Source organism: Pezoporus wallicus, unplaced genomic scaffold, assembly GCF_028554395.1.
Source record: "Pezoporus wallicus isolate ANWC-B61680 ecotype Strahan unplaced genomic scaffold, APGP_CSIRO_Pwel_v1 contig_7545, whole genome shotgun sequence".
Taxonomy (NCBI): Eukaryota; Metazoa; Chordata; class Aves; order Psittaciformes; family Psittacidae; genus Pezoporus; species Pezoporus wallicus.
In genome coordinates, this window is record NW_026642398.1 from 1345118 (window position 1) to 1417018 (window position 71901).

A 71901-nucleotide genomic window follows, 5' to 3' on the forward strand; every position below is an offset into this window, starting at 1 on the left:
GTTTTTCCATGGTTACTCATTCTGTATTGATTTCAGAGGCCAAATATGTTATCTATAGGACAAGGGGTGATGGGTTTAAACTGAAACAGGGGAAGTTCAGGTTAGATATAAGGAGGAAGTTCTTTACTGTGAGGGTGGTGAGGCACTGGCACAGGCTGCCCAGAGAAGTGGTGAATGCTCCATCCCTGGAAGTGTTCAAGATCAGATTGGATGGGGCTTGGAGCAACCTGGTCTAGTGGAAGGTGTCCCTGCCCCTGGCAGGGGGTTGGAACTGGTTGATCTTAAGGTCCTTTCCAACCCAAACCATTCTATGATTCTGTGATTACACCATACTGCTGACACTGTGCAGATGAAAGTGGTAGAACTGGGAGGGTGGTATCTGAGTATTGTTTCAAACTACAGCTTTGCTCTGGGTTTTTTATTGCCCAGGAAAAGGAACAGGTCCAAGGCAGCTTGCTAGGCAAGGATGCTGGAATCTCCACCTCTGGGCAGCTCACATGATGAAGCATCCTGAATGTCCACAGAAAGCCCAGTCTGTTCAGTAGCCTCCATATTAAGCAACAGAGAAACATGGCAGGAAGCAGGTAGACATGTACCATAGTCTGTTTTGCTAGGAGCTTTATCCACCTAACTCTGACTGCTGGCCTGTCAGCACCATGCAATACTTCAAGGTATGGGATGGTCTGGCCTATACTCCCACCATAAGGGTAATTATTCTTCATTTTCCTGGCTCGTCACATAGGCAGTTAGGCTGGGGGAGCAGAAATGACTTCTCACTCTTTGTGCAAAACCTCTTTCCTGAAAATCCTACAGAGTACTTGGCGCACGATAGACTTGGAGATACAAATATCGGCTTGGACATATATCAAATTTATAATTTTTTTTTAAGTAGGGAAGCCTTGACAACCTTTGGTGGAAACAAGAAGAGGTAATTTTCATGATGAAATAGAGAGGCAGGTGCTACATGAGTTCACATCTCACTGAGCTGTGTCCATCAGACGTATTAGGGCACTGGACTCACAGGCGTTCATCTCCAGCTCCTGTATAAACAGAGTTCTAAGCCATTGAGCAAAGGCTTTATCAACATTTTTCTTGAGTGTTCTTCAAAGGGAAACAATGTTATTCCAGTTGAACTTCCTTCAAGTCATCCTCATGGTTGATGTCACCATGGATAAACAAAGCGATCCTGGGGCCGGCCACAATGAAAACGGCAGATTCTTCCCTGAACAAGAACAACAAGATATATCTTGCCTGCTCTTGGGCTCTTGGGTTGTTTTGGGAAGTGGGATAGAGCCCAAAAAGGCCACAGAGACCTAATTGCTGATCCATAGCAGCCTTCCAGTATCTGAATGGGGCCTATAGGGTTGCTGGGGAGGGACTCTTCATTAGGGACTGTAGTGATAGGACAAGGGGTAACAGGTTCAAACTTAAACAGGGGAAGTTTAGATTGGATATCAGGAAGAAATTCTTTATTGTGAGGGTGGTGAGGCACTGGAATGGGTTGCCCAGGGAGGTTGTGAATGCTCCATCCCTGGCAGTGTTCAAGGCCAGGTTGGACAGAGCCTTGGGTAGCATGGTTTAGTGTGAGGTGTCCCTGCCCATGGCAGGGCGGGTTGGAACTTGATGATCTTATGGTCCTTTCCAACCCTAACTATTCTATGATTCTGTACTGTCACGAGAGTACTACCATTCTCCTCAATGGGACAGAAAACCCCAAGACAATTGTACTTGAGGTCAGCTCTCCCTTTTCATCCCTCACTTTTCAAAAGCATCACCATCATCCAGCTCAATGCCATTCCATACCAATATAACCCCTTCATTTCCAGAGCTCAGAAGAGTTCATTGCAACTTGGTCTTCCTACTATTTAAGCTCTATTTCCCACCTAATTCTTGTAGTGGCTTCACTAGTGTTGGAACCTCCATTCAGGTCACGATCACCATGTTCGATACAGGTTGCTTGGTCTTAGAAGGGTACATCTGAATGTCAGCTGTGTCAGCCTATGTCCATGCTAGCTCAAAAAGAAGGATTACATTAAAAATAATGAGTCATCAGGTTGCTTAGCGACGTCTGAACCCGAGGTCAGTATAGCCTTGATGCTATTGCAACATCTCCATTTGATGTAGACGTCTCCACGTCAGTCCCTTCAGCATAGAGGCTGAGACAATAACAGCATCTTTCCACGTCCATTTTCCCACTAAAACAAGGATTTCTTTGACTCCATCTAAATGCTTTCATTCCCCAGCTCCAGTGCACCAAGCTGAGTGTACATCACCTCTTCAGGCATCCCTTGGGACTAATGGGAGAACAAGCTACGTGAGTCAGCATCCTGCTCCAACAGTGGACGCCCAAGAAATAACATAGGCTTACAACAAATATATGACAATATTTCCTTAAAACACTTCCCATCATTCAGCAGCACAAGGGTTGGGAATTTCCCAGGTAAGAAAAGGGATCTGTGCATTTTGAAGTCTTCAGTGAACTTTCCTCCTGGAATTTTCCCATCTCTTTCTGAGCATACACAAACATCCCAGATCCACAGTCTCCTGCAGCAAGGTGCTCCACGGTTTTATGTCACACAGTGTGAACAATCACCTCTTCTTCTTGACCTTTGGTAGCTTCTTTTGGTGTCCTCTAGTTCTTGCATTGCAGGGCTTGTGAAAAGCCATCCCCCTTAGCTTCCACCTTCGTGCTGCCGCAGTGATATTGTCACACGCCCCTTCAATCCTTACTTTTCCAGCCTGAGGACTCCTAAAGCTTGGCAGCACTGCTTCTCTGCAGAGCAGGTCAGCAGAGGGAGCTGATGGTCTGAGCCCTTCCAGCAGCTTATGAATCTTTGCCTGTTTCAGCTTTAAAGGCTCAGTCTAAATATAAAACAATGTCCATTGTTCCTCCCAGCTGCATGGCCGAGAGTTTCAGAGCAATCAAACAGCCTATTAAGGCAATGCACTCAGAAGCAAGAATAATGACACTTAAGATAATGTTTTGTTCTGAACAAGGGCAGATTTCGGGGCTTGTTCAAAGATCAGCCAAGAGAATGAGACAAGCAAGGATAAAAAGCCCTGATTCAGACAACTTGACAAGGTTGACACCTTGTAGGCTGTTGTTCTTACTTGTGTTACCAGAGCATGAAAGATCCTGCCTTGAACAACATGTACCACCCAGATCTATGGAAGCATAGCTTGACTTTTGATAGAAACACCCTTGAAGTCTCAGAGACATCATCTGTGCCTCTGTTTCTCCATTCTTTTATGTTTTGTCCTCTTTATGATCGTTTCATCAGGACAAAAAGAATGTCTTGTCATGGTGGTTAAGAGCTAATGTAACTCAGACTGAAGTCCTAGCTAATGTGACCCAGTCTGGCCCAGACTTTACCACTATACATGAACTTTGTCACAGGTTCAGCCTGGAGGAATTAATCACCTGCAAAAAGCTCAGTTTCCAGAGTCTTTCCCCAAATTCTTGGGCATGTTTCCCCTGAACCTTTTCTGCCTTATAAAAGGACATGGTCAAGTGTGAGGCATCCCTGGCTACGGCAGAGGGTTGGAACTACATGATCTTGGTCCTTTACAACCCAAACCATTGATTCTATGATTCTATGACTTTGCCTCAGTGTGGAGGAAACTAGAGGCTTGGGGGGATGTTGCCCAAGAGAAGATGATGTTGGTGAGGTCTGTATGAGGTCCAGGGAATGGGAAGCTTTGCCTGTAACCCCTGATATCCCCACATGTCCCTAACCTGGGCCCTGGAGATACCAACTGAAGTAGAGGCTGGGCCCCTCACTACAGGAGAGACATTGAGGTGCTGAAGTGGGGCCAGAGAAGGGCAACGGAGCTGGTGCAGGGCCTGGAGCACAAGTGTGATGGGGAATGGCTGAGGGACTGGGGGGTTCAGTCTGGAGAAGAGAAGGCTCAGGGTGGACCTTATCTCTCTCTACAACTGCCTGACAGGAGGATGGAGAGAAGTGGGGTCAGTCTTTTCTCCCAGGGAACAAGGGATGGGACAAGAAGAAATGGTCTCAAGCTGCACCAGGGCAGGTTTAGATGGAGCTGAGGAACAATTCCTTCCCCAGAGGGGCCTCAGGCATTGGAACAGGCTGCCCAGGGCAGGGCTGGAGTCACTGTCCCTGGAGGTGTTCTCACTGAGACGAGGTCCTCAGTGCCATGTCTTCAACACAAAAAGGACATGGAACTGTTGAACAAGTCCAGAGGAGGCCACAGGGATGATCAGGGGACTGGAGCACCTCCCGTATGAAGACAGGCTGAGAAAGTTGGGGCTGTTCAGCCTGGAGAAGAGAAGGCTGCGTAGAGACCTCAGAGCAGCTTCCAGTATCTGAAGGGGGCCTATAGGGATGCTGGGGAGGGACTCTTCATTAGAGACTGTAGTGATAGAACAAGGGGTGATGGGTTCAAACTGAAACAGGGGAAGTTTAGATTGGATATAAGGAAGAAGTTCTTTACTGTGAGGGTGGTGAGGCACTGGAATGGGTTGCCCAGGGAGGCTGTGAATGCTCCATCCCTGGCAGTGTTCAAGGCCAGGTTGGACAGAGCCTTGGGTGACATGGTTTAGTGTGAGGTGTCCCTGCCCATGGCAGGGGGGTTTTAACTGGATAATCTTAAGGTCCTTTCCAACCAAACTGTTCTATGATTCTATGGGTTAGTTGTGGCCTTGGCAGTGCTGGGGTAAGGATTAGACTTGATGATCTTATAGGTCTTTACCTACCTGGTTGATTCTATGACTCCCTGGGAAGCCAACTGCGTCAGGTGGCCCAGGGCCCTGATGACTTCCAGTCCTCCGGAAACATCAGGAGAAAAAAAAAAAGTCTGTGTTGGTCTGATTTGGCCCCAAACCCGCTCATAAAAAGAAATTACAACCCACACTCGATGGCATTTCCCGCTCAGCAGAAAGCAGCTCTCACTCCCCCATCACCCCTGGGTTTGGCACCCTCCAGCCTCCACGTGCTTTGGCAGAGTGTCTTTGATGCGCGGCGCAGAGGAGCCTCGCGTCTCGTTTCTGGCAGCTGCATTGCACCACTGGGTAATTCTGTGGCTAAACTGTTTAAACAACGTTAATGGCTTTACAAACTCACTCTCAAAACAGCCTGAAGTGTAAAGCCAGTGCAGCTGAAGCAGCGTGCTGGGGCTTAGGCGTGTTTAGATAAGAGTGGGTGCAAAGTAAGCGTCCAGAGTGCTCCAAACGAGCTACTCGAAAGCTGCGAACTGGAGGCTTCTGCCTCTTAACTCCATCTCCTGTGTTATAGTGGGGTAGGGGATGAGTATTATAGAGTCACAGAATGGTTTGGGGTGGAAAGGAACTTACAATAACCCAATCCCACCCCCCTGCCATGGGCAGGGACACCTCACACTAAACCATGTCACCCAAGGCTCTGTCCAACCTGGCCTTGAACACTGCCAGGGATGGAGCATTCACAACATCCCTGGGCAACCCATTCCAATGCCTCACCACCCTCACAGTAAAGAACTTCTTCCTTATATCCAATCTAAACTTCCCCTGTTTCAGTTTAAACCCATCAGCCCTTGTCCTATCACTACAGTCCCTAATGAAGAAGTACTTTTATTTGTCTTGGCAGCCAGCTCCCCGCATCTGCAGCAGGAGAAAACAACATCAGGTCCATGGGTATTCCCAGGTTTGCAAAACAGCAATAAATACCATTCAAATTAAAATCAAAGGCTTAGCTGGGGGTGTTGAACGTGTGACGAAAGTTCAGCCTTTAAAACAGGGCAAATCTGGCTCGCACCCACCCACCTGAGGCAGAACCTGCAGCACAGTGTCATGTTCTCAGCTTTTAGTCAGGATGTGCCCTGGCTCCTCAACCAGGTAAGGAGGAGGTTGAGAAATACAGTGCAGCTTGCTGGAGGGCAAGACTCAGCTGGATGAATATGGGGAGAGTGCAAACCACAGTGAGGAAAGGGACTCATCATCAGGGACTGTAGGAATAGGACAAGGGGTGATGGGTTCAAACTGAAACAGGGGAAGTTCACGTTAGATATAAGGAAGAAGTTCTTTACTGTGAGGGTGCTGAGGCACTGGAATGGGTTGCCCAAGGAAGTTGTGAATGCTTCAATCCCTAGCAGTATTCAAGGCCAGGATGGACAGAGCCTTGGGTGACATGGTCTAGTGTGAGGTATCCCTGCACATGGTTGGAACTGAATGATCTTAAGGTCCTTTACAACCCAAACCATTCTATGATTCTATGATTGTAAGTCCAAAAAAGCAGACGCAGAAACATGGCAGCATGGGCAGTGACTGCAATTCCCCATCCAGACCTGTTCTGGATTCAACACAGAAACCTGTCAATGAGTACCAGAGCTCTACATGCTCATGTGTATTTGGACACCTACCCCAGTGCTTGCACGGGGCTTTGTGCCCACCACACAGGTCATGCTGTGATTATGGTAGTCATAACAGCATCACATGGCCTTTTAGCAGCCCAGGTTTCACAAGTCACCCACTGCATCCACGTAGTTGCAGCTGTACTCAGTAATTTGGGCCAAGGAAAATTAGGTTAGGGATGTGTTTGTGCTGTGATTTACACCAGGATAAATCAGTGGTTCTGCCCCAGTGGTTGGCTGTCTACCAGCAAAGGAACAGTGAGATAAGGTCAGCATAGACCTTTGGAGTGTCTGCAGGAGAGATTTAGTGCATGACAGCGTGGCTCAGGCTCGTACTTAGGAAACCAAACAGATTCAACATTAAAACTAAGGGCATGTTTTAACAATACGGATGACAAACCGCTAAGGCAAGTCAGTACGGGAAGGGGTGGATTTGTCAGTTCATGATGGCTTCAAATCAAAACCATAGACTTCCCTAGCCAAACACAGCTTGTGGCAAGTGAGATGCTCTGAAACACTCTTCACTGCAAACCGAGGATGTAGTGTGAGATCTGGGTTTCTTACCAAGTAGTTTTGCAGCCAGTGGTCAGCCATCATCACACTGGTCCTGACACCAGCTAAGAGGAAACCCAGCCATGAATGGATAAGACCCAAAGCCCTAACACGGACCATGCTCCCAAAACAGTGCTAATCAAGTCCTTCTCTCAAATCTGTGCCCCAGCATGAACCAGAAACAGCTGGTTCCTTCTGGATCCAACTCTTTGGTTATACAGCGCCCCAACCCAGAGCATCTACACTCTTCCCAAGTGGAAACCATTGGGTTCCAAAGATGCTCTGCACAGAGCTGATGGTGGCATAGACCTTGTGTGGTCTCAGGACTGGGTTTAGTGAGACAGTCTCACTCTCAGAGCCTGACCCAGAGCTGGATTTAGGCACTGTGTGGGGCATGGTCCACCCTGCCATGCTATTCCCATGTCACAAGGTTCTGGCACATCTACTATTGCACTTAATGGGGCCTCTTGAGTCACTGCTTTCCCATGAGCTCCTCCTCTCCAAGTGGTGAGAGGTTTTCCAATGTCAGTTGTACCCAGAAACATATAAAAGGCTGCTATACACTATTCCATCAACCTGCCCCACGTCCCTTCACCTCCAATTGCAATCCCACATGGTTCGTGAAAAAGGAGCTATGTCCAGAAAGATAGGAACAAATCAATCAAAAAGGGGGGATTTGTGGGAAATTCCTTCCCTCTGCCAGGCCAGTAGATGCTTCTCAAGCATGTTGTTCAATCTGTGCACATCTGGAGTTAATACAGGTGGTGATTGAGAGCATCCAGAGATTTACATGTGATGGCAGCCACTGGTCATCCACAGGATGCTTTTCCTTAACAGTTCCTCCCAAAACTGTCTTGGGCAATTTACTGAGCAATGATGCAAAAGCCTGAGGCTGCTGAAGTCAGGAGAAGGTCTGCCAATGACTCTGAAGGTTTGCAGTCTGGTTTTAGCATTGACAGGCTGAGAGGGATCAAACAGGAAAGAGGGTTTGGGAAGAGAGGCAGTCTCTGGCCAGCACAAAAGGCAAACCAGTTGTTTGCTACGTTACAGTGGTGGTTGTGGGGACCCTACAGTGAGCAGGGGCCACTGAAGGATTCAGTGACTGAGGTCAGGGCTGGCCAAGCTGGGACCTCAAGCCCAATGCAAGTGTAAAGGAAGTAAAAGGGTTGAAGAGAGGCTGTGTCCATTGCTGATGCTGTCTCTCAGGGTAGCTTCCTCCTGGCCTGGCAGCGACCTAGGACATGTCCACCCTGTGGTGATGGATGCACAAAGAAGCAGGACCATGCTCACTGATGCTGGACACAACCTGGCAGCCTTCATCTCTCTCCAGTAGCAGGCAGGCCTTATAGTCCCACCCAAGGGAGTGCAAGGGGCTCTGCCCTTCCCACACCTTCACTCCCCATCTCCTTGTGGCCTCTTCAGTAGGAGAGGAGGCAAAAGGAAACCAGAGGAGGCAAAAGGAAGCCAAAGGAGGTCAGAGATACCTTGTTCTGCTCTGGGATGGCTGCAGCTCCTTGCAGTTCAACCCCTCCAGCAAAGATGCCCTACAGGGCTTCTCCAGCTCACTGCCCTGCTGTGATTCATGGCTCCTCTCCTGCCCTTCCTTACATGGGAACTTTGCATTTCCACACATTTCCTGCACTGGGAAAGTCAATACCAAGAAGTGTCTTTTCATATGCTCTGCCACCACTTTGTTCCCCTGGTCCCCTTCCAGGAGAAGGTCACAGACCGAGAATGCTTCCTGGTGCTCCCCACACAACAGTTCCTTGGGGTGCCCCTGTCCCACGCCATCCCCTTCCATCTGAGTCATCACAAATGCCATTCACACTCACAAGCACACATCCCTTCACCATGTAGCAACCCCTACTCATTCCTGTGTCCCCAAATAATGGAGCAGATGCAGCAGGTTGGTCAGGCAATGCATCCCTGCCTATCAAAGCACGTGTGAAGAGCTCTGGTGGAGCAGCCGCTCTCAACATGGGCATTCACTCTTGAGTGCTGAGAAACACTTTCTCTTTGGGCTCCCCAACCATCATCATGTTTAGTTCCAGGTGACCAAGAGCCTGAAAAGCTGGAGCTGGGAAGAGCACAGGGAGAGATGGACAGGAGCCCATTTCCTTACAAAGCCAGGCTAAAAATAGGGCGGGAGCAGCCCTTGAGACGGCGCCGGGTCCATCCCTTTGTGCCGAGGTGGGACCACTTCTACGAAAGCATTTGCGACACACACTATTTATAGTCCCCTCCAGCTCCTCCTTGAGCAAGCTGCTTGTGTTTGACCCCAGCACCCTGCTCCCTCATGTCAGGGGCACACCACAGGGCTGCCCATCTCTTCCCATCAGCGGTCCTTCCCTTTGCAGCCACCATTTATGGATCTGGAGGCTGTCACCATGTACCTGCACCCATAAGGGACCATGGAGATGGTGTGTCCTCACCCTCGTCTTTCTGCTCCTGTTTCCAGGCACTAGCACACACAAGCCACTGAAGCAATGAGCTCCTCCTTCATTTTTACAAGATAAAACGGAGTGATTAAAAATTAATTTTAGTGAAAGTATTTTAGTAGAAGTATTTTTAAAAGTAATTAAAACCTATATATTTTTCCTATTTCTTTATGGTTAATTTCTGCCTCTTTACTTTATGGCTAATATTTTCATTCCCATCTATCTCCATGGGACATGCTTTCCCATGGTGAATACCATCTGCTTGATTCTCTCATCCTTCCTTAGCACAGATACACCAGCTATCTCCAGCATCCCTGTGCTGTTACACATGCTACAGATCCAGCAGTCATAGGCCAGGGTGGACAGAGCCTTGGGTGACATGGTTTAGTGTGAGGTGTCCCTGCCCATGGCAGGGGGGTTGGAAGTGGATGATCTTAAGGTCCTTTCCAACCCTAACTATTCTATGATTCTATATACAGGTTAAGATGGACCAAACCTGGTGATTCCTCCACCGTATCAAACCCACATCCCCTCAAAGGGGACCAAATCCTCAGAAATACAATCCCTGCGCTTTGCAAATCCTCCTCTTACCCTGGCAGTGGTGTCCAAGGAGACCTTGTCTCTCAGCTCACTCCTTGTTTTGAGTCAGAAAGTTTGGCTTTCCCCATCATCCTTCCTTTGTCCCATTCTGCTCCTATGGACCAGCCAGCCCCATAGATGTTTAATACTGACTGAAAAGTTCATTATTGTCCAGTTGCAGCAAAAGCAGAATTTTTTGGTTTATGTTGGGAGGTGAAGCTCTCCCTGTTTAGAAAAAGAAAAAAAAAGAAGAAAGGCTGAGGATTTATTTAGAGAGAAAAAAATCTAATAAAATAAAACAAAATCGAATTAAGCTTAAATAAATTTAAAGTAAAATAATAAAATAATTATAATATAATATAATATAATATAATATAATATAATATAATATAATATAATATAATATAATATAATATAACAAAATAAATCACAGCCAGGAGTGCAGTTGCCAACTCTCTGAGCAAATAATCCATGCACTTCTTACTGCCTGTGTCCTTGATGGGCAGAGTTTGCTCTGTAATGACAACCTGTCTTCTCCGCAGCCCTTTCTTATCCATCAGTTTCCATACAGGGGTATGCGAGACCTGGCTGTGGCAGCCAGCTCAGAAATGCTCCCTTTGCTAGCAGGGAAACAACGACAGAGCAGATGCGGATAAATGGGAATGGCCGTGTCAGGAAGGCAATTCCTAGGAAAAAATCTTCTGCCTTGTGAGAAGGCGATGGGAAGGAAAACCCTCCTGGGACAGCAGAGCCTGTGGAGGAAAGATGAGATGAGGCAGAACTTCAGACACTGCGGGTCTCTCCAAACAACTGATTGTCCTGAACACAGAAGAGAAGCAAAGGAACATGAATCAAGGCCAGGTTGGATGGGGCTTGAAGCAAGCTGCTCTAGTGGAAGGTGTCCCTGCCCGTGGCAGGGGTTGGAACTGGATGAGCTTTAAGGTCCCTTCCAACCAAACCAGTCTGGGGTTCTATGATTCTATGAAAGGACAAACAAGAGTGGGGTAGGAATGAGCTGGTCAGGAATTCCGGGAAAGGAAAACCAGCCCTTTCCAAACAGATTGGACTGGAGAAGAGCACCCAGCAAGTGGGCACAAAAGCCCAGCAGGATGGGATCACTGAACAGCTGTCCCACATCCCTTCCAACCCACCTATGGCAGGCACAACACCCAGTCACAATCCCTCTAGGTCAGGGGACCATTGCGAACATTGTAAAGAGAAAACTCAGTTGGAGCAAGGGAAAAACGGACCCTGCTTGTTCCTGATCCAAAGCATAAAATGAGCTGAGGGTTTTTGCAATTTCTCCCTCATCTCTTTCTGTTTCGCCACCTCTGACATTTTCCAGGGTGACTTTGAGATGGGTTCATCCCTCCTGCTTTCCAGTAGGATGAACTCTCCTCCCTTTCCATGCAAAACCAGCTTGTCAAATCCCCAGGGGACTGCAAGGGGATGGAACCCACTGCAGAAGTCCCCAGGGCCCTGGTTGCACAGCCCCATTCCTGGAAGGAACAGGGATGTTTAACCACGATGGCTCCTGTTTGCAGCTCCCACATGCACAGATGGGGTTTGCAGTTGCAGAGATTTTGCTCCAAAGCCCTGGCTGTGATTTCAAACCCAACAGTCCATGTTGCCTCCCTGCATTGCTGCTCCTTTTCCATGTCCCTGGCAGGTGAACAAGGAGGTGATGACATGTAATCTCATGGGGCTTGGGTGATTATTGCTTCTGCTGCTCACATTCAATAGCCACATGTTCCCATTGACTTTTATTTCAGATGACATGTGTTTCTTCATGCAACTATCACATCTCTCTGTATGGAATATTGAGCTTCTCTAAGCATCAAGCTGTGCTGCTTGTTCCATATGGGAAGGATCGGAAACGGCTTAGGCGGTGTTTCAAGATGCAGCTTGAAATGTTGGGCTGAAAAAAGGATCTTGGTTTGGAAGCACCATGAAAACATCATCTCGGGTTTCGGCAAGCTGAAAGTTAGGAATGAATTGCACGCCAGGATTTTTCAGGCTGGAAAGAAAGATGAGCAATAGGAGGGATGACAGAGATTTATAAAACCATGAAAAGCACAGGAAGGGAAGGGAGACTGAGTTTTCGTTATCTACTCTAACACAGAATCTAGGCCTTTTATCAAACCATCACAAGGAAGCTTCGAAGCAAATGCAGGGCAGTTCTTCCTGTAATGTGTGCTCAAACTGCACAAACCCTTGCCACTAAAAATTGCTTAAGTCAACAGGACAGTAGGTGATAAAGACAAACAATACAAAGGTTAAAGATGTAGAACTGATATGCAGCTTGAAAGACCTTTAATGCACAAGTATTGGAGGCAGGGAGAGCACTTGGAGGCAATAATTCGTATGTGTTTATTCTGATCTCATACAATGTGTGTAGATGCAGACCAAAAAGCTTCAATTCCCTTGTAAGCACAGAGGAGACATCCATCCACCCTAAGCTGGGTAGCACACAGCAACTAGAAAATGCCCCTGTTCCTGTCGTTTGAATGAGATTAAAACCAAATATCCCAGTCACTGGTCAGGGACAGTTTGTTCCTTTCTCAATTCCCAGTTCTTCAGGCCCTTCTCCAGCAATGAAAGGACAAGTAAAGGGAAAATGCCCATCCACTGACATGACCCTTTCCCTGAGGGGGCTGTTAGGAAGCAGTAGTTTGACTGGAGGTGACTGTCTATGTCCCAGGATACCACGAACAGCCTCACTTTGCCATGTTAAGTTCCCCAAGGTGTGCATGTGATAAGGCATCTTGGTGTTTCACCACAAAACAAACACCCAGCATCCCTGGATGTCCGTGATGCTGCTCTGAGCCAGGAGAATGGAGCAGAGGCTGCAGAGCTCCATTCCAACCTGAATTATTACATTACCATCTGTTCTGGTATTTATTTGCAGCCATGGTTGGACTCCTCCATTGCTTCCTTGACAGTGGATAGGTCCATCCCTGCAGGGTGAAACCCACAGCAATGCCAAACAGTGTTGTAATGTGACCAAACCACAACCAGACCCTGTAAGCTTGTGTTTAAGTTCATGGAATCATAGAACAGTGGGGATAGAATCATAAAATACTGACCCAGGTGCAGGACCTTGCACTTGGCCTCATTGAACCTCATGAGGTCCACATGGGCCCACTTCTCAAGCTTGTCCAGGTCTCTCCGAATGGCATCCCTTCCCTTAGTCAGGTTGACTGCACCACTCAGCTTGATGTCTGTAAACTTGCTGACAGTGTACTTGATCCCACTGTCTATGACATTGATGAAGATATGAAACATTCTTGGTCCCAGTCAGACCTCTGAGGGACACTACTCACCACTGATCTCCATCTGGACATTGAGCCATCGACCACTACTCTTTGGACGTAACCATCCATCAAATTCCTTATCCACTGATAGTCCACCCGTCAAATCCATATCTCACTAATTTAGAGAGAAGGATGTTGTGGGGGACTGTGTCAAAGGCCTTACAGAAGCCCAGATAGATGACATCTGTAGCCCTTCCCTTGTCTACTGATGTAGCCACTCCATTATAGAAAGACACAAGGTTGATCAGGCAGGACTTGGCCTTAGTGAAGCCATGCTGGCTGTCTTGAGTCACCTCTCTGTTCTCCATGTGCCTTAACATAGCTTCTAGGAGGATCTGTTACACGATCTTTCCAGGTTGGTAGTTCCCAGTGTCCTCCTTGCTACCCTTGCTAAAAAGGGGTGCACTGTTTCCCTTTTTCCATTCACCAGGGACTTCACCTCACTGCCATGGCTTTTCAAACATCATGGACAGTGGCTTGGTAACTACATCAGCCTTTTCCCTCAGAACTCTAGGATGCATCTTGACAGGTCCCATGGACTTATATATGTTCAAGTTCCTCAGGTGGTCACAAACGTGACCTTCTCTTACAGTGGGAGGGACTTTGCTCCCCCAGTCCCTGCGTGCAGTCCATCCAAGTTACGTGTATAGATCATATTCAGGTCCCTGGGATGCTCCTGTATAATTTACTGGTGTAGACATAGCCTATGCATCTTATCTCCAGTCATAGTGGGACTCATGAAGCCAAAACGCTACAAGGCTGTCATCAAGCTGTTGGGCACCATGAGTTCAGCTGTGATTTACGCCCGCAGTGTTCCTCATTGCCTATATCTGTCTGGGCATGTGCAGAGAAGGGAACGTTTCCCACCTCATCCAACTCTGTTGCTGATGCTCCTGAGCACTGACAATCAGGCAGTCCTGATTAAACACTCAGCCTCTCAATGTGTCTCTCCTGCTCCGTGCCCTCAAGTTCAGTCTTGCCTCCAGGGAATTGCAGCACAACTTGGCTCTAACCAAAATAAACTGTCCTGGCACCAGATCCTGTTTTTCAAGATACAGCTTTAAAATAATAAGGAGCCACTTTTCCCTTTCCTTACTCTTACAGGGCTCCATTGTGAAAGCTTCTAAGATTGTCACCTACAACACCATCGTGACCCCAGTGTACCCGTCTATTTATTTTCTCATGAGATGCAATTCTGAAGCCGATGGAGATTTATAGCTTGAAAACAGACAAGATTTTCCATGGCTTGTAAACTTGTGGAAAAACCAGAGGGACAAAGACAGCTTGAGGCTTCGGAGCTGTAAAACAACACTCAGCCCATCTGATAAGTGCTTTAGACCTTATATCAATATTGTTCTTGCATTCGGGGGGTAGGAAGAGGGATTCTTCTACCCCAACAACAAGAGAAATCTCTTGGAAACAACAACAAAACCACAGGCCTGGGTAATCCCCATTAGTATAAACAAAGCTGCGGCTCAGATTGTACAAGCTGGAATCGGGCAGATTTATTCCTGTAGCGCTCTGGGACCAAAGAGATATCAAAGTGGTCACGGAAGTATTTTGGAAGCTCCCCAAGTGCATCCTTTTGTCATCTTCTCTCCTTTAACTGGAAGGAATCGAGCCCCAAGAACCATAATCCCTCTCGGATCTCCCACTCTGTTCCTGCTGTTATTTTAACTTCAGGCACAGCAGCCCTTTGAAAAAGGCCCCGTTCCCACTGCCTCGGAGCTATGGGAAAAAGCTATCTTGGTCCTATCAGGAATGTGCCTCGCCTCTGCCCTGCGGTTGTGCTGCCTTCGGAGAAACTGGTGTCACAAAGCACCGCAGAAGGACGGGCCACGGCGTTCCCTTGGAAGAGCTGGGGAAAGAAGGGGACAAGCAGATCAGGCTGTGCTGTCCTTTTGCTTCTTAGAGCCTTAGAATCTTTTTTATTCCCTGTTTCTTGGGGATGAGAATGTTTTAGAGAGGTGGAAAGTTTAGGACAACATGCAGAAGGGCTTTGGAAAAACCATGCAGCTGGAGGCCAACTGGGATGCTGGAAAGCATCTCACACAGTGCTAGGAGCAACGGAATCAAGACCTTTCTGGCTGGTCTTTGTTAACTAGCTCTCCATAGGGTATAATGGGAGCTCTCACCTAGTACATGTGCATACATGGACATGGAGACTCCTACATGTCTGGGTCTCACCCTGGAGCTGGTGGGATAAATTCCACCATAGGTACTAGGACCATGGAAGTTACACAGGAAGGGCTAAGTGGAGAAGAACTGGTTTTATAGCTTGAGTTTGCTGCAGTTCCTATCTCACACAACTCCTGGGAGTTCTTAAACCCAAAGGATCAGTCCCTTTGAAGGTGGAAGATATAAAGTGAGGAAAAAGGAGTCCAATGGGCAAGTACTGGCCCATGACATGAGCGCCTAGTCCTTGCCTTCCAGTCAGGAGGGGTGTTAAGCTGGATAACACTGCATACTGAAAAGATACATCTGGCATTCCCTAAATACAACCCCTACCCATGGAAAATTAGAGTATCCTGCTCCAGATTCCCTAACAGGGAAGAGACCAGGAGAGTCATGTTGAGGTATCGGGACACTCAATCTCAGAGGATGAGTCTGTGTGTTAGTTCAGCGTTCACAACTGGGGTCAAGATCTACTTTCCATATCAAAACCACTGTCTCCCTCTACCTGTGCCACTGCCCTCCAGCCCAGAGCCTATGCAAGCTCCAAACTCCAAAAGTGTCTTATGCCAAGGAGGGGTCCATCTGGGGATGGAAGATCTGACCCCCCCAGGAGCTGCACAAGGTCTGTGACTTGAACCAACTGATGAGGTAATATTCCTAAGGGCATGTCAAATACCACTAAATGCCCCTGTTTGGGAAAGTGGAGCCTGACCATGCCTGACCATATCCTATACATCCAAACCCAGCATCTCTGTTTGATTTGTGGGGTCAGCTCATGGCAATTGGTTGTTGGGCAGTTCTTCCTTCCCTTAGTGTCCATAGCAAAACTCCCACTGATCTCAGAGTAGAGGGCCAGAAATCACAGCTCTCAGTGGTACAAAATGCACAGACAAGTGATGAGGGAAACCACAGAAAACATCTTACCCAAAGCTCCCCAAAGCCACTGTCAAGGCTTCCTTCTCCTCAAGCACATGAACCCCCATCCACAAATGAAACTGTCAGGGACATTGCACTTGACACCAGATATTCCCCCTCCAAATACCTTCAGCCGTGAAAAGCACGGTTGGCTCCAGCCTGGAAAGACAAGATGCTCTGAGAAGAGCTCTTTCCCCGCTAGCTGTGATCAGACAGAGCTGCTTAATCATTTTGCAAGGGTGCTAGGCCAGCTGCCAACCTGCCCGTGGGGAAGCCATCCAAACCTGACTCATCCTCCAGCCATTCAGATTGTTCCCTTTAGTACTCTGGAAAAGGTTATCAGTTTTCTTTCTTCAGGCCAAAGCAGGATTGATGGATGGAGGGAGAGGCAACATGCACCACACTTGGCCTCCTTCAGAGATGAGGACTTTATCCGTGGAAGGTAGGTAAGAGACTGGCTTTGGGACTGATTTGGGACTGGTCAGTAGCTTGCCTTCCACAGAAATCTGTTTTCCATATGTGAAATGATGGGATTTGCACTCCTCCGCTTTATCTACAGCAGATGACCTCATGTTAGTCAATCACCCCAATTGTACTGGACAGGGAACCCATAAGGAGCAAAGCAAGTGATGAGTGAAGCACTTGGTATGCTGCCCTTGCAGCAGCGTTCTGCAGTAAATGCATTGGCCAGAGAACAAAACCCAGTCAAAGAAACATAAGGTCCAATGCAAGCACAGCCTGAAGCTGGGAACATCACTCTCTGCTCTCCACAGACATTCCCATATCCCCAGGATCATGATGTTTTCTAGACTCTTTGTGAGAACACCTCATCTCTGCTGAACCACCAAAGGCAAGCAAGGAGATGATAAGCATCAAGCCACAGGTAGTAACTGCCTCCTTCCATTCTCCCTTTGGAGTAAGCAGGTCCTCATCTGCACACTCAGGTGAGTAGGATCTCCTTCAGTGGTCATGCAGCCATGCCAGTGTGTGCTCTGCTAATGTTAGGGCTGGTAAATAACTATAGGGATCCATAGGAGGGAGAGGGAAGAGCAACAGGGATACCTGTAAAGGAGCAGGGTGAGCTGGTTCTGCTGCAAACACATCCAGTACCACTGGGCTCCATGCTTGGTTATCCCTCTGACTCTTTGACTGAGTCCACATCTGCCCTTGCAGGTACCCCAGGGAAGGTTGTACCTCAATCCCTCCTGTCTTTTGTCCCTGTTCAATAGATGATCCAGCAGCTGGTCAGATTCTGTCTATCCAGCACTTGGTCTTTCTAGCCTGGTTGCAAGTGAAGGTCTCCAGATATTTTCCTTTCTCTGAAAAGCTTCCACCTTGCTCTGTTGCATGCACTTCATCCTGCCCAGCACTGGCAGAAGATGCCTGACAATTCCCATGTATCCTGTCCACTGCAAACTAGGAGACTCTTCAGCATAACAACATGAACTGCACAACAAAAAGACATTGCTTGTAGTCTCTGCCCTTCGGGTCAGTTTAGACAGATCCCACATGGATATGGTTCTACCTCTGTAATAGCAAGCTATTTTATGCTAGTCTATCCACATCCCCACACACAATGCCCATCTCATAGATGAGAGATGCATCTCTTCACATCGTCATGTCTCAAGGAGCTGCTGTGAAGGGGACCTGCCCGTTTGCTTGCCAGATGCATTTACTAAACTATCACAGGAAGGGGTCACAGATGCAGTTACAGCACTTTTAAGACCAAAGGAGATTTAGGAGTCCTTTTGACTAAGAAGTAATGAACTGAAAGTAAGAACAAAGCAGATCAGAACATCACTTGCAAATACAGACTCTTTCCAAATATTGTGTCAGAATAGTCCTAATTACATCAAAGACATAAAAAGCAATATATAATCTAAACGGGAGGGCATGCTTATATCATCGTGTCCCACCCAAAGTGGTCAGAAGTAACCTTGGAAGGCCTCAGAACCAGAGGCTATTTCCCATAACAGCACATAATGGCAGGACAACACGCATTTGTTTGTCAGTGCTTGACATGGCTTTGACTCAGGTTTGCGCTGGCAGCCAAAGACAAGCAACATCAGTTCCCTGTTGATTTGTGGTCCACACAATTAAAACTGAGGTTCCTTCCAACCTGTATTCTATGATTCAAGGAGTTGCTGAGATCTATTTCTTCCCCCCATTTCTACATCCACTATCCTTTGCCAACCACTCCCAAAGCCAAATCAGGAGGAACAAAGGAACAAATCAATAACAGGCCTGTAATCACAAATCAATAAGAAAAGGAACAAATCAATAACAGGCCTGTAATCACTTCCAGGAATGAAATGAGTACCTGCTTCTAGTAACCTCCTAAAGGATAAGACCTTGGCCTCATTGCTGAAGCACACAGAATGGCTTCGTAGAGTGCAAATTAACAAGCTATAAAATATACCAAGGAACAACCTATTCCTTAAATGTTTCACTGCTTCTTTTTGTGTTAATACATCTTCTTGATGGGCTTGAGGCTGAAGGCAATTTGATGGATAACACTCGCTATGTAAGTAGGTCCCAAGAAGGGAGCTTGGCGCTTTCTCTTTAGGCTGTATCAGCCAAGCTTACACAATGCAGCCCCTCCAACAGGCTGGTACAGATGGTGATGTTAGAGACCAAGTGCACACCCAAAAAGAGCTCAGAAGGGTGGTGACTCATGCGAGTGAGTCCTTACCAACAATGGACTCAGCGTAGCATTGAGGTCATCTCCAACCAATGCTAAGTCCAGCAAGGACCAGTCCAGCTTCACCCACCATGACCTTCCTAGCACACATGAGCTCCCACGCTCCTTTTGTGCAAAAAGGCTCTTTGGGGAACTGGTCCAGACTGGGATTAAGGAATGTTTCATTTTTCCAAGACCCTTTCACATCACTTCTCTGAGTCAGTTCCCAGGAAGCGACTCCAGCATTTGCCTGGTGCAGACAGAATCATAGAATAATAGATTCAACTGGGTTGGAAAAGACCTTTAAGCTCGTCTGTTCCCCAGCACTGCCAAGGCCACCACTAACCCATGTCAATGGGGGCCTCATCTACACCGTGAACGCTTGCAGGGATGGTGACTGCAGCACTGCCCTGGGCAGCCTGTTCCAATGCCTGAGCACCCTTTGGGGAAGGAATTGTTCATCTCCAACTAAACCTCCCCTGCTGCAGCTTGAGGCCATTTCCTCTTGTCCTATTGTTTGATACTTGGGAGAAGAGACGGACACCACCTCACTACAACCTGCTTTCAGGCAGTTGTCGGGAGTGATAAGGTCCCCCTGAGCAAAAGATTAAATCCTTCGATTCCATCATTAATGTCCAAATTGTTGCTCATCAACAAAGTAAGATTCGATAGGAGTCTACCTAACACCAGCAGTCTGGCTTAAGCCTAATAACGCCCTGGCTATGCCTCCATTGGCTGTATTACTTTACATAAAACAAGCCTGTTATTTTCTTTCCAAATATCTCAGCTCATTCCAGCCACAAATCTTAGAGTTCAGTACACCCTTAGAGCAAACTGGCCAAGAGACAGCGAGGACACACTTAACAGAACAGGACAGGCAGTGCTTGAATTAGTGAAGCTGGAAATTAAAGGGAATCACTATTTTTTTCCCCCCACCTTTTTCTGCTCTGGGATAGATAAATCCCTCTAATGTCAAATTTCACATATTACCATGGTCAGTGCTGGTTTCATACCCACATATGAAATGCTGTCTACTTGTCTAACTCACTTCAAGTAGCCAAGGTGCATCACGTAGATGGCCAACTTTGCATCAAACTGGTGTTCCCATGGCGCACAGCTTATGGTAACTCTTGTCAAGGTTGGGAACAGCTCTGCACACCAGCCCAGACAGTGCTGGCATTGCTGCTGTGCTGCAGGGCACCCATCCTATTGCACTGCAAGGACAGGAGCAGGTAGTTCCCTCAAGATCCCAACCATGGAGTCATAGGATCATAGAATCATTTGGGTTGGAAAGAACCTTAAGATCATCCAGTTCCAACCCCCAGCCATGGGCAGGGACACCTCACACTAGACCAGGTCACACAAGGCTCTGTCCAACCTGGCCTTGAACACTGCCAACTCCATCAAAGGTTAAACCATAGAAATTCCCAAGTATCAGACGATCTGCCATGTGCAAATCAGACATTTCTGTCCTTCTCTGGTCAACTGAACTAGGACCTACATGAGTTGTCCTGTTGACTAATGGAAAGTTAGACCTTAAGGGCTCTGAAGGTTGGGCCACTGAGCCTTGAAATCACTGCGCTCTGCCAGTTTGTCTGAGACACTTTGGGCAGTACAGGACATTGTTGTTGAGGTTTTATTTTCAGTCTTAATTTTAGCCCTAATGGAAGCTCAAGACGATGGAAGAAATGTAGGGAGGGCATTTGAAATGGGCATGGAATTTTACACAGGACAGAGCGCCCAGAAATAGCTCCAAAACAGACTGCTTTAAAAGCTTTAAAATAACAGATTTTATTGGTGTTAGAAGGGTGATTTCTCAGGGCTCTATTTACTGTGGCAAGCCTAGAAGGGAGGGAATGCATATTCCTACACAACAGAAAGCTGGAGACACGCCGTTACACAGCACATGAGACCAGCCTACTCCACCATATACGCTGCTTATGTAGTGGCACTGCAGTCCTGTATGTTCATATAGCAAAATGCTGTTGTAGATACAGATTAAAGAGTACTGGAGCTATGCCCAGATCATAGAAAAGATGCAGATTGGTTGCAGCTTCCTTCTTCAGTAAGAAAGGGAAAAAAATATGCAGGTAACTGCTGCCATGTGTTCATTTTGTTAATATATTCCTTGTATATATTCCTTATATATAAATAATTCCTTGTATATATTAGTCTGACACCTAAACTTCTGCAAAATGGGAAAGGAAGGAAAGGAAAAGCTCTCAGCAAAGTCAGCTCAACCTGAATTCCCACATCCTCACCCTGAACCCCCTTTCACAGAGGTCTATGAGCAGCACAGCAAGGAAAGCACAGCCTCTGAATGCAACCTTCAGCTGAGGTGAATGTGCACCAGTAATAACCCCTGGCAGAGCTCCAAATGAACCATTATGTCTTTATGGGCCATTGTTTCCCTCATTGATGGATAAGCTCTCATTCACAAAAAGCTGCTTTTGTGAGGCAAGAGGAAAAAACACATTTGAAAGCACAGGAGGTGGTTAGGGCATTATGGGAGCTTTGTGTGTTCCCAGATGTTATTTACCCTGCATTGCCAGCATAGAAATGTCTTCATGGACAAATCCACTCACTGCTTCACTCCCTCATTCCTGCAAACTCTGCTGTGGAGTTCTCCCTACGAGGTTAATGTTTGGGGCAGCATTGCAGCTAAAGGATCTCCACCAGTTTCTCTTGCCTTAGTCCCACCAACACACACCCCACATCACACAGATAAGGCATTGCTCAAGGATTTAAATGAAGGTGAAAGAGTCTGAAATCTGACCCGTTTCATCCCTCAACTGATCAATTGGCCAAGTGACAAAGCCAATGGCCACTCAGCTTGGGAGAGGGTGCTTGGGTTCAGTGTGGTTGGTGGCACACAAACACTGGAGTTGCCTGTGAGACATCAGAGTTGTCCTTCAGCACCCAGTTAAGGCACGTGGGAGTCCAGGCAACTAAATAGCAAGCAGAGGCCAAGTTAGCAGAACCTAATTGCAGAACCACAGAAAACAAAGTCAGAGGACCATGAGTGGGATTCATTGATGGGCAGTCAGAGGGTGCACTGTTTTGTCAATTAAAACCCACAGAATGGAGCCATAGACAGATGTTCCTTTCTTTAACAACCTCAGTGGTTTAAAGGCTTCATGTACAGGACAGGGTGCTGGGCTGTCTTATCTAGACTGGTTTTGCAAAGAAGGGTTGGAGCAGATGATCCTTGAGGTCCCTTCCAACCTGTGATACAATGCTCATAAGGGTTCTGGAGTGGTGTGTCCTCCCGTGGTGGGTGAGAGGGATTCTGTTGGCAACATGAAGTGCTGAGCCCTTGTTGGGCTCTACCTCTGCATGTCCACTTTTGGAGACTCCTCTGCTGTTTGTGGAGTGCTGTCTGCTCTCACTCTCCCCAGGATGCCTTGGATGTTCGTATCTTCAAAGCACAGAGCCATTCTCCTGCAGCCTACACGTGCCACCTTTGCTCCCAGCACTCAGAACTGCAAGGCATACTTCATTCCACCCTAGAAAGCTCCTCAGATATGTGCCAAGTTAAAATCTACACTGTCCCAGATGCTTTGTGCTCCTCTACACAGTGTGGACTTGGAAAGCCAGCGCTCATCAGCTCATCGAAGTACCTCAAAAGGCTCCCCAGCAGCTTGAAGCCTTACAAGTGTGACGCTGCCTGCATTCCTGCACTGGAAGAATGGGGAAGCTGGGAAAAGGTACCTCTCATTCAGGGCCAAGAGCTGCTGAACACACACCAGGACATCCTAAAGGAAAGGAGCAGCCAAGTCTACCCTGCAGGAGGGAGATGGTAACCCGTTTCCCCCCTTGCAGATCTCCATTTAAAGTCCTTCTTGCGCACCAGGGTGTTCAAATCCATCACCTGACTCAGTTTCCAAGTTAAAATATCCAGGGATGAGGCCTTCATATTCACGTCTATAGAAGATCTTTCAGTTTCCACTAGGACTCCCTGTACAGACAGGGCACATTATTGTGCAGCTACATAGCCAGGGTAATGGAAGATATTCCGTGGCTGTCTCCATGAATATAAGAAGAATATACTTCTCCAGAGTTAACAGAGCAAGGAGTGCAATACAGGTCTCCGCTAAGAGCTTTCTATCTATGAGGCGTGACAAAGAGACCCCAAATCTCATCCATCCTTGGGTGTTGCCACCATCAAAGACTGCTTTGGCTTTTAACTCAAATTGAGAGGTCTATATACATGGCTTTTAAGTCCCTTCAGTCAGGTATAGTCTGTGTAGCGGTTAGAAGACCTCATTCCCCAGACATCTCTAGAGCCCTACTCAGGACATGCCACAATTCCCTTTCAATCCAACACCTTCATTACCACAAGACCCCTTTGAACAACCCTTCACACCCTCCAAAAGACTGGAAAAGTCCCTGCCAGATAAATGAAGAGTTGACATCCTTGCTACCTGGGAGGTTATCGCTAAAACTGGCCTCCTGCCCAGGAATGATGGCTTATGAGCACTGCTCCACTGTGATGGTTTCTTCACAACTACTTGGTTTTCCTTCTCGTGTTCAGGAGGTCCTTTTGTAGTGAAAATCTATAAATAGTGTGATAGGTCAGGAGGAGACATGCAAAAGGGCCAGTGCTGGGTCATTTAACGTATAGACAAATACGTGTTCTCTTCATGTGCCATGTAAACCTCAACTGCTCGAGTTTATCATTCACTGCCAACAATGCTATTACAGCAGCTTGAGATTTCAAAGACAGTTTTATTCCTGTTTCTGACTGACCTTTGGATGGATTTTTCAACTCGGAAAAAAGGAAAAAAAAAATATACTTTATGTGCTCTGAAAAGGAGCTCAGCTTTAACACATTTCTAAGTATAGACACGGTGATTTACGAGGACCTCTTTTTCTGGTTTTTATAAGACTCTGTCTTTCTTCAGCCATGAACAATGTATTGGTTCTGACAAGAACATTGGGAATCTTTGAGACTTCAGCATTATTTATGATGGAGAGAGTGGGATCCAATGGCCAAGAAGCAGGACTTATTACTTGGCTCTGCCATGAATGTGCTGAACAAACTAAAAGCTTTCCCTTCCTGAGTCTCTTTTTCTCTGCAGTGATGCTACACTCAGGTCAAAAAGCTATTTTCTTACTACTGGTTTTCAGTAGAGCCCAATCATTGCGGTGGTACCAGATAATGCTTCCTTGTGACTAATCCCTGCTCCCTGTAAGGTTTTAGTACCAGCTTCCAAGGGTCAACCAGCCCAATTGCATCAATGTCACCAGGTGGTAGGGGCTGTTTATGAGTGCCGGTGCCAGGATTCATACATAATAACCTCAGTGCTTGAGAGTAAATCACTGTCAGCTAAGAGGTTACAACGAACGCTTTGCTTCAAGGTATCATACAGATGGTCTAATAAGGGATGACAGAGCAGTTGTGTTAAGAGCTGGACAAATGCATCATAGGAGGGTGATCCATGGCTCAGAGAGAGCACAGATTTCATTGTGGTTGTGCAACAGCACTGGGGCAAGCTCTGTATTTGCCCTTACCTGGCGATCTAAGATCAGAGTGGTCAAGCATTTACATCACACTACCCAAGGGAATAAACACAGCACAAAACTATCAGCATTTAGGACACGAAAGCCTTACGTTTGAATTCCTGGAAGTTGTTTGGCCATGCAAAGAAAGCTGGCTTTGCTCCCAACCAAGAAAGAAGCCCTAAACACCGGTGTGATTAATCTGCTCTGAATGATTTGACGTTAGCCATGGGACTCACAGGTTCCACTTTCTGACAGTGTTTTCCAAATCCTTCACAAGCATCAGCCCTTTACACACTCCAAAAACATGTCCATGCACTGTGGATGCACAGGGATGGAGGATGGATGTGCACACCATGCAGCAAAAAAAAAACAGGATAAAATCAAAGCTTTAACCTGAGAGAGCAAGATCTCAACAGGAGTTCCTTCAACCTTACAGGTGTCTAGGGAGAGGTGAGTTATTGAGGCCCTTGGATCTAAATACTAAATGCTGTGACCTTTAAGCCTGTAAAAGGCTGATCTGTATGCATAGACAGGCATATTTGTGTGCACTTATCTACAACTGCATGGCCCATGTAGCTCATTCACAAAAGGTCAGGGAAGGGCTTGTGCTCATAGTCAGGGTGCTGGTACAGGTGGAAAGCAGATGTCTGTGCAGATAGAATCAAAAACTCACAGAATAGTTTGGGTTGGAAAAGACCTTAAGATCATCCAGTTCCAGCCCCCTGCCATGGGCAGGGACACCTCACACTAAACCATGCTACCCAAGGCTCTGTCCAACCTGGCCTTGAACACTACCAGGGATGGAGCATTCACAACTTCCTTGGGCAACCCATTCCAGTGCCTCACCACCCTCACAGAAAAGAACTTCTTCCTTATATCCAATCTAAACTTCCCCTGTTTCAGTTTGAACCCGTTACCCCTTGTCCTATCGCTCCAGTCCCTGATGAAGAGCTCCTCTCCAGCATCCTTGTAGCCCCCTTCAGACACTGGAAGCTGCTCTCAGGTCTTCATGCAGCTGCTCTCCTCCAGGCTGAACAGCCTCAGTGTTCTCAGCCTGATGGGTCAGGTCTCCAACATACTCATGTCCAGGTGATGATCCACACCCAGGGCTCCTTTTTCCATCATTACCACCTAAAACCTCCCACGTCACAAGAACTCATCTCCAACTCATCCTGACTCCTCTCCCTTTCCAACCCTTTCCCTCCCCCCTGAAGACATCCTTTGACCAAAATGAGCCGTGGAGGCTAGAAAAGACACTGACGTCAATGTAAAAGTAAACCAAAGAGGTCTGGTTCCTGTTTCATCCCTGCTCCGGGCTGAGCGCTGAGGAGCGCGGTCACTCGGTCGAGGAATCTGGGAGCAGGCTCAGGGATCAGCAGCTGAGCTTTCTCATCCAGGCTGTGTGAGTACAGGCTGCGGCATGCTTCGGGCTGGGAGTGAGGGGGGAGAGGGAGGGAGAGCCGTCAGCTGCAGGTCGGGAAGGCAGAGTGCTCCAGTCCTGGCTGCGCTGGGATGCGGATGGGATCCTCAGGTAGGGAGCGAAGCACATGGGTTTGGATGCGATTTGGCTCCATGTGGGTGGGAACAGTGCTGGAGAGGACAGTCTTCTATGCTGGATGCTGCAGGGGTAAAGGAGGGTCAGAGAGGTTTGGGCTGGTGCAAAGGAAGAGAACATCTCATAAAGAGAAATATGCATTTTTCTAGATACTGAGCTGATCCATTTGGGTACCAAAGTACACTATTTCAGTGATGTGTATGTGAGAACACAGAAATGTCTGTGTGTAAAAAGCAGGTTTGGCAGAGCCATGTGGAGGATTCTGCATGAAAGCTTGAGTATTTCTTGTTACCTCCATATACTGACTACTTCTGCCAAGGCCAGCTGCATATGCATCCTGCATCCTGCATCCCTGTATAGAGATGCAGAGGTAGACACTAGGCCATGAAAAAGTGGTCTGAGAGGGCTCAGAATGTACTCTGTAATACAGGGTTATGAAGCAGAAAACTTTTCCCCTGGGAAACAGCATGAAAATGTCCTTACTTTGGGTGCTGTGTGGATGGGGGAAGTGGCTGGGTCAGAACTAGAGTGGGTGAGAGGGATGAATGGTCCCACTAGCTCCATTAGCAAGTCGCTGCCAACTGAGATGTGTCCAGCTGCAGTACATCATTATAGAGAGCATCTCCCATGGTTTACACAAGCTATACTCAGTGGCAGTGTGATGAATTGGCAATGCAGCTCTTCAGACTCATTTCAGCTGTGTTTTGGTAACACGAGGCGCCTCTTCTTCTAACATTTCTCACATGCCAGGGCCGATTTCTCTTCTTCAGCAAAAAGCCAGCCCCAGTCCTGAAATGGAAGCTCCTTCAGCAGAGCTTAAACACCCCCATTCAGAAATAAGACAGCAGATATACAAGTTTAATCCCTATTACATGTGCATGACAGTCCCAATTGAAAACCACCAGGGCAAATGCCTCCATCAGCCATGATTAGATGCAATGCTGCATCTCAGTGATCTCTGTAAATCCCTCCCTGAGCAAGGGAAAGCTGGGTAACCATAAAAAAAAGGGGCAGAAATACCCAAAACCTCCTTGTTGTAGCATCTGCTGGCACAAATGAGGGCAGAAAACTGCCTTTGGTGGGAATGTCTTTACTAAGAAACTTTTCTACCATCTCCTTTGTGAACAGAAATCTCTCTCAACCCACAATTAGAAAGAAAACTCCCTTCTTCCCCCTCCTTTCTTACCAGGAGACATAGTAATTTAGCAATGCAATTGAGCTACTTTATTTACCCATTGATTTCAGTGCATTTTGCTTCATTCTGCTTGAACCTTCTTCCCCATCTCCCAGTGCTTTGAGATAAAACACAGACAAGGAGCCACTTCTTCCCTCCCCACAGAGTGCAAATGTGCCAAAGGCACCCTACAAGCCTTCCTTCCCCTGTTTTGAAGAAGGAGGAAAAGGCCAAGGAAGGAATTGTACATGGAACATCTCTCACAGCACGTTCTCCTGGAGGCAGAGCAAGCAGAACAGGGGAGGCTGTTGAACAAAGCAATAAATCCCACTATGTGCACGTACAACACCGCTGCAGCCCTGCTCCCCTTTACATGCATCATGCCCTGGGGATGACGTGGTTCCCATAGGGACATGGGCTGTCCGGGCCCTACATCCCCTTTAAGAGGGGAAAGACTAAAAACCTTGCAATCCAACTTGTCCAAAGGGCTGTGGGATTTTGGCTCTCTGCATTTTAGCAGGCTGGAGACACAAAACCAGGGATGTTTACTACATAGGTGCTCAGCACGATTGGGAACACCTCGCCCTTTAAGGAGATGCTATCTAAAAATGGAGACATCCAAATTCCTGAGCCCTTTCTAAAGTGGGAGCCAAAAATCCCCCATGGGAATAATGCTCTAACAAACACAGTGTTTGGGCTTTCCTTTACACCATGGACTGTTAGAGCAGGTTTCTATAAATGCCCTGTTGCTAGGTTTAGGGAGGTGAGACAATATATTACCTAAATGAATCTCCTGTGATATCTAAGGTAAAGTCTACAGCCTCTTCTGAGGAATATCTCCTGCTTCTTAGCAAGCTCATTATAAATATTATAAGCATGTTACCATCCTTTCATGCTCTTTCTTTTACCTCCTCTCCAGTTTTCATACTTGTCTTTGAATTTGTGGCTTTTAGCTGTGAATTTTGCTCCCACTCAATACAACTGAGTACAGAAAGCTGAGCAAATCCTATCGATGGCTTAGCACAGAAACAGTTCCTATCCAGTAAGTCCTAGGGAGGCACAGCAGAGTCCAGCTAAGCATGACAAAGCCCAGAGACAGAAGTGGTCATGCTGAGGTGAAGGATGAATGAGGGGAATAGAAAAGTGAAGCCCAGAGCGAAGGGGAACAGTGAAGCAGTGGGGTAAGATGGGACAAGGCTGAACTGGCTGTGACACCCAAAAAATGATGTCACCCTTCAGGATGACATTAACCAGGGATGCTGCTGTTCAGTCTCAGTGTGGTTATTTACTGGGATCAATATGCCATTAGTGTATAGACACAGAGGAACTGAGTTCTTTATTACTTCTTATGCATAATCCATAAAATATGTGAATCTCACCTATCAGCCCTGAAAAGCACCACTTCCACCCAACAGTAAGAATGACTTCTTCCACCTTGGTGCAAGAAGATTTGCTGTCACAATCTACTCTCCACTTCATTGATTTACTCTCCTCTTCACGGCTCCAGCCTCCTTCTTTACAAATACCTGCCCAGAAGATGGGGCTCTGGGAAAGGCTAACAAACGTGGGTAGGGCTCCTGATGTGGTGGTCCACCAGATAGCTCCCCATTCTTGCCTGCACAGAGGCTCTCAGCCCTTTCTATGGGAAACCTGGAGAGATTTGCCCCTTAACGAAGCTATTACAAGTAAGCTTTGGCCTCATGGATGAGGTTGGGGATGCTGTGAAGGTTTGATGAAATACTCCTTCATCCAGAGCTATAGAAAGCTGCAAGTACCTACCTTAGAGCTGCTCATTCACCACAGGCAGGCATTGGCAAGGTGAAATGGCACTGGGCTCTGAGCATGCACATAGAGACCATGGCAGATGTTCATAACCCACCAGGGTCCTCTCAGAGTGACAACACAGAAGGATGTAGTAAAGCGGGTACCTGAGCACAGCAGGAGAGGACACTGAGGAAGCTCAGCCAGCTTCTTGTATGACAGGAAGAGGGTTTCTAGCATTTGAGTGCAGAGGACAGGAGATTGCTGGTGGGTTACTTATGTGGCAGAGTGGCGGGCACAGACCTCCACCACACAAACCCAAATTGAGCAAGCATCCTCTCCTCTCAGTGGGGTGCATAAGCACCACCTTGCTGGTCTGCCCACTCCCCAGGGGCCAGCCAGTGGTCAGTGCAAACCAAACACACAGAGCGTAGCTTCCCCTACAACCAGTATGGCCTGACTTGCCATTACCCATCTCAGTGGAGAGGCCAGTGCATGGCTCTCAGAATATTTAGCCAGGTATAACTTCCTCCTCATCCCAAAGGTCCTTTCCTGGCAGGATGGAGAGGAAAGGCTGGGTGGTCGTGCTGGGTTTCACCTGCTTGACACCCACAGAGCTGCAGCTCCGCAGCAGAGCCAGGCTGGCTCCTTTTGCCTCGGTTGAATATGCCAAGTAATACATCTCTGAGAGAAACTCAGGCTGCCAAGCTGTGTTATGCTGTCTCCAGCTACCAGTCATGTGGATAAATTGATCGTCATCAGAGTGATGAAGGAACTCAAAAAATAAACTGTCAGGAACAAGGCAGCCCATTTTTCACACGCCAGCATCAAGGCTTCCAGCTGCTTTGATCAAACACACAATGGTCTCCAGGATGCTCTGGTGTTAGAGAAACACTTGTGAAGGTTTGAGCACACCAGTGTGGAGCAGAGATTTATAATACCTCAATTCCCACATTGATGCACTGATACTTTCTGAAGGGGTCCAGGGCTGAGTTATGGAGCTTACACAAAGTTACACAGAGAGGTGGTTTTCACATCCCACTGCTGCATGAAGCCACCATAAAGCTCACTCCAACCAGCAGCTACCTTGGAGGATACCCAGGACTGAAACAGTAAGGGACAGACGTCAGGAGTCAGAGGCACTGGTAGGACAGGGAAAGGAAGGGGAGTCATGCTGCCTCTGGCCCCTGCTAAGATTAGGTTTGTCTCATACCAGTGCTGTTCATCTTCCACTCACGACAGTATTAAGTTCACCCAGGGAATCAGAGTCTCTAAGGCACTAGCAATAATAAACCCCAATGGTGTTATTCCTAGTGAGCAGCTTACCTAGGACAAGTGCATGATTATTTTAAACACACTGATTTATTAATACACTCAGGAGAGCTGCAGCCACTCATTCTTGAACAAGGGAGCCCAGCAGCGGAGCTCAGCATCTTGACTCACAGTATTGGGACTGATATACGACTGGCTACGATCAGATGGCATGTCTAAAAATACACAGCCTGTGGTTTATTTTTCTTGGAAAATGGAAAGACACCCAAAGAAGCAGAGCCCGATTTAGCAACCACAGAGCCTGGATGGTTGCTTTAAAGAAGCCAGCAGAATTTGACCAAAAGAAGGTGCCACTTAGGTTGTGTTACAGCCATGGGGTTGATCTGTGGGTCTAGCACCATGGAGTGATCCTCAAGCTGCCCTTGTTGCGGCTCCTACTCTGTACTACAGGGATGCTGATCGCATATCCCTAGCCTAGAAGATACAAGCAATAGGATTCCTGTTACTCAAAGGAGGTCTCTACAGTGGGACCACCACAAATTGAGCTGTTCATTTAGTACAGGCTTGTATTAATGAACTAAGCCATGTCAGATTAACCCATCTTGCACCATGCCCAGGGAAGCTACCACAGACATCTCTGCACCAGCTATCAGGTCTGCCTTTAGTCATCCCTTCCATAGATTAAAGTCCAGTTCTGCTGCTCTGCCCTGGTGGGTCATGTTTGCTGGATTTCAGGTCGTTCCCACTGCTTTGCACCTTTTCCAAGGCAGAGACACATTCCCCTTTCATTAGCCCATTTAAAACTATTTATTATATCTAATAGTGCTTTCATAGGAAAAAATCCCTCCAAATGACATGAAAAGCATGTCAAATAGCACTGCGCAGCATCTCCTAACATAACAAAGACTAAAGCTATCAGTAACAAGATGAAGTTATGGAAAGGAATGATTCAAGAGCGGCAGGTTGACCTTTTGCTCCTGATCTGTTTTGAGGCCATGAACATCAATTGGAGTGGGGCCTTGGTCTTCTCTCCATCATGCCATCCATTGTTCACACCTCAAGGAGTTCAAGGCCTCCGTAATAGCCAGCAGTGACAATCTGTTCCTGTCTATAACCTCATCCCAGGCAGAGAAAATATCCCCTAGGAGTTCTGAACCATCTGGTCCATGATTCTACAGCAAAACCCATACCACCATAAACAGTGTCTGCAGCATCTTGCTGCCCATCCATTTGTCTTCAAGAGACAACTGCTTATACCCTGACATTGCAATTTCTAGTAAGAAACCCCTATAAATCACACATAGGATTCCCTCCTTCCCTTCCTGAAAACTTCTGCCCCTTGTGCTTAGAGGGGCCATTTCAGCAATAGGGAAACTGAGGCATCTTCCCCAAAAGTGGTTCTTTATCCCCAGTGAGGCCCCTCACACAAAACTTGGTGCTGCAGCAGAAACTGGCTGCAGGGACAGAAGCTGTAATCTCAAACAGCTGAAAACACATAGGAAAACACCCTCTCCAAAATAACAGGCAAAAAAAAAAACAACCAGTAAATGCACCAGAGCCAGCAGTTTTAGGAATCACTTGTAACCAGGCAGCAGCAGGGGGGCTGAGGAGGGGGGATGTCCCCAGATGAGGCCCTTTCTTTTCTTCCTGTTCCTATGAACCCTATGGGTTTTCAGCCCTGTGGCATTTCCTACGATAATCCATCAGATTTATGCTGCCCTGCTGCAGATCAGAGCAGTGCTGAGCTCTGTGCATGTCTAACAAAAGACAGCCCTGCCCTGAGCCACTCAAAGCCTGTGCAGAGCAGGCAAACAAAGGGGAGTGGAGAGGAGGATTAGCATGGTTGTGGAGGAGAGCAGGGAGAGAATGTCTCTCTCTCGAGCTATTTGAGGAGAGTGGGTCCAAAGAACTGATTTTCTGGGTTGCGAGTGTCCTTCCTCCCTCATACAGCAAAGGGCCATTGAACAGACAGCCCTGGGAGCACCCCACTGTCTCTTGCCAGGTTTGTGTTTGCTGCTAAATCAGAGCACGTGGAGGTACCAGGCTGGTCCCCTAAGGTCCCACCACTTCCTTGCCATGTGTTTATGAATATCCCTTCTGTGCTCTGCAGCCTCACAGGGCACAGTGCACCTCGTGTTCAAGGTTTTCCAGCTCAGTTCTGCCACGCTGTGCTTCCCACCTCCCCGAAAGCAAGAGCAGAGTGCTGAGACCTTCTTCTCACCCACTCTCAAGCCACATCCCACTGCTGCCATCCGAGCATCCTGTCAATTTCTGCTTTGAAGCCCTTGATCCAGAGCTGGGCAAGAGCTGCTTCACCCTGCTCTGACCTCCCCGGGGTATGTGTGCCCAAGCGATGCCAATGCCCTGGCTGCCTATGTAGCTTTCCCCTCCAAGCACCAGTGTCCCTGTGTGCCCAGCAACAAACAAATCCAGCAGGAAATGCCTTGCTGGGAATGGGGAGAGCTCTGCAGTGAGGTTGTGACACTGGACATTGTGTTCTTGGCATTTAGCTCCTGAAACTTTGAACAAATATCAAGAAAGGAACAAGAGGTGGCTGCTGGCCAGAGCTGGGTTGGGGGACAGAGAGGACAGAGCAGGACCCTCCAAGGGATCCCAATGTGACTTGGACCCCAAGGGTTGACATGACATGCTTTGTTGGGTGGCCAAAGGGTATCTTGTGACTCGTTTTGCTGGTGCCTTGACTGAGGAACCTTGTCAGAAACCTCACTGTTGTGAGAGCTGTGGCGGACTGGGCAGACTGGGACAGGGAGAGGGAGAGGGATCCTGACTCATCATAGGGTACATTTATACCAGGACAGAGCACATGCAGCTTCACACCCCTTGTCACGCAAGAACTGGAGAAAGGCAGGACTGATGTAGTCCAAACCATTCACCTCATGGTCACCCAGAGGAGCAGCTTTCTCTTTGTTCCCTGCAGACGTCTTCATTTTCCTTTAGGCTCAGCAGGTCCATCAGCAAAAATGCCATGGAGAAAAATGGAAAGGGAGGCAATGGTCATGAAAATCAACTCCCAAATATGCAGCAGGCAGGAAACCGACTCCTACACGCTCCCTCCCCCATGACTCACCCAACAGGAGCTATGACCATCATTTGGGAACCACTTGTCTTTGCTGTTCCTCATCAAACAGACAAATCACGGCTGGGTGCAGTCAGCAGAGGCTCCCATATGGCGACTGTCTGATCTCCCTCTTTGCATAAACAGGCAGATGGAGCCTGTTCAGAAGCAGGGCCACATGCTAATGGTGGCCTCTGGCCTTTGCAGTCCTCTGAGGACAGTGAGTGACAGCCACAGGGAAGCTCTGTTAGCTGCTGGCAGAGGATGCTGCCTGCTCTCTGCTGAGCTTCTTATGTCAAGTAGGTGCAGCTGCCTCTGGGCCCTGCTGAGATGCTGTTACAGAGGCAGCTGGACCATGTTTATGGCTCACCATAGCCTCTGTTGCCCATGCTGAGAGTCAGGCATATGAACGTGAGCAGGAGAAGGGGTCCAAGCTCTCCATCTCCAGGCAGAAGCAGCCTCTTTGGTGTTTCTTTGCCTTTTTGGTGTTTCTGCCCCAAAACTATAGGAAAAGGGCAAAGGTTGTCCCTTACCCACAAATGATGTCTAGGGATCAGTACAGAGGGTTCTGATCCTTCCTTATACATCCTCTCCAGCTACCACATTAGGCATAGCCACTATGAATGTTTCAGGGTTCAGATCCCAAAGGGATCTCTGATATCCCACATCCCTGGATCACCATGAGAACAGCAGGGAACAAACTCTCAAATAGCCCAGCCCTGTCTCCAAATGAGCAAGTGCTACAAGCCCAAAGCCAGGCTGGAGACAGATGTCAGCCCCAATAGTCAAGGTACTTCCTTAAACAGGACTTCCCATGGACTCTAACAAAGGTACCAGACAAAACCTGGATCTGCTTTCAGGATCCACCCATTTGCCATGCTATTGCTTCCACCAAGCACCAGCCTGGGAGTCACCAAGGGGGAGAGTGCTCCCAAACTCCTATCCAAGGATTTCCTTCAGGGGCAAGGCAACGTAGACTCACTTCTCCACAACAAGGCAGTGTGATGAGGTTGAAGCACACTTGATCCAGCCCCTTTGTAAGGAAGGAAATTCTTACACATTTGGGAAGAGTCCTTGTAGCCACAGATTTCTCCCTAAATCAGATTCCATGTGGTGCTTTCCCGCAGTTATCCTCTGTAAAAGGATAGTCCAGTGAAGCAGCTTCTCCACCCTTGGTCCCCCATCAATCTTTCTGATTCTCCTGCTTCCTGGTGCAGGAGTAAGACAGTGGTTAAAATACCCCAGGAACATGTGTGTTGCAAGGAAAACAGGAGAACATTGAATGGAGGTGGCCTGTGGGTGTGTGAGTTCAATTCCTCTGAAGCAGCTGATAGAAAGAGGTTTCCCAAACAGCTCAGTGAAGACGCCACCCTTCAGTGTCCTCTGGGCAGTGAGGATCCCACTCTTCGGTGTCCTCCACACAGTCATGACCATGGTAAAGGCTCCTCAATTCTCTGAGCTGATTCTGTCATGTCTGGGTCCAAGACCTTCTTGGGTAGAAATTCTCCTTCGCCGCTGAAGAAGATAATTAATTTGTGAGGATCTGTCCTATATATATAAATATATATATAAATATAATATATATATGTATATCCAGTATATATAAAATAGCCTACATTCAGCTTCTCAAAGAAAAACCAGGCATGTTCAGACACCAGATTCTTGTCTGGGTCCTTACAGAGTTGTTCAACAAAGATAACTTGAAAGCTGATCTGACCATGTGCCTTGAGCCCATCTCGACTGTGTGACAGTTCATTGCGCCATGTCCAATCTCAGTCTCTTCTTCAGGGATGAAAGGACACTCAGCTCCTCTTCTTGAATAGGACTGGAAAAGTATATCCCTTCTCCTGACAGAAAGAGAGGAGACATCTCCCCAAGGTGATGGGCGCTATCAGCTTCCTTCCCATCTCCTTCAGAGATGTCTGGTCTTCTGCTTTGCTGCTCTGTGCCACAGGAGGCTTTTAAACACAGCCCTGTTTTACATGGCAACGTTGAGGGATTGCTAGGACTTATCAGAAGCTAGTAGCACTCTTGCCTAGTGTAAGTATTATTCCTTCTCCTATGTGCTGATTTTGACTAAGTACCTTCTTCCACCTACAATCTCAAGACATCCACTCCAACATTTAATAGCTGCACATTCAACGAACAGGCTTGAAAATTTTCCACTTAGAAAGCTTAACATTTTTCCTGCCTTTCCCCCTCCCTCTGAGATGGTGATAAAATCAGGAGATGATGGGAGCTCTTCATTCATCAGCTACGGTTGCAACTCCTCCTGAAGCCGAGTGTGGGAACCGAGTCTAGGACAAAGCATGGCCCTGAGCCCGGATGTGCCTTCTCCACCTTAACAGCAGCATCTGCTTCCCAATATGGCATGTTCTGCACTATCTCAGGCACAACTTGAAGCTTTGCAGCTGTTGCCACTCTTAGCCTAGCTCTAAATCCAGCTAGGAGGAGAGGCTGGGATAGTGGGGGAGTGCAGGGCACTCATCCGGTGTGCAGGGATGGGAACAAAGCTCAAATGCATCAAAGCACAAAACCAGATCCTCACATAGGAAGGGCCAGGTAGTCGCAGAGCAGGTGAATAGGCCATAGGTACCAATAGCTCATAGTCACCTCTTTCTTACAGTCTTGCTCCAGAAAGCTATTCCCTAAGTAGAAAAGTTTTGTTGGAGGAAATGTAATCATTTGCTACCATGGGCAATAAGAATGATAGAATGAAAATCATAGAATCATGGAATCATAAAATAGTTTAGGTTAGAAGGGACCTTAAAGCTCATCCAGTTCCAACCCTCCCACTAGAGCAGCTTGCTCCAAGGCCCTGTGTCCAACCTGGCCTTGAACACTGCCAGGGATGGGGCAGCCACAGCTTCTCTGGGCACCCTGTGCCAGCGCCTCAGCACCCTCACAGGGAAGAGCTTCTGCCTAAGAGCTCATCTCAGTCTCCCCTCTGGCAGGTTAAAGCCATTCCCCTTGGCCTGTCCCTACAGGCCCTTGTCCCAAGCCCCTCTCCAGGTTTCCTGCAGCCCCTTCAGGCACTGGAGCTGCTCTAAGGTCTCCCCTTCAGGAGCCTTCTCTTCTCCAGGCTGACCCAGCCCAGCTCTCTCAGCCTGGCTCCAGAGCAGAGCTGCTCCAGCCCTCACAGCATCTCCATGGCCTCCTCTGCACTCCCTCCAACAGCTCCATGTCCCTCTTGTGCTGCTGCCCCAGAGCTGGATCAGGACTGCAGGGGGGTCTCCCCAGAGCACAGCAGAGGGGCAGGATCCCCTTCCTGAGCTGCTGCTCACGCTCTGGGGGTGCAGCCCAGCACACGGGGGGGTTCTGGGCTCAAGCGCGCACTGAAGCCGGGTCACTGGGAGCTTCTCCTCACCCAACACCCCCAAGTCCTTCTCTTCAGGGCTGCTCTCAATCCAGTCTCTGCCCAGCCTGGGCTTGTGTTTGGGATCCCCCCAACACTGATTCAGGATCTCGCACTTGTCTTTGTTGTCTTTTCAACCATAGAGCCCAAGTTCATCCACCTTGCTCAATGCTGCATCATGGCTTAGTTTCTTCTCTTGTGTTTTCCCATCATTCAGCTCCTGGAATGGAAGGAAGTCAGTGCAAGCTGATTATCCAGGCAGGGCTCATGAAGACCTTCCAATCACACTTGCTTTCCAAGCCATAAGGAAGTGAAAAGTAGATGGCAGCCCAGGCATGTGTAGTTGTGAAAGGCTGGATACCTGGATCAGAAGGCACAACAAGTCAAGGAGGATGTTCCTGAAACTGGGGGAAGAATCTGCCCCTCAATGTTAAGAAACTGAAAATAGAAGATCAATAGAATAACCAGACACAAAAGATGGGCTCAATCTTCCTGGGAAAGATCCAAGGGTGAAAAACCAATTCCAGAGAATGAGGTCAACCTTCTCTAATAACCATAGCTACTGTTTGTGCTCCACTGAGACATGCATGTGTGGAGTTTACCTCCCCTCTATTTATGGGTTTGGCCTCTTGACCTGGAATTTAATGCCTCTCAGTTGATCCTGTCGTGTTGTGACGGGCCGTATCCGGCATGTTTATTGCATTGGCTCCAATGTTGCCTTTATCTAACGGGTAAGGGAAAAGAGCAGTCCAGGGCTGATACTAAAACCCAGCATTCATCCTCCCTATCTTTCCAATCAACTAAATTTGATGCAACTTCTCACTTTGGGTGTTTTCTGCCTTTTTGCCCAGAAAGGACCTCTAAACCCTCCTGGAGAGAACATCTGTGTGAGCCCAACAAGAGATAGGGTTTTTTTGGTACCCAATTTAGAGCAGGAAGTATTCCATCATGAGGTGGGACTTAGGGGGATTCGGGAGATTTGAGCCTGTAGAGCACTGGTCAGCAGAGAGATCTTGAAAGCTGATGTGAAAAGAGAGATCTTGAAAGCCATGTACTTTGAACCCACCTCAACAACTGGATAATTCATTATGCTTTGCCTCCTCTCATTCAGCCAAGGATGAAGGGATACTTAAATCCCTGCTCCGAGAGGGACATGAGACACACAATGACTCTCCCACCAGTAGGGAACGGCTGTGTGAGGATGGAGGAACATGTTGGGGGCTCCTCAGTGGAACCCCAGATTCTCAGTTTCCACCTCTTACTCATTGTATTCACTTACTTTGGCCCAGTCCTTGGGTAGACCCTATTAACCCCTCTCCCAAATTACTGCAGTCAGAGCATCACCAAAGTGTGCAGGATCACCCTTTGTCTCCCTGTGCTGGACAGCTGATTTGGTTAAAAGCATAACACAGGCTTTGTGCCGTTTGATCCAGCACCTTCCGGTGACTGCCAGGGATGCTTCTATCTAATCCCAGTTCACATCAGGAAGATGAAAAAACAGAGGCATTTTCCTCTTGTGTCCACTGGTGATGGCTCAGTGGCATTGTAGTGGCCTTAAGCCAGTGAGTCATAGAATCATAGAATCGCAGGATGGTTTGGGTTGGAAAGAACCTTAAGATATCAAGTTCCAACCCCCTGCCATGGGCAGGGACATCTCACACTAGACCATGTCACCCAAGGCTCTCTCCAACCTGGCCTTGAACACTGCCAGGGATGGAGCATTCACAGATTCCTTGGGCAACCCATTCCAGTGCCTCACCACCCTCACAGTAAAGAACTTCCTCCTTATATCCAGTCTAAATTTCCCCTGTTTAAGTTTGAACCTGTTACTCCTTGTCCTATCACTACAGTCCCTAACGAAGAGTCCCTCTCCAGCATCCTTGTAGCCCCCTTCGGACACTGGAAGCTGCTCTGAGGTCTCCACGCAGCCTTCTCTTCTCCAGGCAGAACAGCCCCAACTTCCTCAGCCTGTCTTCATACAGGAGGTGCTCCAGCCCCCTGATCATCCTCGTGGCCTCTTCTGCACTTGTTCCAACAGTTCCATGTCCTTTTTATGTTGAGGACACCAGAACTTCACACAATACTCCAAGTGAGGTCTCATGAGAGCAGAGCAGAGAGGCAGGATCACCTCCTTCGACCTGTTAGTCACACTTCTGATGCACCCAGGATACAGTTGGAAAGTCCTCAGCAAGGAGACCTTATTCCCACATAGACACAGGAAAATCAGCCCATGGAGGGGACAAGAAGAGGACAGCAACATCAGGTTTAGGTTACTAGAGATGCTCAGGCACAGGCACCGTGAGGAAGGCTGGAGCCCTCTTTAGCGTTTCCAGCACTTCATAAATTTCAGAGAGATTCAGGGCAAGAAGCCAGATGTTTGGGGAGAAATTCTGAGCACTGAAGACAAGTGGAAATATTTCTTTCTCTTTTTTTTTTTTTTTTAGTAGTGTGTATTTTTTCCCATTAGTTGCACGGCTATATTTAGAAGAGAGGGGGGAAGAGAGAGAGCACGAGAGAGGGATTAGGCATTTCTTCATATTCTTGTAGTCACTCCAGTTGTTCTGCTTGTAGGAGCAGATGTCTCTGTCCTGGGGTGATAGCATTCAGGTCCACAAGGAGATTTTCTTCCCTGCAGCTCCTCTAACATAGAAAGGAGATCGAGCCAGAGGTAAGTCCGTCCACTGTGGAAGAATACACTGCAGGGACCATTGCAGTGAATGCTCTGGGATAGTGGTCAGAGAGAAAAGGGGGGATTGGAAATGTGTCAGCAGGGGACCAGGAGGGAATTGCTGGAGACTGGACCCTAAATCCATAGTGGAAAGCATGGCTACTGCAGCAGGGAGAATTGGAAGGGGTGGCAGGGGATACGGTCCTGAACATGTGGATGTGCACTTTGGGAAGCTCCTGGCTCTGCCCATGTGGCTGGTATACCATCAGGAGGTATCCAACCTGGAGAGCCAGGCTGTGTCGGTGACTGTGAGGGGTTGCAAGGGGCTTCTCCTTCTGTGAGCTTCCCTGCTCTTGGGTTTTGGGCAGTGCTGTGATATTTGGAGATGGGGTGTGATAAAAAGTGTGTTAAAGAACTGGCTTTCCCTCACTGAAGTACTCTGTCAGCTCTTGTGAGGAGAGGGATGATGTCTTGTTTCTATCTGTGTATTCCAAGACATAATTCAATTTGAGGGAAATGCGTTCATGAAGGTTTTGGGAGCCAGGAGAGGAGATGGTGCACTGGAGTCATCTGTACCTGGGGATGTTTTACCTCTCTTCAGACGTGCAGCAGGGTGTGAGCTCAGCAGTAGGAAAGATGCTGTTTTCTTTCTCTGAACCTGCTAGCTGGGTCAGCCTAAGGAGAAGCAGATCCTTTCCAAGGTCCTTACCCAGGTCGGTTCAGGAATGCTCCCTGCTTTCACAGCAATGCACTTACCAACAGCTCCAAGTGTTTCCAGGTTAACCTGGCTAATCCAGGATCTGCAAAACCCTGCAGGCACTGTGGGCTCTGTCTGCACAGCACAGTGTCATAGGTGAAGAGAAAAGGAAACCACAGAAACCAGCCTCCCAAAGGGTTAAGATCTGCTCATCCATCCTGGGATACCTCAAAAAATGCCTGTTCCCTGCCCAGGTCTCCCATCGTGCTGCATTCCCTGGGCCAAGCCCACACATGGCTCCCGCCGTGCCTCAGTTTCTCCCTGCAGATGGGAGAGCAGCACAGCTTGAAATGAGTGCTGGGCTGCCGAGCTGCACCCATGGGGGGCTGGTTTGTGCTTATGATGTATGATGTGACCCTTCTCCCTGCTGCATCATCCCTTCATCCCTACCTGCATCTGTGTCACTGTGCTTCCTGGGGTATGAGCATTGCTTCTGCTTTCCTGCATCCCTGCGTCATGCAGGTATTCCTCAACAGCAAACCTTTGTTGCTGCTCCTTCCCCATTGTCCTTCTCGGATTTCTTGACAACAAGAGAGCAAAAGCAGGCAGCTGAAGGCAGAAAGAGGGAAAAGTGCTCAAAGACGGCTAAATTTGCAATTAAATTCTCCTTTTCAAAAGCTAGCAGCAATGCACGGGCTGGATATTGCCCAGTTTAATCTCCTGTGATGTCTTTACACTGTGAAGTTCCTGTATGTGCCTATATGGTAATTTTCACTGCAGCCATGATAGCTGTTCTTCTAAACCAACACTTGTAGCGCGTTGTCCCTGGCACCCTTGAAATGCTAGATGGATTACTGTAATCCCAATAAAATCAAACGCATTTCTCTCATACTGTTACAGCCTCCCAAGCAGACAGGCACAAATCCATCTCTACTGGCTGGAGCTATAGAACTCCAAACTCACATTTCTTTCCAGATCTAGTTTTAAAGACATATTAAATCCTCTTGGAAGAAAATACCCCCTCCAAAAAGAAGATATTCCTTCTCCTCACATTATACTGGTCCCCAGTGATAGAGAGGGATACATGCAGGAAGTGATGCCCTCAATTCTCTTGAAGCATCAGAGATAGAAATATACAGCATCTACCACCACAGAGATGTCACTCCATGCTCTCTTGTGACTGATGGCACTTGGTCCAGGCTATGAGATATTGGTCATTTTAATGCTAACAGCTTGATTTACAGAGCATTCACTAAGACAGTATTTCTGTCACTCCAAGGCCAAGATCTGGTGTTGCAGAAAAGAGGACATGAAAAATGCAAAGGTATCAGCTGTAGACATCTAAAAGTTTCAGGAGGGACTTTTCTACACAGTGTGGCATAAACTAGCAAAAGGAGGTGTAAACCCTTTATTAGCACTTGAAGGTGACAAGTGCTAGTGAGCCTCATTACAGATGTGCAGAAGGACCTCTGGGTGCCACCACTGGGCGCACATTTGCAGGTCTGGAAGGGCAATGTATGTACAATCCCACTTCTTTGCTCATACATGTAAATCTGAACTCCTTTTCTCAAGGGATGACACATTATTGCTGTAAATGGGCATAGAGGAGGTATAAATCCATAAGAAATCTGCCAGCACATGAGTTTCCTGTTCGGTGTATCTTTGGGAGCTTCATTCCATATTTTGCATGCATGCTCAGGACAGGGCTGGGGGAGGACCATGCAGATCTTTCCAAGTTTTAAATAGGTTGTCCCTGGGGTGTCCAGCACTGATCTGTCTCCTGGTTTTAAGCAGCAGGTTCAAGCCTGGATGAGGAGAATGAGCATCTGGGCCAAGCTGAGTGGCCTCCTTCCCATCTGGGTCACTTTGTTCTGTGAAAATGAGGAATGCAGTTTGGAGACTTAGCGCTCTCCCTCTTCTAACTGGCAGTGATCCCTCATGGCTTAGCATGACCTGCTGGACTAAATCACTGCCTGGGCACCCACAGGTTATTGCTTGTCCAAAGTGAATCAGAGGACCTGATTTCGGCCTGAGGATTGCAGGGGAGCGTGGGGTTCATCCACGTGCACATGCACCATTGAACACAGAACACAGCATGATGGGTGGAATTCAAATCACAACTCACTGCAATATCCATCACCCATCCACAGCGGGTCCTCGGAGATGAAGGAACACATGTAGGTTAACTGGGCATATCAGGCAGGAGGCAAACAGCTCAATAGCACATCAACAACATCAGCCCAAGAACCAACATTACATTAACTTTCACACATCCTTAGTCTGAGGCTGGTTACATGACTTGAAGTACAACACATTGCTATGCCTAGGACTGAACATCCAAGTTTTAACTCTGGCCAGATGATAAATAATGATTCTCACGGGTGACATTAGAGCCAATAAGGGAGTTAATCCCTTTTGTTGCGGGCAAAGTTCACACTTTCTCCTTTCAGACAAAGGCCACGAGAGAGCAGGAGCTGCTGACCATCACGCTCTTCATTAGACATGGGCAAGCATGCCACGGCTGGTCAGTGCAGACACTAAGTAATAAACTATCATCTGTCCCCAGTCAGGCTGGTTCTGCCATAGGGAAGATATGACTCAGTGTAAACCTGAAATTACTTCATTTCAGGATAACACAAGAAGCAACACTCTCTCTTTGCAAATCCAGCCCTGTTTGCTGTGTTTAAATGCCAAAGAAACTGTGAATTTGCAGTGAATAAAACCTAAATGAAAGGCTGTGTGGTGGAGAACGCTAGCATCTCCTTGCAGGTTCATATTAGAGGAAATGAGGATCACTCTCAGTTCCTATTAGTGTGTTTGTCAGTTCTGATTTCCTCCATCCTCCTAATGTTTTTCGTGTTGGCTAATTTCAGCCAAGCTTTGGCAGAAGGGAAAGATCACCTCCATTTGCAGGAAATTAGGCAGCAAAGTAAGGAGAAAGTCAAACAAGTGTCAGAGCCAAGAGCTGGAACGTGAGTGCTCATCCAGGCAGCCAAGTGTCCACAGGGGAAACAGTTATAATAAGCAACTCAAGCAGGGCAAAGCATTCATCCAGCCCTGCAAGCCACTGCAAGGCATGAGACCGTAAGAAAGCAGGTGTCACTGAATGTGACACTCACAGAATTATGTGGTTTGTGTCCCTAAAGCACCTTCCATTTCCATGGCATTGAAGGAGAAGGAATAATCCAGGTCTGGATAGGGTTTGACTATTTCCAACTGCATTTCCCAAGCAGCTGGGTGTTTAATACACTCCATCTGGCCACCCTTAGACCTAGGGGATTCTAGGAGACATCAGTGCCCAGGAATCAAGTGAGAGCAAAGATCTGATGTGTGCAAATATGGGATCTTCGCTGGGAACAGCCCCATTTCTGCTTCAGGACGTAATCTTTCTCCCCTGGACCTCACCTCCTTTCTCACAGCCTGAGGGCTAGATAGGCACCAGCTTTTCCCTTTCAGCAGCTGGATTCATTCCCTTTATCTCCCTTTCTTACTGTCAGCAAGCCCACCCTCCCCTGGCTGATCATGAGGCCCACAGAACAAGCTTTACCACGTATAGGGCAAGGTCTTCAACATGCACAAAAACACCATATTTGGCCAGTTTGAGCCAGAGTTGAGTGAGAGCTTGCCAGGAGAATCATACAATTTAAACTGAAAGAGAGGGACTTTAACCCTTCATATATAAATACAATGATAAATCACCCAGGGAACTTTAAACATGGAAAGGCTGCAAAACTAAACACGTTCTGCTGCCATCCCAGGCTGCAGAGTTAACACTAGCAGAGTGAGGGGGACGGGGGATGATAGGGGAGGCAGGTTGCTGTATGAGATGTTCTGATTCAGGGAGATGAGAAAAGCTGAAGTCGTTCATACTATATAACACTTGCTCATGTCCTTTTCATCTTGCTAATGTCCTTTTCATCTTCCCAGTCCCAGTGCATGGCTCTTGTTCTCTGTCTCTGGGTCTGCACACAGAGATCCTATCTGCACACACCAATAAATAACCCTTTTGGCGAGCAGATAGGACAAATCTCAGTTTGCCTTTTCTTTTGTATCCCATTACTTAAACTGCTGAGCCAGAGCCAAAAGTCCCCTGGGTCAAGGAAGTGAACCCTGGTAACTTCAGCAAGGGTGAGGCTTAAGGCTGACAGCAAGCAAAATGCTGGGTGGAATGAAACACAGGATGGTCAAGGATGTCCTCCTGGGGCAGATGTCCATGCCAAATGAACAAGTGTGATGCCAAGCAGCAAGAGAGCAAGGGAAGAGGCTGCAGGACCTGTTTCAGCACAGAGACCATCTGTTTCCTATTTGGCCCAAGAACGATGGAATTGGTTATGTCATCCAACAATGAGAAAGTATTTCAGAGCAAGTCCCCCTCTCCCAGTGCTGAGCAGGGACCTTTATCAGAAGGAGGGAAACCAGGTCAACCTCCAGCCTCCATCCCTGCCCTTATCCCATTTCTACCCAGATGCCTGGTGTACTTTTAAGGAAATGCAACCCATGGTCTCACAGCCAGACAGACAAACTCCAGCCTGAGAGGTATAACATAACAGCATAAGCCAACTGGCACGGGCAGGCAGCACTCAGAAGGATGCATGTTTACCCATCACGAGCTTTGCAGACTGACAGCTCCATGGAAATCTTTGGGGCTGAGAGCTGCATTAGACATGAAGAAAGCTGAGCTCCAAACTGATTGAAGATTATAGGAAGAGGGTTAGCATAAAGGATATTTACTCTGTAAGCAAAGATGACGGTGGTTTTCCCAGCTCATGCCATAGCTGCAAGTAATAAGCAGTGCAAAACATAGCAAGTGCTTTAGAATTAGATAAATGCATACACAGCTCAATACTCTCTAGTGCATGCTAAGGGATGGGATGGGTGATTTTGTCTTCTCCACTTACTGAAGTTACCAGGGTTCATTTCCTTCACGCAGGGGACTTCTGGATCTGCAATGTAAGTAATAGGATATAAAAGCCCAATATTTAGGCATGTGCATCACTGGCTGCTGTGTGTCACCCCTCTGCAGTGATGGGGACCTGAAGTGACTCACTTTGAAACCTGCATGAGTATTTCTGATGGCAGAGAGACCTGCTCAAGGTCATTTTTGGACTTGGCAGACTTGGGAATCTTGGGGAATGCTTGCTTTTCCTCAGGCACGAGGTCATGCTGCCTTTTTGTGCCTTGTTCACCCTGCCACAAAACGGGGCAAAGCAGCTTTCTCAAGTCCCACAATGGAAAAATACTTAGTAACTGTTAACCAGGGATTTGGTCCAGCTCTGCCTCATTAAAAGCACTAAGAGGAATGCTGCTGCTTTGTTAGTCCTGTTCTGCATCCCTTCTGCTTGTGAGCCATGAGATGACAGCAGTCCCATAAAAGAAAGGAAAAGGCCGTCCACCCAAGCATCCGTCAGTACCAATTTGATTAGAGGAAGACTTGTCCCACTGCAGCCCAAGATGCAGCCTGTCAGTGAGGAAATCTTCAGAATTAGTTCAATTTCTTGGGATTTCTTTCATGTAGTTCCATGGATTTTGTGTTCAGACTGGGAAGTGATGGACTGGGAAAAGACACAAACTCTAATTCAGCTCCTCTGCGTATTCCATTTAGCAAACAAGATGTTACCTGTTGGTTTTTAGCAGTTTACAATATCTGGAATTCACTTCACTGCACATGGGGCTCGGAGGAACACTGTGTATGATGATGATTTTAATTCCTGTGCATGGAGAGTACTCATGGATTCTTTTCTATTAGTCTGTAAAGTGCCCTACATACCTCAATAGCATTGTGAGGATGAACACTTGAATGCATTTTGAGTTACTGACTTCACCCAAAGGGAAAAATGTAAGATGAATATCAGTTGTTTGTGACAATGGATCTGAAGCTGAAGATAAATTTCCCATAGGAAGCAAGCTAATAAAAAGATACCAAATCAGAGCAAATGGCCAGTGCCTTAGAATTACAATAAGAAGACAAATACACAACTCAATACTCTCTAGGGCATGCTAAAGGATGGGATGGGTGATTTTGTCTTCTCCACTTGCTCAACTATAGAATCAGAAAACAGTTTGGGTCAGAAGGAACCTTCAAAGGTCATCTGGTCCATTCATATCACAAGCTCACGCTGCACTCGAGGGACAACAAAGTCTTTATTCCTTAGTTTCTACTGGTGCAGTGACTTCCGCAGTGTTCCTCTTGACAGCATCTGCACAGAGGAATCCGGGAGCAGATCCAGGCATCTGCTCGTTTGTTTTTGTAATTCAAGAGTGAAACAAACAGAGAAGATCAGATGGTGAGAATGTCAGAAAAACATTAGAAAACAGGCCAGCATCCTGCATCCTCCCCGTGCATCTTCCTCAGGTGCCAGACTTTGCAACTCCTCCATCTCCAGCCAGTCTTAGGTCTGTTTTTTCCTGTTATTCCCCATGAGCGTGCTTGGCACAAAGTGTAAGGAGACAAGACTCTCCCCCAGGAGTCTGCAGGCTCACAGACACAGACAAAATAATGTGAACATGTGTGCTACTCCAGCTGCCACCAAGTTCAGTGCAGGGTGAGGTAATCCGGTCATTCCTGAAATACAAGATATCCCAATGTCCAGTTGCTGCTGGAGATATGCAGAAGTGGACAGAAATTAGGACTGATCCTCTTTGCCCAGCAGTTCTTTCAGCTATTACAGGTGGTCTGACCACAGGCTTCAGGATTACGTTCTGCAGCATAATGTGTCCCGGGGTTTGCTCTCAGAAGGGCTTTAGGGTTGAGCATCAGCCATTCTAATGGACAATTCAACTCCTTGGGCTTGAGTGGCTACCTAAACAGAACAAATTGCCATTTGATTAGAAATATCCTTGCAAGTTAACAGCTTTTCCTTTCAAACCACTTCTGTAGATAAGATGAGAGGCAAGAAGACACTAGAGCAATTATTAGCCTCCAGGCCAACAAACCTAAACCCTATCATGGTGGCAAAGTCACTTCTCCAGGGATTTCCATAGGCAGCTTCACACCTGGTCTTCTGAATTCTCAGTCTTAATCCCTGCTTCTACCCCAAAAATGTTCTGCTTCATGCTCACCTGGCTTGAATGAACCATACAGAATAACCATGACTAGGCTGTAGCATGCCATGAGGACTCTTGATCTTGAGTGCTGGTCATTTACCAAACACACTTCATTCCCAGCCCTCTCCAAAACGAGAAAGACTAGGAAAGCATACATACATTGATAACTCAGTCCTCCATAGAAGCCTGCCTGGCCATATCCTGTGACCCCATTCAGCAGTACAGGCTGGGAACTGCTCTAATGAAAAGGACATGGGTATTATGGTGGACCTTAAACTGAAAACGAGCCAGCAAACGGTGTGCACTTACTGCAGACAAGGCAAAGTACACACTGCGCTACATTAGGGTTCATGGTCAGCAGACAGAGGGGCGTTATTACTCCGTCCCTTCATCACTGGTGAGGTGTCTAGTTTGGGACCATGCTGCTCAGGGGAACACTGAATGACAGGAGAGGGTCCAAGGAGAGACTTTATAAGGATGGATGAATGCACCAGTACAGCCTGAAGCTAGCCAGCTGGAAAACATGACTTGGGGGTCCTGGTGGATGCCAAGTTGCACATGGGCCAGCAATGCACCCTTGTGAGAAAGAAGGCTAACAGCCTCCTGGGTTGCCTTGGGAGGAGCACTGCCAGCAGCCAAAGGAAGAGATCCTTCCCTTCTGCTCAGCACTTGTGAGACACATCAGGAACGCTGTGTTCAGCAAATGCACAGAGACTTGGGAATCTCTTCAACTAAACCTCAGTTCCCCAGCTCTTCATCCAGAAAGCTGGAAGCCCTCTACGTTTGGCAGGAGGTGTGGAGATGTTCAAAAGCTTGAGATTTACACCTATCATGGATTTGTCGTTTGTTAGCCCAACAAGCAAGCTTTTGATGGCTGAACAGGAAAAGGCTTTGTCACTTGTCAGGCAGGCTCAGAGCTGCTGTGATGCTCTCTGGATTCAGTTAGGACTGCCCTGCAAAACACTTGCTTTTGGCGAGCAGGAACTCTCCTGAGGAGCCACTTTTCACTGGAAAACTTCTGACCTATACAGCTTCTTCCTCAGGTTTGTGCATGGCCACCAACAGCTTGAAGCATCTCACAGGCAATGGGCCGCCTTCAGTCCATCCTCCTGATCCCTACAAGCAGCAGAAGGGATTAGCGCAGGCAGAAAGACTGCTGCCAGAGGATGGGGCACGCTTTGGGGAGCTGGATATCCAGACTCCCTTAGCAATGCAGGCCTTCCTCATTGAGACACACTGTGATTCCTGTAGTACTGGGAGACGTGTTTGCAGCTCCAGGTCTCCTAGTCCTTCCTCACTTGGCTCTCTGGTAGCAGGGATTTCAAACTCTCATAACTCACATCTTTCAGCACCATTCTTTGCTGATTCAAGCTGATTTTTTTTTAACCTCAAAATCCTGCTCAGCTGCTTTGAGATATTCCAGACATTTTTCAACCATTTATTTTTATTGAAAGCAGCCAAGTTTCTGTATATATTGGGCTTTTTTTTTTATCTTTTTAATATACAAATCAGTTTAAAATAGTGTGTAAGTCAGGACTGATTTGCAAATTAAACTGTCAAAGCCTGGCAGGAGTAGCGGCTGATGCCCTTGGTTTGAAATCTCCTGGCTGCTAGTGCTGTGAGCGCAGATCTCTAGAAGATGCCACACAACCTGCTTAGAAAATGCAGCCATCCTTTGATTTAATAGAATCACAGAATGGTTTGGGTTGGAAAGGACCTTAAGATCATTCAGTTCCGAGCCTCCTGCCATGGGCAGGGACACCTCACACTAAACCATGTCACCCAAGGCTCTCTCCAACCTGATCATGAACACTGCCAGCAACGGAGCCTTCTCAACTTCCTTGGGCAACCCATTCCAGCGCCTCACCACCCTCACAGTAAAGAACTTCTTCTTTGTATCTAACCTGAACTTCCCCCGTTTCAGCTTGAACCCATCACCCCTTGTCCTATCACTACAGTCCCTGATGAAGAGTCCCTCCCCATCATCCTTGTAGACCCGCTTCAGATACTGGAAGGCTGCTATGTGGTCTCCACGCAGCCTTCTCTTCTCCAGGAGGAAGTCTGTCCCAAAATGCTGCTGCATGTAACTGGGGTCACCTAATCAAGGGAAGGAATATGTTTTAGGAGTCAAATGGCAGGGCTATGGTTGTACCAATAGGCTGGGTAAATGTCTCCTGGCTGCCAGCACTACCATGCTCCCATTGTGGTGCAGGAAGAACCTCCAGGTGGGAAGAAGCTGCTTAAGTAGAGGAAGGATCAAAAGAATAAGCACCATGTCCAGGAAACAAGAGTTGGTAGGAGCTTCATATTGGCCTGACCCTCCCTGTCACAGCAGAAAATGGCCTGTGCCTCCATGAGCATCCATGCACCCTGCCTGGACTCAACAACCCCATCTGTTTCTCTGGGCCATTAAACATGACCACATGTAGGTCTCCAACTTTCCCTTCTCCTTTGCTCCCTTGGCATAGTCCACCTCTCTGTTCTTGCTCAGGCCTTAAAACCACTTTTGCACAGGGAAGAGGAAGAGAAATTTGAAGTGGGAATTGTGTGTCTTCTCCAATACATGCATCTGGAGTCAATGGAAGACAGCAATTATAAACCCAGGTATTTTCCTACTGATTACTGGTATCTCATATTGGCAGATGAAAGCTCAGAGTGCAGCAATATATAGAACTAAAGAGGATGTACAAATACATTGGTTACAATGTCCTTAGGTGTCAATATTTTGAGTCTTCGGGAATGCTGACATCCCCATCAATTTACTCTGTTTTTTCTCTTCCAGATCACTGGGAAGGCAGTGACCATGCCGACCTCCTCCACCCAACTGCCAGCCCTTGACTCTATCAACACCACCCAGCAACCCAATTCCAGCATCTACTTGTTCTCCAAGTTCATCCACCCCGACACAGAACTGTACACAGAATTCTACAGCCTGTGGATTGCCCTGATGGTGGTCAATGCCATCATTTTCCTCGTGGGTGTTGTGCTGAACAGCTTGGCGCTGTACGTCTTCTGCTTCCGTACCAAGACAAAAACCACCTCTGTTATTTACACCATCAACTTGATTGTTACTGATCTCTTGGTGGGCTTTTCCTTGCCTGTCCGGATCATCATGTTCTACAGTGCAGGGGACTGCCTCAAGTGTTCCTTGGTTCATATCTTTGGCTACTTTGTCAACATGTACTGCAGCATCCTCTTCTTGACATGCATCTGCGTTGACCGCTACCTGGCAATCGTGCAAGTGGAGGCCTCACGTAAATGGAGGAACCCTACGTGTGCCAAGGGGATCTGTGTCTTCATCTGGATCTTTGCCACTGCAGTGACTTTCTCCATCCTGACCATGGCAATACAGTTTGCTGAGTGCTGCCTCTCCAAGATTCTGGTCCTGATGGTGTGCGAGTACTTCTTCCCCCTCATCATCATCATCTTCTTCACCACCAGGATTATGTGTGCTCTGTCCAAGCCCAGCCTCATGCACCAGAGTCGGGAGAGGAGAATGAGGGCTGTGCAACTCCTTATCACTGTGCTCATCATCTTCATGATCTGCTTCACTCCTTTTCACGTGCGACAGGTAGCAATCTCCATCAACCCGGACATGCCCCATGGTGTCAGCCTCCTTGTCTACCATGTGACAGTGACTCTGAGTAGCCTCAATAGCTGCATGGACCCCATTGTCTACTGCTTTGTCACCAATAACTTCCAGTCGACCATGAAAAACATCTTTAGGAAAACCGAACCAGAGCGAACCAGTGTGGACATCCTGGGCATGAACAAGAACTCCAAGGGCCCCAGTGCAATCATCGCCTTCTCAAACACAATAGGAAGCCCTGTGAGCTTGCCATCACCAAGCAGTGTCCAGATATAACCCACAGCTGATGGGACACAGTAAGCCAGTGTAGTGATGCTGGAATATTGCTAAGATGCACAACACTATTGTCTTTGACCTCTTTGTTTTTTAGGCTGAGGTTCAGAATGACAGTGGTGGGATTAATTTCTCAAGAACATCGTGGTCTGTTTGGAAAATGGAACTTGCAGTGATGTTTCTACCAATACAAAAGAGAATCCATTAATTACTGTTCCAAATGGGCTAGTTTTCTTTGTATTTTAATACAGACATTTTGCTAGCAACAAATTCTTCACTGTGGTTTTCTTTTTGTGTTTGAGATTGTAATGCAACACTCCTGGGATAACTTAGAAAGCAGCAAAGCTCTGTTTTCTATGAAAGCTCTTAGGCCTTGGCCATGTGCTTAAGAGTAAAGGATACAAGGGATGTTTCCAGAGCTATCCACCACAAAGAGCTTAGATGCCAGTGGGGTGGGAAAGAAAGTATTCTAACCCACTTGTCACTAGTAACTACTCATTTGTTTCTGGTAAAGTCTGAATCTTCTCAGGGAAGAGGAGATGAAATCAAGCAGTAACATCTTCTCTCACTATTCCAGCTACAAGGAGAAAGTACATGTGGGTGCCTATGTTTTGACACACACCGTCTGGGCTTGGGGAGAGATTAAAGATTTGTTCCACCTTTATTTGGATTACTAAATCTCCTAAACTGCATGCAAAAAAAAAGCATAAAACAGAGCATACAAAAAAAAGCTGTGAAAATGAGCATGCTTTCCAGCAAACTCTGCTGTTCTGCCGTCTCCCCCTGAAGAACAGCCAGGATGAAAAGCAGAACCAGACTAGGATGCTATATACTACTCTCCTTTGATATTTCTTCCTGGCATGGTGTAAAATCAGGGCTTGCTGTCCTAATTCCCACTATCAGTCCATCCATTCAGTCACTTCAATGATGCTGATGCTTCCAAGAACAGAAAAAGAAGCCATCTCAGGCATCTAGGCTGAAATTCATCCCAGTCACTAGAATGACTTTAATTCACAGAGTGAGTCAGTAGCATGATTTTAATTCACAAAGTGAGTCACTAGTATGATTTAAGAGCCATGTTTAAAAGGTGTGTGAGTCTGACACAAAATTCTGCCCACAAGGGTGGGTATATGTTTTAGGTTATATTGTACCTGTTAAACAAAGTGAATACAAAAAATTATCCTAGGAAAAACAGCAAAACCTGCAGCATGAGCAGCAATAACTGTTGTTACTGCTCCATGTTTCCTCACCCACATGCCTATTGCTTCTCCAGCTGGGAGGCTACTCTGAATTCAAGTCTAGTGAGCTGCTTTTCCTGGCACTCATTGGTGCTACCATTCAGAATGGCTGGTCCAAGCTAGGACATCCTAAAGTACTCTGTTTCCCTGAGGTCTGACTGTGGAACAACCATCTCCATTTCACAGGAACACCACATAATCAATGCTTCAAACTGCCTCTTGCAACTGAGTTAGTAAGATCTTGCTTCTTGCAACAGATTTCCCTGATCTGTTTCTCTGGCCAATCCAAAGGCAACACAAACTGAACAGTCAAAATCACTGCAATAGAGGGATCTAGCCAGAGATGAGTATAGCTGTCCCTATGAGCACTGGGTGTCCCAGTTCCCATTCCAGACATTGGAGCCCATGAGAGTGATTCAGCTCATGGAAGCACAGACCTCCCTAGCCTCCTTGTTGCCTAGATCTCCAGGGATGTAACAGGAGCCCAGACACCACCTACACATGGAGACACTTTGATGCATGCAGCTTCACTACACACTAAAGCTGCCCAAGGGAAGGACTCAGTTGCCAATAGGCCAGTGCCTAGTGCCATGGTAGGCATGGTGGAGTGTCACCATACCTCTAGCTCCTGCTGCACACAGCTGTGGTTCTAAGTCCTGCACTGTTCTAATGGCCCTACCCCCAGTATCCCATAGTGTTCACTTCTGCTTGGGCAGCTGAGTCCTGGACTGGAAATAAAGTTATGTATCTGCAATCTAAAATGGGCAGGGTTTAGTCAGCTACTGCAGGGCCCTGCAGGTCTCAGCCAGAACATCAGCATGACACTGTCAGCTCCAACTGAGTCATTAACTCATGCTCTTGATCATCCTGGGGCACAGCAACAGCACTTGCTAGGTGTGTGTGACCTCTCTGAGGCTTTCCTAAGCAACACAGTGCACTCAGTGCCTTTTACTGGGAGTTCTATTCCTTTGAAGAGGATTTTCCTTCCAAGAGGTTGTGATGAGAGCCACCAACACCGTGGCACTATCCCATGAGGTGTAAGACTGTTGCCCTGCTCATTCATTTGCATTCCAGAAATGGCCATGAACATGGTAAGCCTTCCCAGGGCCCAGCTGTGCTCGGGTTTTCCTTCTGCTCCATCTGTTTCTTTATTCATCTGTAAATCACTGTTACAGGTACCTAACAACCAATGCCACCTTCTTAGCAGCTCTCTATCAAACAACACATCAGCACACATGGATTAGGCTCTGACTTCTCAGCTAGGCTGTTTCTGCCACTGTTTTCCACCAGCCTCTCATTTGGAGAAAGTATTTGATGCCTCAAAGGTCTGCACTTCCCTGCAAACTCCAACAACTCATGCCCACCAACACACTCTCAGACCTTTCCACACCATTCAAGCTGTTAGTAATGGAAATGTGTGTCACGTACACAGCACTGTCTTTTGCCAAGACTACTTCAGAGCAACAAAAGGCAAAGTGCAAGCTCAGTGCTTGGCTTATTTTAGTTTCTTTGTTCCAACAAACTACAGCTTCACACCTCCCTTTCTTTTGCCATCACCAGCTTTTTGCCATATACAGAAATGTCTCAACATCTTTCTCAGTGCAGTTGTTCATCTGAGGTCAGGATAAAACTTCTGAGGTTATTTGCTTAGATTTTTAAGTTCCTAAACAGGGTCTCAGTTAAAGCTCTTTCTGCTGTAAACTTAAACTATAGTGGCCTGAATTCCCTTTACTGTCAGTGTATTATTCATTCCCTATAAAAGCCACCTGAGACTGGATAATTCTCTTTATTTGGTAATGCCTATTGCCTTATCCAGTCCTTCATTTTGTACCAGCTCCAAAGCAGGGCCTTGTCCATTGTCAAGGACAGTCTCCAAAAACTGGAAAGGACCTAATAATGCCCAAACTAGCCTATTTTTTCACTGACTTTGGTGTTCTTTGTTTAATGCATATTGTTTCCATATCCTGCTTTTCCTCATGGTCTCTTACCGTTTGAGCTGCACCATGTCTCTGCTCAGGGTATCTCTTTGGGTTGCCTCTTAGTCCCCAGCAGGGATTGCAATAGTCTTGTTCCTACCCCAACCTGCCCTTTCTGGGATGAGAATAGCCACACACGATACAATAGGGAATCCTCCAAGGGCAATGTGAGTAACTCCATGCATCACTAAATACATGCAGAGACTGCTAAGGTAAAGCACATAGAGATCAGCTTTGGCAGGGCAGTCTTTTATGCAGAGTACTTAATGATTTAGATACCAAATTCCCAATGATTCTCAGTAAAATCAGGCACTTAACAGCCTTTGAGGATGTGGATCATTTCCTGAGGCTGAGATAGTAATAAGGATGGATGGGCATTGCATATACTATCACCACCAAGTAGACAGAATACAGCATTCTCTAAAAAGCTTAACAGCAATAAAGAGCTCTGTAAAAAGCTTGCCCTTTCAGGGAGTAACAGCATTCATTCCTCTTTGATGTGCTGTGGTTCTCTTGTGCATCTGAAATCCTATGAAGTGAATTAGAAATACCCCCTCTAGCTGCCCAGAGGCTAGCAAAGAAAGATCATGGAAAATCTCACATGTATTTCATGGGATCCCATCCATCCCTGCGACAAGAGATGTCTGCTAACCATGAGCTTGCCTGCCTGATTCACAACACACAGATGTTTGCAGTCTTTCAGCATGCCAGGGTATGGGTACCAGCAATAAAGCTCAGTTTCTTCCTCTCCTTGCTGTGTGTCTCACCTGCGTTGCATTCAGCACAGCCCATGTTCCAAAGCACTTCTGCCTTTGTAAGGCATTTCCTGCTACAGGCAAGAAACCTGTAGCAAGGCAGGGGTGCAGAAAAGGCAGCTCTCAGTCACACTGCCAACACATGGGCCCAGAAAAGCTGAAATTCCCCAATTCTGCACTAGGAAAGGAGCCCATGACTCCACACATGCAGTATTGTGCCAAGATTAGCTTCCTTCTGGGCTCTAAGCAACTTCTTCCACCACCATCTTGGTAACTGCAAAGAGAAAGCAACACAGTTACGTACAAAGGCAATTTCTTCCTTCCTCATCCCTCTGGGTTTTGCTGTCTCTCAGATGTGTGCAGCAGTCTCATTAGTCAGCCCAATCAGCACTAATAAGCGCTATTAGCAGGTGTAGGCTTGAAAGGCTGAAGTGGAATTGCCCATGTCAGGGCTGCCAGCTCAGGCCACCTGCATTAGCACTGGAGAAACACCTCATCTATCCTATACCTGTGGGCTGCCACCTTCTAAGGTGTAAGGGCTGGAGAGGCCATGGGTAAGGATTTGGGAGGAAAAGGCATGTTTGATCCCCACAGCTGTTCCAGGACAAGGGAAGATGAGGAAGACGCTGTGGAGGAACCAGAGCCCAAGACAAAGTAATAATAGAAGCAGCAAAGGAGAGGGAGCCAATGGGTTAAACAACAAGTGGAGCTCCATGGAGGGGAGAACAAGGATGAGGAAGCTTAAATACAGGGGAAGGCAGCCAGGGAAAACAGGGACCTGATATCCAGCAAAGGATGACACAGGAAGACAAGTGAGGACTTGGCTTGCTTTTCCCCTTCTGGGCATCATTAGTCCCAAAACAGGAGCTCTGGGGAGGATTCCAGTGCTTGGATCAGAGCTGAAAGACTCCCATTTTAGGAAGAAAAAGCCTAAAAGCAGAGCACTTTATCCCCTTCCCATGGTGAGGCCCAGGAGAGGGACAAGAGTGAACTCTCCACATCCATCTGAGCTTTTATGGTCTTGCAGTAGAAGACAGGAGGGTCTCCTGTGTGCTGGGAATATGGAAGATGGCTGTCATCCTTGGGAGGAGGGTGCAGGGCATGCAGGAGGGGATCTGTTGCAGTGTACATGCTCATGGGCTATTCAGCTGCATCCATTGTGTATGTTGGCTACGTGATGAGAACTGTCATGGAAAGTGCTGAGTGATTCTTATGCTGGATGGTGCCACCTGAAATGTCACAGCACACATCCCATGTTCAGCAGGGCATCCCAGCCAGAGGCAGACTGCGAGATGGCAGCATGTCCCCAAGCACAAGAAATGACTGACTACTTGACTGCAGTGTATCAGTGCTTCGTGGTGGATACTGCTCAGTTTTGGGACCTAATAGGGATGGAGAGGGGAATACCCACTGCAATACCCACCTACTTTCTAGCTCTCTGATCCCTTCTTTCTGAAGTGCAATTCCTTTTCCTCATGTCCTCTGTCTGCTCCATCCCTGCTCCATTTGCTGCAAGACTTCTGCTGACTGCTGTCTGTCACTAAAATCATCTATGCAATAATCCCATTCCAAGCTTGAGGACATTGGACCAACAGAGTCCATTACTCTGGGCAAAGAACTGGCTTTGCTTAGACCTGGCTCCATTGTTTCCTGCATATCCAGCAGATGGTACAAAAAGCACCAAAACTTCCCTGGCACAGGTGTGTTTTTATAAGCTAAGTGTTTTTATAAGCTCCTAATGCTGAGAGTGTATCAAGGTTCATGAAACAATCCTTCTTCAGGATGCCTGACTACAGCATCAGAGATCAGACTGATTTAGGAATGGCTTTGAGTTTTAACACAAGTGATTTTGTGTTTCCTTCATGGCTGTACGTAGAGCTAACAGCCCAGCTCAGGACTGAGGTTTTCCTTTCCAGCTGCCCATACAACAAGGGAGAGCCTGTCAGATGAAATTAAACTGAGTTTACATGTAAGAGAAAGTCCTTGATGGCAATCTCAGTGAAAGCTCACAGACAGGAACTTTTGTCATCCTAATAAGAAGGTAAGCAGCCCTCTCCCAGCTCCATTCCCCTTCTTGTATTTGCTTTAATAAAGCCAAGTATTCATAATGGGGAGGGCAGACTGCTGTCCATCACCTGTCAACTCTGGGCCACAGAAAAGCAGAGCTAAATATTTACCATAGATGTTCAGCTTAAGCTCCATTAATAGCAGGAAATTAAACAACTGGCAGCCCTTGCTGGTCTGCTTTCTCCATTGACTTGGCAACACAAGGCCAACTTGGCAACAACCCGCCAAAGAAGTGAAACATGCTTAGGACCACAAGGAGAGAAGAAACAAAGGAACAGAGTGGACAATCATGTCCCCCATCACACATGATGTTATGTCAGTTGGAGCTGGACCAAGAAATCTCTTTACTTACCTCCTTCTAGTCCTATCACCCACACAGTCCAGTTCTCAGGTAACACAGCTGACTTGCAGCCCCTGTGAAAGGGCTGAATGGGATGTGAAGAGTTGATTTTCCTTGAGTGCTCTGCTCTTGACTACAAGACATTATTGCGTAGGTATGGTACAATATGTAAGCCTCTTGTAAGGAGGGAAAAGGAGAGCTTTCTGAAGATCTGACTTGAAGCTGCTCATTGAAAGACAAATGTGGGTAGAGATCAGGATGTGCTGCAGTGCCATGCCTCAGTGAGCAAACGTGATCCAGAGTTTGGTTTTCATATGGGTCACGGAGGGAATTATATTCAAGCACCAGCTGACTCTCAGCCAGCCATGTAGACATGTACAATGCTCCAAGATTGTGTAGATGTGCCAGAATAGAGTTTATTTTGTCAAAATCTTGGTTAAGAACTCTAATCCAATCATGAGTCTTCCAACCATGTCACTTGTGCTCTTCTCAGTAGGAACAGCCAAAGAGCAAGCACTAGTCTGAGCTCCAGCCCCAAAAGGCATATTCTTGGGGATACCCTGAAGGCTTTGCCTCTCTCCCTTGCAGAAGAACCCTTGGCTTCTCTTTTGTTCCTTAGCGGATGCTAACAGAACTTTCCTGACATTGCCTTAAATCAACCAAACAAAATTCCCTCTATGTGGTTCAAGAACCCAGAAGCAAAGTAACAGTGAAGGTTTTACACAGAGCACCTTTACTTCCATCTCCTCCAAAAGAGGCCTCAAACACAGGCCTAGAAGTTCTTGTTTGTCTCTACAGAGGGAGATCACTGCAGGTCAGTTAAACAGATTCCACTGAGAGACTTGCTCAGGGGAAGCCCATGTTGGAATAAGGCATGGCATGAGCCCAGCCACTGGCTCACCCTTCCTTTAATCTCACAGGGAGCATCTCTCCAGCCAGAGAAGGACCCCTATAAATTCATGTGTGAGGTTCACAACACAGAAGCCTAAACCAAAGCCCAATCAGTCTCCAGCCCCTGGAGGTTGCGGATAGCTTGGAGACTGCCCAACTCCTGGCTTCCCAGGGCAGGCCTCCCTTGATTGATATTATTTAGAGCTGGAAATGCCAGCATTGCTTGGGAAACACGGCGGTGCTCACGACGCCAGTTCTCTGCACAGCTGCCCATTCGCAGAGTGCGTGGTGGGAATCTGTTGATAGGTTCTTGACACAAGTTATGGCTTGTTTATCTGGTAGCTTTACTTTGTGCCTCCTACCCAACCCGGAAACCCTTCCTCTTGTAACCTCTTGGCCTGCTCTTATATACAGACTAGTCTACATGATAATTTTGGTAACCATGCTTCATCTTATGACAAACACTGCACAGAGCAAACAGCTTTGGATTGTCATCATTAAAGCAAACTAGTGGATGCTTTATCTATACAATCCTAACAGTTCTACCACTGCTAACATGTTACCTGGCCTCCAGAGGTTTCAGCAAGCTGTTGTAGGGTATATTAACCCGTGCAGTATCAAACCAGGCATGGCTTTGCTGCTTCCCAAGACTGGAAGGACTTGGAAGACAGCAGGAGTTCTTCCTAAGGTTACTGCATGCCTAACAAAGATGAGAAAGCCTCATCCATTCATCCCAGCATCAACTCATTTAAATTGGAGCCCCTTTTCTAGAAAAGCCTGCAGTTTTCCCCTGATGTATCTTAGAGGTTTAAAGAAGATAAAGCATCTTCTTTGTCTTTGCAGAGTTACACTCCAAGGAACGGATATTTGCTCTTTGTCCAAGAGCTTACTACACCCCTAAATGCCAGACTTTTTTCTCCCAGCAAAGGTATTTGCAAACAACACAGCATTCCCGCACTCCAGAAAAATTAAATTATTTGGTCTCTTCCTATGAGGCGTGTTTGCAGGGTCAGGCTTTCTGGTGGTTATTTGCTGAGCTGCTTATGATGTTGCAGCTGCCTCTTCCATGTGGGAACATGAATGAAAGGTAAGAGATGGGGGGCAAAGGATTTAACTGATTTAATGGAGGTTTAAGCTCATCTTTACACTGGGGCAGTTGGGGGGTGATACAAAGGGACTGAGGGACACAGCTGATGTTCTAGGACCATGGAAGAATGGTGCTTAACCCACTCATCACCCAAGGCTCCAGGTTTGCCAGTGTGTATCCTTAACATTTTCAGTTTCCTTTCACTATCTGGCCAGACCTGCTTAGCAGAGCCCAGGTACTCTGCGTTTAGCATCTGTGTGTGTAGCTCCTCCAAGCCCACAAGGACTGGAAGACAGAGAGGTGTTCTCTGCACGTTGTCTCCACATCTGCCAGGTTTAATAGCAGCAGCTGCCAGCACAGGGAATGCGGATGTGCTATTTGCAACTTCACTTCCCCAATCAATAGAGCAGCTGTTTGTGCTGCGAGGCAAGAAAAATCAATTGGTTCTGCCAAGAGAATCCCAGAGGGTCATTTGTCAGCAATGCTGAATGAGGGAGCAGGAGAATCCAAAGGGAGAGCTGCACACAGCATGGTAGGACAACTGCATAGAAGCATAGGTGTGCAGGGAGCATGTATGGGTGGCAATGCAGAGTGTGTGTTAGCAGTTATGTGATGGAAAAACAGGGCAAGGAGCAGATACAGCTGCAGGCAGGGAAGTTCCCTCATCTGTAGCAAGCAGCAGGAGCCTGTGGGCTGTTTAATACACCAGCAAATTCCTGCTATGTGATGTAAATCAGAGATCACGCGAGTCCTGGTTCGGCACCCAGGAGCAGACAGGGATTTCAGTGGAAGGGGGATCTATTCTGGGCTATTCCTGGAAATTCTTCTCACTTGAGGCTCCAGTGGTGGGCTGCAGTTGGTGACTGCAAGAAAAAGCACCCCTGATCTCCTGCCCTGGGGTCTGAGAGAGCTGGGCACCCAGCTGAATACCCAAGAACACAAACACCCTAAGAACCAGTGAAACCATAAATTCAAAGCCTGTGCAACGATGTGTTCATGTGCATGTGCATGGAGAAAGAAATGCTTCGCCATGGTCATTGCAGACCCCAACCTTGAGGGTACAAACCCTGCAGAGACAAGGAAAGAGAGGCCACGGGTACAGCAGGGAGATGTGGGGTGAAAGCGAGAGGGAAACTGAGGCACAATCTGTGCCTACAGCCTCTACTGAAAGATGTTGAGAGCTTACCTACACCATATCCAAGGTTACCTTAAGGGGCCTGTGGAGTTTCCCCTTCCCATGAGCCATGTTTCTGGTGGGAGAACAGCCAGCAGCGTGAGCACAGACAGACAACCTGGCGGATCAAAACCACAGGACAACTTTTGGGGGATTAGCCTTTTTACTGTAAGCTCAAAAGGGAATGAGATCCCTTCATTCTCTCTCCAGTCCCCTCAAGGACAACACTTCTTTCCTGTACATGGCAATATACATTTTTTCTCCTCGCTATCAGCAGATTGGATAAGTTTTCATGGCTCTCCAGGGGGTCTCTCTGCCCAGCGAGCAGTGCATAAAATCACAGGAAACAGCCTGCCTGAGGTCTTTCCAAGCACTGGAGAAAAGATACAGCTGCTGGAACACAGGCATAAATATCCTATCAGCTCTTTTTAGACTTGGGCATAATCCTAGCAAGTCTTCCTTTTGCCAGCAGTAGCAGCAGAGGATGCTCAGCACCAGGCAGGATTAGTGTTTCACCTGCTCTTGGCTTAACACCAGAACAGGCCTCCTATTTGCCCTGCGCCCCTCCATCTTTCCAGGTTTTCACAGCTCTTCCCATCTAGAATATACATGATATATATCATATTCATTATAATTAACACATACAGTTATCTTTTCCTGAACAATTAATCAGCCCCGATCTCTCTCTCCAGAGATTGATCCTGCCAACAGAAGTGCAGGAGCACAGAACTGCTCAAACAATTGCTGTTTCCTGGCTCATCCCAGTGAGGCTGTAAACTTGTGCCATCAGGACACATCCCCTCTGTGCCCTAAGAGCTGGGTCTGTGCCTTGTCCCAGAGCAGTCAGCACTGAATGTGGAGTTGGATTTTGACCTAGGTTTCACATTCAAGATTCCATATATCTGTGTGGGGAAGGGCACAGGGCCATGGCAGGCAAACGGTGAGATGAAGAGTCCAAGCTGGGCAGGCAGGTCATGACTAAGTGCATGATTACTTCCAGCCTGTCCAATTCCTCACAAGCTTTGCTCTGCCTTTATACTTAGAATCATAGACTCACAGAATGGTTTGGGTTTAAAAGGACCTTAAGATCATAAAGTTCCAACCCCCTGCCATGAGCAGGGCCACATCACCCTAGACCACGTCACCCAAGTCTCTGTTCAACCTGGCCTTGAACACTGCCAAAGATGGGGCATTTACCACTTCTTTGGGCACCCTGTGCCAGTGCCTCACCACCCTCACAGTAAAGAACTTCTTCCTTATATCCAACCTGAACTCCCTCTGTTTCAGTTTGAACCCATCACCCCTTGTCCTATCACTACAGTCCCCAATGAAGAGTCTCTCCCCAGCATCCTTATAGGTCCCCTTCAGACACTGGAAGCTGCTCTGAGGTCTCCACACAGCTTCTCTTCTCCAGGCTGAACAGCCCCAGCTTTCTCAGCCTGTCTCCATACGGGAGCTGCTCCAGATCATGATCACCCTCATGGCTTCCTCCGGACTCGCTCCACAGTCATTCATCCCCCTCCTCTCATCCACCCAGTGTCAGTGAACTGGAATCCAATTCTTCCTGCACAGAGGTGAGCTCCTGCAGCACCCCCAAGGCTGCTCTGCACTGACAAGTTTGATGTCATTTCAGCTGTCATCAGCCCCATCCAGAGCAATTGGACAGGAATTCCCAGCCTTGGCTTCTTTCCCACAGCAGCATCTGGTGTGCCAGCAGCCGCAGGGGGACTGTCACAGGCACTGTCCCCTGGCGTTCCCTTCCCAGGCTTTCTGGAGCAGCTCCATGCCAATTCTGCTATGCTGAAGTAACTTTCCCAAGGCCACCTAAGACACACTGCCCGGTGCAGGTGGCTGGTATCCTTGTGATGCAGGAATTTTTCCATTATCCCGCATCTCTTCCCTTCCCACGGGAACAGGACGCCTGGATGATGAGAGGCTGAGTGATATTCTTCACTCACATGAGCAGTACTGGTTGCATGTATGGTTTAGGGACATTTTATGAACACATACATCAGGCTTACGATTTGGGAGTGGTTTATGTATTTCAGTTAAACACTTGCAGATAAAAAAACGCCATTCTTGAAACCCAGATTTAAACCACGCAAAGGAATCATCCTTTTTTCCTTGGACACTCTTATAGTTTTTCCAGCTGGCACAGAATGGGAAGAGGGAGGCTTGATGAGTTTCCCTGCAGACCCTCCCTGCACCATCTCTTTTGGTGCTCTGCAGCACTATGATTTTAGCTAATATCAGTCTGCAGCGGTGGTTTAAGAGGTCTGAAGCTGCCAGCCAAGTAGTGACCAAACCAACCACTGCCCTCTGCTGAACACAGCCCGAAATCCCCATGGAGCTCCCAAGGGTCAGGAAGATGATGGGAGGATGGGAAAACTCAAACTCCTCCCTATCCCTATTGTGACTCTTTCCTTCAGATTAGCTGCCAAAGTCCTATATTTTGTAGGTTCCATGTTGACTCTACTACATCATTACATCTCTACACCTTTACATCTCTACATTTAAGTACATTTAAGTATGCATTTCTAACACACAGCTGCTATGCCCATAGGACATGGAATTGTTGAACAAGTCCAGAGGAGGCCACGGGGATGATCAGGGGACTGGAGCACCTCCTGTATGAAGACAGGCTGAGAAAGTTGGGGCTGTTTAGCCTGGAGAAGAGAAGGCTGCGCGGAGACCTCAGAGCAGCCTTCCAGTATCTGAAGGGGGCCTATAGGGATGCTGGGGAGGGACTCTTCATTAGGGACTGTAGTGATAGGACAAGGGGTAACGGGTTAAAACTTGAACAGGAGAAGTTTAGATTGGATATAAGGAAGAAGTTCTTTACTGTGAGGGTGGTGAGGCACCGGAATGGGTTGGCCAGGGAAGTTGTGAATGCTCCATCCCTGTTTGTGTTTAAGGCCAGGTTGGACAGAGCCTTGGGTGACATGGTTTAGTGTGAGGTGTCCCTGCCCATGGCAGGGGATTGGAACTGGATGATCTTAAGGTCCTTTCCAACCCTAACTATTCTATGATTCGATGATTCTATACTGTTGTGCTAAGCATTGAGCACATTCTGTGTTTATACCTGCCTGCTCCATCACCCGTCCTGGTTAAGGATTTGGGCAGATGTATGAAAAAGAAGGAACAGTTTCTGATGAGAATTACCCCAGGAGCACATCCAAAGTGGGGGAAGACATGGGAGATGTGTTACATTTGAAGGGAATCACCCACAGACACTGATTTCTAAGGAACCATATGGAGTCTCCATCCCAAGAGAACAAGCTCGGGTGCCCTTCTCAAAGGCACACCAACACAAGGGGCAGGAGGTGAACTCTCTGGCCTGTATGGGTGAAGGCCAGATTAGGTAATTCCCCATCTCTGGCAGTGTTCAAGGCCAGGTTGGACACAGGGGCTTGGAGCAAGCTGCTCAAGTGGAAGGTGTCCCTGCATGTGGCAGGGGGTTGGAACTGGATGAGCTTTAAGGTCCCTTCCAACCCAAACCATTCTGATTCTGTAATTCTATGATTATCCTCAATTAACACAGTTTGGACTCAGTTTCCCCCATTGTGAGAGCCCAAGGAGCCCTGAGGGTCCCCTCACGCACACCTGGGTGTGCTGGAGCCCACAGAAATCCCTGCTGGGTTCTCCTTGCCCAGCTCCATCCCACTGCGGCCAACAAACAACACAGCTTGTGCACAGCCCAGGACAGGGAGGACTGAATGTCCTCCTCAGAGCTCGCTGTACCTCGACCCCCAAATCCATGATGCTCCATCACCCCCAGGGCAGCCCTTGCTTCAGTCCCCTGCAGCTTCCCCACCACGAGATGGCTGGAGATGGCCTCCGGTGGTGCTTTTACCTCAAAACGAGCAGAAAACGGTGTCAGAGCTCAGCAGAAAGCATCTTTCAGGCAGCACTTGCGGAGGGAAATGGTGCTGGCTCTTGCTCTGTGTCAGAGGCTGCATGGCCTCCCTGCCAGGAGCCCACACACGGGCTGCACCCTTCTCCCTCCTCACTCCCCTCAGCACCTGCCCAGTCGGCTTGTCCAGAGCTGGTTTCTGGCTCCATCGCCAGTGAGGGGTAACGTGGATGGGGGCCCTGTGCCCGGCGGGATGAACAGGCTGAGGGGAGAAGGGAAATGGAAGAAGGGAGAAGGGAAAGACTAAAAGGAAGAGCGGAGAGGAGCCAGAGCCACGTCCGCCCCGAGCCCCGAGGGCCGCCGCAAGATGGCGCTGCGGGAAAGGCCTCGGGGTGGTGGGGCCGGGGGCGGCGGTGAGGGGGAGCTCGATGTCCCTCAGTGATGGGGCCCTGCTCTGTGCTGGGCTCGATGTCTCTCAGTGATGGGACCCTGCTCTGTGCTGGGCTCGATGTCCCTCAGTGATGGGGCCCTGCTCTGTGCTGGGCTCGATGTCCCCTCAGTGATGGGGCCCTGCTCTGTGCTGGGCTCGATGTCCCTCAGTGACAGGACCCTGCTCTGTGCTGGGCTCGATGTCCCCTCAGTGATGGGGCCCTGCTCTGTGCTGGGCTCGATGTCCCCTCAGTGATGGGACCCTGCTCTGTGCTGGGCTCGATGTCCCTCAGTGATGGGACCCTGCTCTGTGCTGGGCTCGATGTCCCCTCAGAGGCAGGACCCTGCTCTGTGCTGGGCTCGATGTCCCTCAGTGATGGGACCCTGCTCTGTGCTGGGCTCGATGTCCCTCAGTGATGGGACCCTGCTCTGTGCTGGGCTCGATGTCCCTCAGTGACAGGACCCTGCTCTGTGCTGGGCTCGATGTCCCTCAGTGATGGGACCCTGCTCTGTGCTGGGTTCGATGTCCCCTCAGAGGCAGGACCCTGCTCTGTGCTGGGCTCGATGTCCCTCAGTGACAGGACCCTGCTCTGTGCTGGGCTCGATGTCCCCTCAGTGATGGGACCCTGCTGTGTGCTGGGCTCGATGTCCCCTCAGTGACAGGACCCTGCTCTGTGCTGGGCTCGATGTCCCTCAGTGACAGGACCCTGCTCTGTGCTGGGCTCGATGTCCCCTCAGTGATGGGGCCCTGCTCTGTGCTGGGCTCGATGTCGATGTCCCTCAGTGACAGGACCCTGCTCTGTGCTGGGCTCGATGTCCCCTCAGTGATGGGGCCCTGCTCTGTGCTGGGCTCGATGTCCCTCAGTGACAGGACCCTGCTCTGTGCTGGGCTCGATGTCCCTCAGTGATGGGACCCTGCTCTGTGCTGGGCTCGATGTCCCTCAGTGACAGGACCCTGCTCTGTGCTGGGCTCGATGTCCCCTCAGTGATGGGACCCTGCTCTGTGCTGGGCTCGATGTCCCCTCAGAGGCAGGACCCTGCTCTGTGCTGGGCTCGATGTCCCTCAGTGATGGGGCCCTGCTCTGTGCTGGGCTCGATGTCCCCTCAGTGATGGGACCCTGCTCTGTGCTGGGCTCGATGTCCCCTCAGTGATGGGACCCTGCTCTGTGCTGGGCTCGATGTCCCCTCAGTGATGGGACCCTGCTCTGTGCTGGGCTCGATGTCCCCTCAGTGATGGGACCCTGCTCTGTGCTGGGCTCGATGTCCCTCAGTGATGGGACCCTGCTCTGTGCTGGGCTCGATGTCCCCTCAGAGGCAGGACCCTGCTCTGTGCTGGGCTCGATGTCCCCTCAGAGGCAGGACCCTGCTCTGTGCTGGGCTCGATGTCCCTCAGTGACAGGACCCTGCTCTGTGCTGGGCTCGATGTCCCTCAGTGATGGGACCCTGCTGTGTGCTGGGCTCGATGTCCCCTCAGAGGCAGGACCCTGCTCTGTGCTGGGCTCGATGTCCCTCAGTGACAGGACCCTGCTCTGTGCTGGGCTCGATGTCCCCTCAGTGATGGGACCCTGCTCTGTGCTGGGCTCGATGTCCCCTCAGTGACAGGACCCTGCTCTGTGCTGGGCTCGATGTCCCTCAGTGACAGGACCCTGCTCTGTGCTGGGCTCGATGTCCCCTCAGTGATGGGGCCCTGCTCTGTGCTGGGCTCGATGTCCCTCAGTGACAGGACCCTGCTCTGTGCTGGGCTCGATGTCCCTCAGTGATGGGACCCTGCTGTGTGCTGGGCTCGATGTCCCCTCAGAGGCAGGACCCTGCTCTGTGCTGGGCTCGATGTCCCTCAGTGACAGGACCCTGCTCTGTGCTGGGCTCGATGTCCCCTCAGTGATGGGACCCTGCTCTGTGCTGGGCTCGATGTCCCCTCAGAGGCAGGACCCTCACTCCATACCCTCCATGACAGGGACCAGCACGTTGGAGCTTTATGGACACTGCTCCAGCTGCCTGTGGTCCAGGCAAGGTTTTGACTGCCATGGGCAAGGAGAAGCCCACTGTGACCATGACAGTAGTAAAGGACCCAGGCTCAACAATGGAGGGAGCCCAAAGATTGCTCCAGGCAGCCCCTGCTTCCTTCTCTCTGTGAGACAAGGAAAGGGGACTTGCTCCTCCCTTCTGCCCACCCCAGCACATCACATAGCTGAGGTTCAGCCCCATCCACTCAGCCACTCCAGATGCCCAGGCATGGCAATGCCATGTTTTCCATGGCTGGAAATGGTCTTTACATGCTGCTGTGCAGGGCAACTCCTCTAGCTAAGCACATGGAAGGGATGTAGGGAGCCTATAAGGATGCTGGGGAGGAACACTTCATTAGGGACTGTAGTGGTAGGACAAGGGGTAACGGGTTCAAACTTAAACAGGAGAAGTTTAGATTGGATATAAGGAAGAAGTTCTTTCCTGTGAGGGTGCTGAGGCACTGGAATGGGTTGCCCAGGGAAGTTTTGAGTGCTCCATCCCTGGCAGTGTTCAAGGCCAGGTTGGACGAGGCCTTGGGTGACATGGTTTAGTGTGAGGTGTCCCTGCGCATGGCAGGGGGTTGGAACTGGATGATCTTAAGGTCCTTTCCAACCCAAACCATTCATTCTATGGTTCTATGATTCTATAATGTCAGCCTGCTACAGACCCTGCTCGTATCTAGATAGTGCTGGCATCTTCACAGGAAGGGTTCCCCTCTTCTTGCCTTGGAAAACTGTTGCATAAATGACCCTGGGATAGCCCTGGGACAACCTTTCCCACTACAACTCCCTCCTCTGTACTGGCTGTAGACCTCATTAGGTCTAAATGACCCCTTTCATCCTGCAGACACACCTGTGTCTTGACTTGTTGGCCAGGCTGTATTCAGTGTCCTGCATACACCTGGCTAGAGCCGCTGTACCAGTGTGCAGCTTATCCACCCCAGGGACAAGTGGTCCAAGCCCAGGCCTCCAAAGGAACTGTGGTTTGTATCTGGCACTGCTGGATCCAGGGCTTGGAATGCTCCGGGTCAGTCATATCACAGATGGGATGTATGGGAACGCTCCAGCTCCAGCACAAACCTGCAGTTACATACCGCACTAACAGTTTCCTGTCTGAAACTGTGTTTTATTTGTCATTGTCAAGGTTTAACCACGGAGGGAAATGAACTGCATCCCAGCCAAAACCAGGACATCTCAGATTACTGATAGATCAGAGGGGGAAAAGAAAAGCTATGACTTATCCCTTCCATTCTCAGACATAAAGTGCTCCTGGTTAGGCAATGCTTGCATGAGGAATTTCCTTTGGGTTACCAAGGCACTACAGAAAGGAAAGATCCTGATGGAAATAAGTCACCCCGCATCAATCCTGTGAACCACTCACTGTGGAGTGCACAGCTCCGGAGCAGGTCACCATGGTCACCTCATGCAGTTTCCAAGGCATTAGCTGCATGTCTGAAAGAGTCCCCAAGAAGCCCTGATCAGGGTCTTGCTCAACCATGTGCATCCCAAGCAGTTCACAGCCAAGGAGAGACCTTAAATACAAAGGACTTAAAAGGACCACGTGCCTCTGCAGAAAGGCAGGAGACAGCAAGTGTGCTGCCAAGCCCATTGACATGGGTCCATGTCAAATGATGTCACCCACCCTCTGCATTACAGAGGAGGAAGGACCCAGCCCAATTCCTCTCTGATGTTGGGGCTGACTCCAGGATAAATGTGGGGTGTGTGGATGCCATGGGCACTTGAAACATTTCTTTCCCCTAAAAACACAAGTGGAGCTTCTCTGCTCCTACCCCAAGCTGATTTTCCCTTGGGCCAGTCCTGCACTAACTGGGAAAGGAAACTAGAAAGCCCCAAGAGCACATCAAACCCAAAGCCAAGTTCTGTGTGAAGGAGGAAAGGTTTCCTTCCTCTTGGCAGAAACCCTGAAACACAGGAATAATTCAACAGTCAACAAACGGAGAACAGCAAGGGCCATCTCAAGGGCCATCTCCTTCTAATGCCCTTCTGAGGATGCCAACACACCCCACACCTTCCCCCAGGCACTTTGCACCTCTTCCTGCAGGAAGGCACCTCTCCTGCACAGTCCCTTCCTCAGCTTTACCTGCTGCACACTGAAACAGGTTAGATGCCTTTCTTTGGAAAGGTTTCCTGAAATGACTCTGAGGCTTAGAAATATTATCCTTCCCAAGCTAAAGAAGTCCATGTCCAATTTATTCCCATTTGATCTCCCGTTATTGCTGTATTTAACATAAATCATAGACTCATGGAATTGTTTGGGTTGGAAAGGGCCTTAAGATCATCCAGTTCCAACCCCCCTGCCATGGGCAGGGACACCTCCCACTAAACCATGTCACCCAATACTTCTTTTGCCCCAACATATTGAACATCGATTCTCCTTTTGCCCTCAAATGTCTTTAGTTTTGCCTATAAGAGTATCTTTCAGCCTCACTAAGCGATCCATATGCTCTTCCCACAAAATACATCCCCCATTTCCCTGATCATCCAAATGAAACTCCCTGAGACTGTGTGCAGCACTCTGGGGTCTGGCTTGTAACCCCCAGCGCTTAATTACTCCTTGATTTTACTTAGGCACAGTAACTTTAATGGTTCAAAATGCTGCAAGGGAGCCAATGTTCCTATTATCTCCCTTCCATCCCTGATTGCACACACCTCTCTCCATGACACATAGTCTGCTGCAAGGCTATGAGGCATCCATATGCTGGGAACATTTTTTGACGTTCCTTTCCTAATCCATTTGAACCCTAACAATTTGACAGGTCAGGCAGACCTAACAGGTTTTGCTACCAGCTGGCAGAGGAGATCAGAATAGCTCATCTCCCTTTAAGCAGGACCCAAAGGACCAGGAGACCATCACAGCCTCCAGCCCTGTGAAACGCACAATTCAAGAGACAATCACCAGTAATCCCGGAGCCTTCCCTCTAATTCTCACTCACGAGGACGGGGCACGTAACCTGCCCGTGATTCATCTCATCCTCAGGCAAACTGCCACAGAGGAAGAGCATTCAAAATGGGCCCATGATGACTCTCCGTTGCTTCGCTCCAAATAAAACAGGAGAAGGAGCAGCAGCTGCAGAGCCTGTTTGAAAGCACAGGACCACAATGAAACAGTGACACAGCAGTTCACACAAACCCAAAAACAGAGCAGGGCTCTGACATAAGCAGCCTCTTTTACAGCCCAGGGGAGGCAAGGAGCTCGCCTGGCTGGTGATGTGATCTGTTTCTGAGTGACAAGTCAATGCAGAGTACAGTGGTGATGCATCACTCAGGATCAGTTGTGCACAGCAGCCAAGCAGCTCCAGCAGCTTCCCTTTTCCCCCTTTTCCCTGTTAGCAAAGCAGTGTTGTATCCATGGGGTTATTGCTGCTGTGCCCAGCCTTGCAGATAAAATGCAGACTCCATGAAGGAAGTGCAATGAAGGCCACATCTGGCTAAATATCCATATGGAAAAATGATATCACCTTTGCACTGCTGTCCGTCAGTGTCCTGGGACACCTTACATCTCCTACCTTGAAACACTTCCCTACCCTTATAGGCCTTATGATTTTCTCAGCATACTGACACCTTCTTGCTTAGACAACATTAAGCATTCATGTTGACACTACAGAAACTAAAGTAACTCTATTTCTACAGAGCTTCATTTGCTTTGACCTGGTTTAATGAACACACTCCAAACTCATCCCTCCGGGGAGTCCAGTTTAACTTGCAAACATGTCTCTGCAGGGATAAACTCTCCCATAACTATTCCATGTTACTTCACTGTTACATATTGCAGGTTTCTCTGCACTTAGGTCTAGTTTTGGAAGTGGAAGATCTGAAAACCTCAGCAGGAAGGATTAGCCTGACTAGTATTTGTAGGGTGCTACCTACATCCTAGCTGGAAATGAATTCAACGTAAGCATTGACTGTACCTATTCTCGTCTGCATTTGCCAACACAGGATCTACCTAATCCTCTTCCCAGCCATCCTTATCTTGTGATCTGAGCCTAACCTTTTAGAGTAAAGTTGATACCAAAGCCATAGCATGGGAGGGAAGAGAGACATGCAGAAGAGGGTAAATACAGCTACACCCACCCGGGGAGAGGAGCTGGAACAAGCTGGCAGGGGCAGAATGAATGGGGCAGGGGTGCTAGGTAGGCAGTGTGTCCTTGGGCTTGTTGCCAAGGTGGTTGAAAAGAGGAGTGCTAGCAGCTCAGATGGCAGTAGCAGAGGACATCCCCGTTCAGACTTCATTTGGAACTCTTAGCCCCTCATTTGTACATGCAGAAGTGGGGTGGGAGGGCATCCTCCTTCTCTCCGAAAGGAGGAAAGAGCCAAGTCGACCTTATCAGGAGAAGATGACCCCAGCCAAAGACAAGGAAGAGGGAAAGGTGCTAGGGGCTTTTATAAGGAGGCCCAGCTGCATCCCAGAGAACCTGTGGCTGACCCACCTCTGGCAGTGCTCAAGGCCAGGCTGGACGGGGCTTGGAGCAAGCTGCTCTATTGCAAGTTGTCCCTGCCTATGGCAGGGGGTTGGAACTGCATGAGTTTTAAGGTCTCTTCTAACTCAAACCTTTGTATGATTCTCTAATCCCAAATAATCTTGCTTGCTGACAGTACTGGAGCCAGAAAACCATGTTAGATCACCACCAAAACAGAGTATATGATGGGTGTGTTCAGGAGGACTACCAAGCATGGGAAAGGAAGCTCACAGGAAGATTAAAGGAGCTACTGTATCTTCGAAGTGTAAATTATGCCTCTGCTTCACATATAGATCAGATTCCCCATGGACTGGAGACTTTGCATTCTGAGGAATGTCCAGACTGATCCATATCACCACAAAAGATCGTCTTCATTAAACCAAGCAAGTACTTCATCATTTAAAGGAAGCCTTTGAGCACTCAAGACACTAATTTCTCAAAAATCCCCCTCTGGGGCAGTTTGCTTGCAAAGTTCACCCTTCTGCTGCAGCACAGGCAGCCACTGTGTTTCAGCTGACATCCTGGTTCTGGGAGAAGGTTCAAATCTGCCCAAGGTTATAACCAATAAGTGAAATTAGCAGTGGCTTCATCTCAGTTAACCTCAAATTGTCTACACAGACGTGCCTTGAAGCAATTG

At 48.1% G+C, this 71901-nt stretch overlaps 1 protein-coding gene across 2 annotated transcripts; it reads left to right on the forward strand.

Annotated features, from left to right (window-relative positions):
- Positions 1-25781: 25781 nt before the first annotated feature.
- On the forward strand, positions 25782-51252 carry GPR20 (G protein-coupled receptor 20). 2 transcript variants are annotated; one of them, XM_057429758.1, is made up of 3 exons: positions 25782-25911; positions 39274-39370; positions 49894-51252. In XM_057429758.1, exon 3 carries the CDS (start codon positions 49915-49917, stop codon positions 50974-50976), a length of 1062 nt encoding a protein of 353 aa, XP_057285741.1. In that variant the 5' UTR covers positions 25782-25911; positions 39274-39370; positions 49894-49914; the 3' UTR covers positions 50977-51252. The 2 variants fall into 2 exon arrangements, with proteins under 2 accessions (XP_057285741.1, XP_057285742.1); XM_057429759.1 differs by lacking the exon at positions 39274-39370 and having other exon boundaries at positions 25812-25911.
- Positions 51253-71901: the final 20649 nt, after the last annotated feature.

Excerpts from the sequence above, each read along its gene's own strand:
- GPR20 (XM_057429758.1), top strand. The coding sequence starts at position 49,915 with ATGCCGACCTCCTCCACCCAACTGCCAGCCCTTGACTCTATCAACACC.